Genomic DNA, 72,089 nt, shown 5'->3' on the forward strand with positions numbered 1-72,089 from the left:
AGGGGATGGCTGCCATTGGCTGTCAGCACAGGATGAGGAGGGAACCTCCACTCTGGGCCAATCTGTCTCCTGCCCTCAACCAAGATGGCGACGCCGGCCTCCCGGCACCACTACTGCTGCCATCCCTACCCAGAGCTGCCGCTACCCGCACACCGCAGACTGGAGCCTGCACACGCTAGCCGGCGGCGGGCGCGGACGGGTGAGTACTGTACCCGCCGCGCTCCGTCGCGGCTACGTGTGACAAATGGGTATTACAGTGTGTTCCGTAATGTGTAAATTATGGTGTGTTCCATAATATGTAATGGGAATTACGGTGTGTTCCATAATGTATAATGGGCATTACAGTGTGTTCCACAATGTGTAATGGGCATAATGGATTGTGTAATATTCTGTAATTGGCAGTACGATGTGTTCCATAATGTCTAATGGGCATTATGGTGTGTGTTCCATAATTTTTGTGATGCCACGCCACCTTTCCATGAGGCCACATGGCTTCGCTGTGCAAGGGTTCTGTCTGTTGCAGTAGTTAGATCTGGGACAACCTATTACCATATTTCAAGATTCGCCAGTTCCCGCTCTGCCCCATCAGTGTGCCACAATATTATGAATGGACGTCAAGCAAGTGGGCCTGTGTGGCCACAGCAGGTGGGCCTGTGTGCTCAAAATGCCAGGCTGATTTTTCATCCCAGTCCAGTCCTGAATGAATGTGTATACTGTACTATAGTTATATAATCAATGCTATTACTAATGCCGGGAGTTCTTTTGCACCGTGCGACTGCAGCCATTGATTTTGAATCAGAATGCCATGTGGTCTGGCCATCCGTATAGAATACAGTTGAAATATCCCTCCTTAAAGGGCTGAAACATCTCCGAGGATATACAGATGGAGCCGGCCTCTTCCATCCGGCAGCTGGTGGTCAGATCGCCAACTGACAGCCCCCACTAGCCACCGGAAGGGGACGCACGTGCAGAAACAGGCAAGGTTCGCGTCCCTCGTCGCCCAGTAACTAGGACGCGCATGAGTATGGGACGCTCAAGCGTCCCACTCAGATGGAGTGCCATCTTGCCAGCAGGGGCAATCTGGTGAGCCCCGGTGCTGGCTGAGAGGCGATCCATCTGTAGATGCTAATAGACCAATAGAACTTCTAGGTAATGTTTGGAGTGATATGCCTAGCCAAGAGCATGGCAAGTTAATCAAGCCATGCAAGGGGACATGGTACTCTAATTGGGGGTCCATGTGCTCTAATTTATAGATAGACACAAAAAAAACCCATGAAAAACGTACAACTACATTGTCATGTGTCAACAATTTCCATGTCACCCTTTTGCTTTAGTCGACCATTTCCTCATGCCATCCTTCTGTATATCAAACTTGTGTTGTGTTGTGTTGTTGACCTAGGCACTGTCAACCTAATTCCTGTCCATCCTATGATCCACAACCACTTTCTGTATGCAGGCTTGTCACAATACAGAGCCAAAATTAAGCACATGAAACAGTATACAGAAAATAGACCACAGGGCCCCCCTATGGAAGATAATTGATTTGCCTTACCTGTAAATCATACACAGCCAGGACCTGATTAAGGGTTCCAGGTGCCCCAGGCTAATACACATGTAGCTCCCCTTGTAATGCTGCATACACACATGTATATGAGCTCAGGGACTCACCAGTCATACTGCCCATGTGTATGTAATGAAGGTTATACAACTGGCATATAGGATCTAATGCTTGTGGCATGTGAAGGAGACTTTGGGGGTATATTCAATGACCTTTAGTGACTTGTCATAACTCGCAGGTCAGTATTCAACTGACCACCTGCAACTGCCGTATACACCTCGCTGGGTTTTTACAGTGAGGTGGAAATTACATGTGCAGCTACCAAAATGGCTAAGCTCGCAGGTAAATGCAGTGGGCTCCCTGCATTAGCAGTGAACCTCGCCATTTGGGGGAATCCTCACTGTCAGAGGGGACATTGAATAGGGTGAGCATCCGGCACGTGGGTAAAATGAGAGCTTTCTGTATAGGTGGTTGAATCATTCCTTTAACTACTTTTTTTCCGTAAACTTATAAGTACTGTAGGTCCAGTTTATTATATGCAAATAATTTTATCTTGCCCAAATATTCTTATAAAATGGCCTAACTTCAGGGAGCGTCCTCCCAATTATATTTTGCAAACTATCTAAAGCTTAAGCGGCTCGCCTAATAGATTAAGGAGTTTTCTGTCACTTTAAATATGTGCTGTCTCCTTCACCTTGTCCTGCAACTATTACACGGGTTGCAGTGGTTATTGGAAGCCATTATCTGACTAATAGTCTTTCTACCTCTGTTGTATGGGACGCTAGCGGTGTGTCCCTGGGACGACAGCTATCCTGAGGAAAACTTCGGAGGGAACCAGCTACTAGATGGTTCGATTAGTCTTTCACCCCTATACCCAGGTCGGAAGACCGATTTGCACGTCAGGACCGCTGCAGACCTTCACCAGAGTTTCCTCTGGCTTCGCCCTGCCCAGGCATAGTTCACCATCTTTCGGGTCCTATCGCGCGCGCTCATGCTCCACCTCCCCGACGGGTCGGGCGAGATGGGCGGTCGTCGGCGGCAGGATCCCATCTCAGCCGGGGCGCCCTGGCCCTCACCTTCAATGCGCCGCGGGGTTTCACTGCAAACCCTCCGCGCGTTAGACTCCTTGGTTAATAGTGTCATAAATTGCATATAGATCATAAATGCAATGCGGCTGGAGGTTTACTGACAGGATGAAGGCATTTGGGGGTGGTAACAAGCCTTTTTCTGGGAGTATCCAAAAAATGCAGGCGTACCAAGGTGTATACAGGAAGGTTTTGTGACATCAGCGCCAGCCTCGTTCAGTCTGTCTCTGTTGCAGATGACAGGTAGGGTCAGACTTACATTTGCATAGACTGGAAAATTTATTTGATGGTTCATAAATTGCGGATGGATAGCAAATGGCAATAATTTTGCATACATTACCATAGGAACAAAAAAATTAATATATAGAAAGCACCAACAGAATTAAATACATAAACACTCACAGGATAAACAAACAAATATAAACACATATACTGTAGGAAAAAAATGCACATAGCCACTGATACATAGCCACTGAACAAAAAATAAAACATCAATAGAAATAAACACATACATATGTGTTAAAACACACATAGGCCCCCTAGGTAGTACTAGTCACCAGTTGCTTGTGACCAATCTACACTTCTGGGTTATTTGCAAAAGGATTAGTGTGCCTTCCTGCCCAGCCACATCTGCATGGTGAAGGAGCTGAGTCAGGGGAGAAGTAATACAGTGGCTGGTACTTTATCACAGGCCAATATGCTCATAACTTCATATCACAGGCCAATATGCTCATAACATCAAGCATAATACATTTGCCCCCGGATGAGGAATGAGACCATGGAGCGGAGTTTTACTGAGCCCTGGAGCACATCCTTACTGTTGGTAACTCTCTACTACAGTTTGGAGATTCCCAGTGAATAAATACAATTCAGTGGAGATGTGACATTTTTTAATAATATTTTTGGTGTTTAAACAAGAAAAAGTGAAAAATGTAGTAGTAATAAACTTATGCAATTGAATAAATAAATAAAGGAATTTACATATCTGTTGGATGTAGAAAAAAGGAATAAATTCCTTTTAAGGGAATTGCGCTACAGGAAGCAGCTTGATGTATGAGGAAGGTAAAATAGTAGGTTTTTTTACAAGCGCTAAAGGGATGAGGGTGGATGGGTACCGTAGTTATGCAGAGTGCAGAGGCAGGTATACTGATAGGAGCAGTAAGAGGAGTAGGTGAAAATAAATAAATGGAGAATAAAGATGTTAATAAATAAAAATAAAAAATAAAAATAATAATAAAAATAAAATACAAATAAATATAAAAATAATAATAATAAAATAAAATAAAAACAAATAGACGCGACCAATTAAATGTTTACACTCCTTATTGGAGTTTGTAGAAGCAGTCCAGTAGTATGGAGAGAGCTAAGCTGGCTTACCCTGCACTAATTATGTTATCGAAATATATTGACTTTTTTCTACAAGATCTAGTGAAACAACAAAAAAGTTTCTTAAAAGACACCATGAGTATCCTACAAACCATCGACACCATAGAATGGAAAGACTCATACACCCTATGTACAAGCGACATTAAATCACTGTACACAGTGATAAAACACGAAGAAGGATGCACAGCCACCCGTCATTATTTAACCGAAAACACCACCATTTCAAATGCTCAGATCAATTTCATTATGGACAATATCGACTTTATTTTAAAACATAACTACTTTTGGTACAATGGAACATTCTACAATCAAGAACAAGGGACCGCAATGGGGACCCCCTTCGCACCAAGCTACGCAAACCTGTTCGTAGCTTGGTGGGAAGATAACAAGATCTGGGCCAACAATGATCATCTGAAAAACATCGTCTGTTGGAAAAGATATATAGACAATATATTTTTTATCTGGGATGGCCCACAGACAAGTCTAGAAGATTTCATCACACATATGAACAATAACTCACTCAACCTGGAATTCAGTACCAACTTCAGTAAAAACATGGTCACATTCCTGGACCTAGAAATATACACAAAAAACAACAAAATCCACACAAGGACACACATAAAAGAATGCAACGGCAATAATATGCTAGCTTTCAACAGCAATCACCATCGTCAATGGGTGAAAAACATACCGGGAGGACAATTCAGGAGAATCAAAAGAAATTGCACAGAGGACACAGTATTCAAAGAACAAAGTGAAGACCTGAAGAAAAAATTCCTTAAAAAAGGATACAAAGAACCCTTCCTGACAAATCAAATCAACAAAATCACAACAATAGAAAGAAAGGATCTTATCAATTACTCTACAAAACCAAAAACAGAAATGCCAATAACATTCATCACCCAATTCAATAGTGATCATGAACAAATAGAAGAAATCTTAAATAAACATTGGCATGTACTGCTACTGGACGAAGATCTAAAACAAATACTTCCGCCAAAACCAAAAATAATTTACCGGAAAGCCACGAATCTGAGACAAAAACTGACCAAAAGTTTTTTACCTCTACAACAACCTAAAATCAAGAAAACAAATAATGGATTCTTTCACTGCACAAAATGCAAAGGATATAGAAATCAAAAAACTGGAACAAAACCAACAAAAACATTCTCATCCAATCAAAACAAAAAAACATTCCAAATAAAAGAAAACATGTCTTGTGAAACAGAAGGAGCAATATACCTTCTTGAATGTCCATGCGGTTACCAATATGTGGGGCAAACAAAAAGAAAAATAAATGTACGGATCGCTGAACACCTCTATAACATCAAAAGTGGATTGCAAACTCACAGTGTATCAGCACATTTCTCTGAGAAACACAACAAAGACCCCAAAGGCCTCACCTTTATGGGCATAAAACATGTGGAACCCCATTGGAGAGGAGGAGACACAGTGTCCAATTTGAAAAAAATCGAGACTAAGTGGATTTACACACTAGATACTCTGATACCAAAAGGCCTGAACATTGACATCGAGCTCAAAGCATTCCTCTAAATCCCTGTCCCAACCTCCCCCCACCACCTCAATTGGGTACCTTCTTTTTCCTTTATTTCTATTTCACAGCTCATCTTATTATTATTTTTATTTGTATTTTATTGATCGTTTTTGTTTTTGTATGTGTTTTTGTTTTTGTTTTCTATTTTATTTTGATTTTTTTATTTGTATTTTTATTTATAGTTTTATTATTTTTTTATAATCATTTAAGTTTATTTTTGTTTTTACGTTTTTTCATTATTTTCATTTTTTTATTTGATATTTTTATTTTATTTTACTTTTGCCTCTTTTTATGATTTTTTTTATATTTTTATTTTTGCATTGTTTAAAAAAAAAAACAAAGACCAAATACCAGCCAACAGCTAAACAAGAGCCCAAGAAGACCATGAGGTTCCGGCTGGTTATTCTTAACTTCCGTTTTTAGACTTCCGTTTTTATCAATAAAGATTGTCCTATATAAAGAAGAAAAAATGAAGCAACAAACATCCTTGAAAAAGCACCGTTGTGTGAAACGCGTTGGGTGAACCAGGAAGCCCCCCAGACGGAGACACAGAGCAAGCCCCCCGCCAGTGCCGCTGCAAGCGCAAGGTAAAAGCCGGCAGGTGACGTCACTTGTTAAAGAAACTCCGGAACCCCGCCAGAAAGGTACTCAGCCTGCGTCTTGCGGCAGTACATAATTAGTGCAGGGTAAGCCAGCTTAGCTCTCTCCATACTAATGGACTGCTTCTACAAACTCCAATAAGGAGTGTAAACATTTAATTGGTCGCGTCTATTTGTTTTTATTTTATTTTATTATTATTATATTTATTTTATTTTTATTATTATTTTTATTTTTATTATTTATTTTTTATTTTTATTTTTATTTTTATTCATTAACATCTTTATTCTCCATTTATTTATTTTCACCTACTCCTCTTACTGCTCCTATCAGTATACCTGCCTCTGCACTCTGCATACCTACGGTACCCATCCACCCTCATCCCTTTAGCGCTTGTAAAAAAACCTACTATTTTACATATCTGTTGTAAGTATTTACACACTGAAATACACATGACAAAGCTTCTGTCCATCTTGCCTGGGTTTACACGAAAATATATTTTAAAACACTGGCTATCTCCTCAACTCCCGTCCATTCATCTCTTCAAAGAAAAACTTTAATTTTTTTCAAAATGGAGTGGATAGAAGAATCTCTACTCTACTGTTGTAAGTATATTGTCACAATCCTGCCTGAACTCTGTGTGTTTGTTCTGTCACCTGATTGTCAGTCTTGTGTATTGGAGCCTGCAGCAGCAAGACTATCATGTTATCTGAGCCTGTGCTACTTATGAGCACCTGGGTGAGTTCTAATTCAGCCATTGACTCTGTAGTTGCCAGTGGAATGGAATCATGCAAGTTCCCTGTTTACCCTGTTGGCCGCATTGAGAGACTGTTCCAGGTTTTGCTATTCCCAATCAGTCTGCTCTGAGAGGTTATCCTCTCAGATCTGGAGGCACTCCTTGCTTGTGCATCGTCTCTTCTAAGCTCCATGTTGTAGGAGCTTGCTCTGAACAGGCTCCCAAGTCCTGAACCACTCGGGATGGAATTACCTGCACCTGTGGTCACCTGTTACCTGCACCGTTGACCTTCAGTTACCTCAGGGTTGCCTACAGATGGAGCGCCTACATACTGCCGCCATGGCGGAGGTTCTGGTGTTCCGATAATCTTCTTGTGCTGACGTCCGCCAAGGGGCAATACAATCTGCCACCACTGGGTGGCTAATGCTCCACCAAGCTAGCGTCGGAGTGATATACTGTAATGTGCCAATGGAATCCCGCCATTCGCCGTACGGAGCGCGCTTACAGTATGAGATGCTCGTACGAAATGAGACGCTCATGCAAAATGAGACGCTCGTGAACATCGATTTGAGCGAATGGGCTGTGTAGTGTAATGATCCTATACAAATATTTACCTTCACGTTCACGTAGCCGATGCTGAATATTTTGAACTGTTGTTACTGTGCATAATGTGTATGCAGCTGAAGTCAACCGCCACCTCCCCTACCCCCAGGGGTGGAGGGTGTCGACTTGACCTGAAAAACAGTAGATTACTTTAAAACATCTCCTGCAGCCACGAAGGGTCCATCTCAGACACTGCCACGACTTGGGTTTTGCCAATAGGGTACTTGTGAGTTATCCGGGCTGCCGATTTATTTCTAAATCGGGTCGGATCGGGCACATCGCATCGCATCGCATGCGACCATCGGATGCGATGCGATGCGATGCGATGACCCGATTTTTCCATAGGAATCAATGTTAAAATGGACTGAGTCCATTTTAACATGGAATTCAATGGGAAAAAGGGGTCCTTTTCATACCCCTACTATCCAAGTGGGCATGGAGTTGGATATAAACCTGTGGCGAGCGTAGCGAGCCACCGAGCCCGAAGCGTGGCGAGCGAAGCGAGCCCCGCGAGGGGACACAGAATACCGTCCCCTCGCGGGGCTCGCTTCGCTCGCCACGCTTCGGGCTCGGTGGCTCGCTACGCTCGCCACAGGTTTATATCCAACTCCATGCCCACTTGGATAGTAGGGGTATGAAAAGGACCCCTTTTTCCCATTGAATTCCATGTTAAAATGGACTCAGTCAATTTTAACATTGATTCCTATGGAAAAATCGGGTCATCGCATCGCATCGCATCGCATCTGATTGTATGCCTTAACTTAAGGCATACAATCAAAAAATCGGCAGCCCGGATAACTCACAAGTACCGCCAATAGGGCTACGGATGCCACTGATTATATCAGCACTCTACAGACCGTAGACATCACTGTGTTGCATAGTGTAGTGGATAGCTGCACGGCTCTACATGCAGGAGACCTGTGTTCTATTACGGTGTCAAATTTTTCTTTTATTCGAATATTTTGGAAAGGGATATTTAATAAAACTAGACCATTAAATGTAACAGTTTTAACAAAACTAGACAAATAAAACAGTTAATGTTTTACAGGTCTCCTCACAGAATCATACTGTAAGTGAAGTAATTAGCTCCACCTGTGTATCATTTCTAATGTGTCAGTCAGTAACGAGTACACCTGTGCCCCAGCTACTGTAGGTGTTCTAGAAAACATGAAGTGTTGGTACTGTAGAGTAAAAGGACTTGATTTGGCTACAGTACCATTGCATTATTGTCTCTTCCAGGGAGTAATGTGTATGCAGCTGAAGTCAACCGCCTCCTCCCCTTCTCCCAGGGGTGGAGGGGGTCAACTCGACCTAAAATACAGTACATTACTTTACAACATCTCCTGCAGCACTAATCCACGAAGGGACCATCTCAGATGCTCGGGTCTCGCCAATAGGGCTACGCATGCCACTGATTATATCAGCACTCTACAGATTGTATACATGACTCTGTTGCATAGTGTAGTGGATAGATGTGCAGCTCTACATGCTGGAGACTGTAAACGGAATATGTAGGAATTGCTTCTACAAAACAGTTATTGCTCTTATGTTGGAGCTGCCAGGTCCTGTGGTCAATGATAGTATAGGGATTTGCTTAAGGAGGGGCAAGAAATAGACCGGCGCTTGATTGGGGGATAATGGGGAGGCACGGAGAGGGGGGGGGATGGTCGAGATAGGTTTGAGGAACAAGATAGTAGAGATAGAAATGGAAATAAAATACAATAAAGATAAAAATAAATAAATGAAAATAATAATAAATATAAAAATAAAAAATAATAAAAAATAATAAAAAATAATAAAAAATAATAAAAAATAAAAAATGGCGTTAATGTTTTACAGCCCCTTTGAGGTGTTTAAGAATGTCCCAGAGGTTGACCTGTACTGTGCTAACACTATCTCAAGTACCTGGAGTCTGTTATTGGAGCTCCCGTGTGCAGACAAGCGATACAGCGGCAATGCGCTGTTTGCTGGTTTCAGCGTGTCGGAGCTATGGCGGGTGACGTCTCGCTCATGCGACTCACGTCTCAGACGCTCGCTCATGCAACTCACGTCTCAGACGCTCATGCGACTCATGTGTGCTGTGGTACAGTAGACACAGTATTATTATTTTTTATTATTATGGAAGATAAAGGTTAGGGATACAAGCTTTATTTATAAAAGTTGCATGCCATAGGATTGTACACACAAACTAACAGCTTACATACTGTAACTAGAATAGTTCTCATAGCGAGTCAGTATCTTAAAACTCTTTCATATAAAGTTTTGGGACGCATGATGAAAGTCATGTGTCGAACACAGCGTGTGACTAGGACGCCCGCTCCGCCATTTTGAGACTACTGTACTCTACTGTATGCTGTACAATGCGCAGCCCAGAGAAGGCCCATACAGTACCCAGGAACTTAGGCACCTGGTGCGCTGTCGAGACATTGCTCTCTCCAGCAATAAGGATAAGTTGCGGGCATACAGAAAGACCTGAAGGGCCATTCTGGCAGACATTGGCCGTAAGCGGTCTGTCTGCTCCCTAGAGCGCCGTTGCAAGGAGCATCCCTCCAGCAATTGGTGAGGGAGCCCACTCGTAAGGACGCAATATTAGACTTAATACTTACAAATGGTGACAGAATATCTGACATAAATGTGGGTGAAAACCTGGGATCCAGTGACTATCAAGCAGTATGGTACAAAATAAAGACAGAGACTGACTCATCGCACACAAAAACAAAGGTGTTAGATTTTAGGAAGGCTGATTTTGTAGAGATGGGAAACTCTGTAAGGGATTCTTTGGTAGAGTGGAGGAACTTGGAAGGAGTGCAGGATAAGTGGGAAAAATTAAAAAGTGCAATTCTAAAAGCAACAGAACTTTGTGTCAAAAGAGTTAGGAAAAACACACGAAAAAGGAAGCCATTGTGGTTTGCAAAAGAAGTAGCAAGTATTGTGAAAGCAAAAAAGTTGGCCTTTAAGAAATTTAAGAAGACGCAGAAGAATGAGGACAAAGAGGTGTATCTTGTTAGACAGAAGGAGGCTAAGAAGGTAATCAGATGTGCAAAAGCACAGGCTGAAGAGAAAATGGCCCAATCAGTGGGTAAAGGGGGGAAAACTTTTTTAGGTATATAAGTGAAAGGAGAAAAACAAAAAGTGGAATAATAAGACTAAAGACAGAGAGTGGAAGTTTTCTTGAGGGGGACAATGTAATAGCAGATAATATTAATAATTATTTCTGCTCAGTATTCACTGCTGAAAGAGAGGGGAAGGGGCCACAATTAAGTTGCAAGTATAGTCAGAAAACTGAGGGAGAAACAAGTACATTTACAGAGGAGAAAGTCCTCACAGAACTCTCAAAACTGAAAGTGGATAAATCAATGGGGCCAGATGGGATACATCCAAGGATACTAAAAGGGTGACTAAAGTAATAGATCAAGGTGGGGCTGTAGATGTAGCTTATCTAGACTTTAGTAAGGCTTTTGACACTGTCCCACATCGCAGACTGTTAAATAAACTTGAAAGCTTGGGATTGGATTCTAAGATAGTTGAATGGATAAGAGCATGGTTGCAGGACAGAAAACAGAGAGTTGTAGTAAATGGAGTACAGTCAAAGGAGGGAAAGGTTACAAGTGGAGTACCCCAGGGATCTGTACTTGGACCAGTGCTTTTTAATATCTTTATTGGTGATATTGCAAATGGAATTGAGGGTAAAATGTGCCTTTTTGCAGATGACACAAAGGTATGCAACAGGGTAGACACACCAGGAGGGGTCAAACAAATGATTGATGATCTAGGTAGATTAGAGGAATGGTCAAGAGCATGGCAACTACAGTTTAATGCCAAAAAATGCAAAATCATGCACTTGGGTTGCAAAAATCCAAAGACTAAATATAGTATAAATGGCACTATAATGGAAACTACTGAGGAAGAGAGGGATCTAGGTGTCACTATTTCAGGGGACTTAAAGGCAGGTAGGCAATGTAACAAAGCAATGAAGAAGGCAAGTCAGATGCTTGGTTGCATAGGGAGAGGTATCAGCAGTAGAAAGAAAGAAGTAATAATGCCACTGTATAGGTCATTGGTACAACCTCATCTAGAGTATTGTGTTCAGTTCTGGAGGTCATATCTTCAGAAAGATATAAATACGGTACTTATGTATTATCTGGGCTCCCATGTTAAATGCACCCCATTTTTTCATACCCCTACTATCCAACTACGCATGGAGTTGATTTTATATAGTGTGGCGAGCGCAGCGAGCCACCGCGCCCGAAGCGTGGCGAGCGCAGCGAGCCCTGCGAGGGGATGCGGTCTCATAAGAAAAACGGGAGCCCAGATATTACATAAGTACCATAAATACATTAGAGACTGTAAAAAGAAGGGCAACTAAAATGGTGCATGGCCTACATTACAAAACGTACCAGGAAAGACTAAAAGATCTTAATATGTATACTTTAGAGCAGAGAAGGGAAAGGGGGGACATGATAGAAACTTTCAAATATATCAAGGGTTTTAACAAGGTACAGGTGGGAGACATTCTTCACAGGAAGAGGAGCAGCAGAACACGAGGACATGCCCTGAAACTAGAGGGAGGAAGATTCAGGGGAAATTTGAGAAAGAATTACTTCACAGAAAGAGTAGTAGATAAGTGGAATAGCCTCCCATCAGAGGTGGTAGAGGCAAATACAGTAGTACAATTTAAACATGCTTGGGATAGGCATATTGATATCCTTAAAAAAAATAAGGATCAAATATGGTTTGAGGTAACATGTTTAAAAAAGGGGCAGACAAGATGGGCCAAGTGGTTCTTATCTGCCGTCAAATTCTATGTTTCTATGTTTCTATGTTGGAGTGACTTGGTCAGGACAGATCCTGACAGACTTCAGGCCATCAAGCGCTGTAAGTACTGTAATGTGAGGATATAGTGTACCAGAATAAAGTGTTAATAAGGTGGTGACTGCAGTACAAGTGTATACAGTAGTAACGCCAAGTGTATCCTTTAATTCCTGTGTTCACTCAAAGTTTACTGTATTACAGTACAGTATACAGTACCTGGGTGCCTGCCATGTGTATCCAATAATAATACAGTACATGGGGTCCCGCATAATACAAGTGGGTTACCACAATGTGTATCCTATAATAATACAGTACTTGGGGTCCCACATAATACCAGTGTGGCCCTCCATGTGTATCCTTTAATAATACAGTACTTGGGGTCCCACAGAATACCAGTGGGGTTCCACCATGTGTATCCTATAATAATACAGTACTTGGGGTCCCACATACAGTAATACCAGTTAGGTTCCACCATGGGTATCCTATAATACTACAGTACTTGGGGTCCCGCATAATACCGGTGGGGCCCTCCATGTGTATCCTATAATAATGCAGTACTGCACTGTTTCTATTTAAAATATTGCGGGTAGGAGAACCAAAATGCTCCAAAATCTGGATGTTGCCTATGTAAAATATTTTATAAGTCATTTCTCTGAACGATGTAGCTGGAATAGTTTTCAGGGAAAATGTTAATGATTCTATCAAGTCCTATATTGTAATTGTGGGTATTGCGATTTCCAGGTGGTGATTCCTGTATGGAATTTAGGAGAAAATTCAGAGGAGTGTATGAGTAAAAGAGAGAGAGGTTTTTTTTTTTTTTTTTTTGGGGGGGGGGGGGTGGTTAGGAAGGAGAAGGATTGAATCCATTGGGTTAGAAAAGTCTGTTTTTAATGACCTGATTAGCATAGTGTTGTGCTTGGAGTAATACGAATGGGTTATTTGATGTAAAATCGAAGAGCTGTTCAATTTGAGATATGGAATACGGTTTGTATGTTTGCAAATCAATCAGCTGTCTGATAGAGGAAATGCCCTGTTTTGACCATGTACGAAAGGGAAAGTTAGAATCGCCACAATTTTGGAATTGTGGCTTTAGTCCAGGGCTGGGCAATTGCGGCCCTCCAGATGTTGATGAACTACACATGCCTTGCATCAGTTTCAGCATGGCCACATAGCAAAACTAATGCAAAGCATCCTGGGATGTGTAGTTCATCAACATCTTGAGGGCCGCAATTGCCCAGACCTGCTTTAGTCAAAGGGGTGAAAATAGAGATTGCATTTGGTTTAGTTTTAAGCATTTAAGTACCCTAAACCACACAATTTCTGTGGAAGATAGAAGAGGATTTTCAAGAAGCGGGGAAGGGATTTATTTTTTAGGCAAGTGGAAGAATGAAATTAAGTGAAGGTTGGATGTAAGCTGTTGCTGAAGCTCTGAGTCTGCAAATGTGTTGAACGATATGATCCTATCTCTAAAAGACCTGCAAATAGCAGCTTGGTTGTAGAGTGCAATGTGAGAAAACCGCCACCTGAAGTTCTATTTTGGAGAATTTTAAGACTTATTTTAGTTTTTTTATTTGACCATATAAATTTGCGGAAGATGGCGTTAAGTTGAAGTTGTTAATACTACAGGCACTGTTTGTAAAGGGTAAGGTGCCCATACACGTACTGATTACCCGGTACTTTTTGTGCTAAAATAGCATCGTTGTGCATGCGTTGTGCATGCGATGCTATGCTATTTTAGCACAAAAAGTACCGGGTAATTGGTACGTGTATGGGCACCTGTAGAGTCATTTGGGGAAGGTTATTAATTTAATTAAGTGGGCTCATCCCGAAAAAGATAACATTAGGTGTTGCCAATTATTTAATTTTGATGAGCGTTTTTCTATGGTTTTTGAGATATTAAGATCATATAATAATGTTAAGTTCTTCGGGAGGTGTAGTCCTAGGTATGTTATACTAGTTAAGGCCCATGTCAAGTTGAGGCTGTGTGCCCATCCTGGACATGTGGTGTTTGAGAGGGACATAGCCACTGATTAATGAAAGTTAATTGAAAAACCTGAAGTTTCACCGAATTGCGAAATTTTGGACAAAACTGACTGTAAGCTGTTTTTCGGGTTTGAGAAAAATAATAATAAATCATCTGCGAATGCCAGAAGTTTAATTGTTTTGTTGCCTATTGGGATGCCCTGAAAGGGGCGGTAAGTATCCAGAATGAGGATAAGTGGATCAAGAGACAAATTAAATAACAGGGATGATAATGGGCATCCCTGTCTTGTACCTCTGTGGAGGGAAACTGAGTCACCAAGGAGATTACTAATTATAAATTTAGTTGTGGGATTATTATTAAAAAATGTAATTATATTTATGAAGCAGGGACCGAATGCTCTCTGTTCCAACACACCATAAAGATGTTCCCAAGCATTTTTGTCAAAATGCCTTCTCGGCGTCAAGACTTAGAAGTATAGGCTGTTTTCTATCTTGGCAGAGTGAAGTCTCTGTAAGAGAGACTCATCTGTCAAAATATAATCAATCCTTGAGACTACTTTGTGAACTTGTGAATAATAAGTAAAGCTTTTACTGTTGTGGTTGCGTATTCTCCAAGAGTCTATGAGGTTGTGGTTGGAAAGTAGTAAATGTAAGCCGTCACAATGTTTAGATTTGCGAGAGGGGGTTGGTGAGGATCTATCTAGCAACAAATCATGTATTAAATTGAAGTCTCACTTCTTCAATTTCAACAAAACTTTTTTGATGTCATTGTTCTTTAGACTGTAAATGAAAGGATTTAACATTGGCACCAAAACAGCATAGACAAGAGAAAACCACTTGTTCTGTTTGGAGGAGAAGCTGGATGTGGGCTGCAAGTGCAAAGTCATTATGGTTCCATAAAATAGAGCAATGCAGGTCAGGTGGGAGGAGCAGGTAGAAAAAGCTTTAGGGGCCGTACACACCAGGACGATTTGGCATAAAAACCTCCGATTTCGATGGGTCGTACGAGCGTTTGCTATAGATTGGTGCAAAATCTTTTGTTTTAAGCCCACAATTCCGATCCGATGCGCGTACCCGCCGGTCGTAGGTCGGATTGAAGATCCTACCTACTGCAGTAAAGATCTGTCAATCCGACCTCAGATTGGGGGCTGATTGTATGCAGATTGCGAGATGATCGTGTGCACTTGCCTCGTCAGACCGTCGTCAGATCCTGCTTGTTTATACTCATTTCCTGGTCACTCCCTCCGCAGCCATTTTGTGAGACTCGTGGATGGTACAGGATAGCAGTGACGGAGGATCCTGGAGCACAGCCAAATTGAAGACAGGTATTTGGACCTTCCCTACCCACCAATGCATTAGCTGCCCACCAATGCATTAGCTGCCCACCAATGCATTAGCTGCCCACCGCTGCCCACCAATGCATTAGCTGCCCACCGCTGGCCACCAATGCATTAGCTGCCCACCAATGCATTAGCTGCCCACCGCTGCCCACCAATGCATTAGCTGCCCACCGCTGCCCACCAATGCATTAGCTGCCCACCGCTGCCCACCAATGCATTAGCTGCCCACCGCTGGCCACCAATGCATTAGCTGCCCACCGCTGCCCACCAATGCATTAGCTGCCCACCAATGCATTAGCTGCCCACCGCTGGCCACCAATGCATTAGCTGCCCACCGCTGGCCACCAATGCATTAGCTGCCCACCGCTGGCCACCAATGCATTAGCTGCCCACCGCTGGCCACCAATGCATTAGCTGCCCACCGCTGGCCACCAATGCATTAGCTGCCCACCGCTGGCCACCAATGCATTAGCTGCCCACCAATGCCCACCAATTCATTAGCTGCCCACCAATGCATTAGCTGCGCACCAATTACCCCCCAGTGCATTTGATGCCCACCAATGCAGTGCAGTGATATATCTGTGTGTGTCACTCCCTCCGCAGGCATTTTGTGAGACTCGTCGATGGTACAGGATAGCAGTGACGGAGGATCCTGGAGCACAGCCAAATTGAAGACAGGTATTTGGACCTTCCCTACCCACCAATGCATTAGCTGCCCACCAATGCATTAGCTGCCCACCAATGCATTAGCTGTCCACCACTGCCCACCAATGCATTAGCTGCCCACCAATGCATTAGCTGCCCGCCAATGCCCACCAATTCATTAGCTGCCCACCAATGCATTAGCTGCGCACCAATTCCCCCCAGTGCATTTGATGCCCACCAATGCAGTGCAGTGATATATCTGTGTGTGTAAATGGTAAATAGCAAAACCACAGCAGGTCATGCTGGAATGTGTAGTTCAACTAAAGCAGGAGTGTCAAGGTTGGCCAACACTGGAATAGATGAAGCTGTGTACACTATCACCTTGTTTACAATAAAAAGGAAACTGGTTGGTGAAACTTAAAACTTTATTGTGATATTAACAAAAGTGAACCTGAAATAAAAGAAGTGTCTTAACAATATATAAACTATAATCATTTAATAATTTTTTTTATCTATTTTCTTATAGACATGTCTCAGGCTCTGGCAAAGGAGCGTGACTTCGTCGAAGCATTTATCGACAAATACAGGGAGTACGAATGTCTTTGGAAGACGAAGTCCAAAGACTACAGTAACAAAATAAAAAGAGCAAATGCCCTGGATGAGTTGGCCAATTTCAGCCGTTCATATCACCCTGAAGCCAATGCGGAGTGGGTGCGGAAAAAAATCCAAAATCTCCGCACTGTGTTCCTAAAAGAGCATAAGAAAATGCAGACCACCAAGAGATCTGGTGCCGGAGCCGGCGACGTGTATGAGACCTCCTTGTGGTACTACAATCTCTTAACCTTCACCCTGAGTCAGGAGGCACAGAGGACCGGACTGTACCTCATGGTGGAGAGTGAGGGGGATGAGGTGTTGCAGACTGTGGATGAAAGTTCCCAACCATTGTCGGTAAGTACAGACCCGGTATTGACACATGTCCTTCCTCATTATTTTTTTGGGCCCGGAGAATAGGTTCAGTCCACACATGTCTTAAATGTGGTTCTCCTGCCAATGGACAGCACCCACTCCATTAAAATAGTCCTTGTACTGGTCTCTAACCTGCATGGCGCGTGTAGTCCCCCTATACTGTTGCGCCGGCGTTTCCACAGAGGATATCTGCACTACCTCCTTTGGCTCCTCTGGGACCTCTGGTGGTGCTTGTCCTGTAGGCCTTTGTGGTCTTTCCTTGCGGCGCAGTAAATTGTGCAGGACACAGCACGCCATGACGACCCAGTCTATTTTGTCCACCCTCAGGTTGATGGCAGTATGGAAAATGCGGAAACGGCTTGCCAGGATACCAAACGCACTCTCCACAAGCCGCCGTGCCCTGGAAAGCCTGTAGTTGAAAATTCTTTTGTCGTGGTCCAGGCCCCTTTTGGCATATGGCTTCATGATGTGCTCATGAAGGGCAAATGCCTCGTCTGCCACGAACACAAAATTGAGCCCATGTTTGGTTTCCTGGACCGACGGCAAGTGAAGAGTGTTGGAGGTGAGCCTCTGGTAGAACTTGGTATCCTTCAAAGTTCCACCATCCGAAGCACGCCCATTCCTGCCAACATCCAGGAAGATGAACTCGTAGTTCGCATTAACCACAGCCATTAGAACGATACTAAAGTATCCCTTGTAATTGAAGTAGTAGGAACCACTCTGTGCAGGCTGGTTGATGCGGACGTGTTTGCCATCAATGGCTCCTCCACAATTTGGGAAATTCCATGTCTCTTCAAACTCTGCAGCGATGTTTTGCCAATCCTTCACGCTGGTAGGGAACTGTAGAAATAATAAATAAACTTGATTAATAAATTGAACTTTGTATTTGTTTCCACAGCAACACAGTGCTGAGACAGAACATTCACCGACCCTGGACCTGTCTGGATTGTCGGAGTCTCCAGGAACATCGCAAGGAATATCCACTACACCCACACCGCCACAACAGGCCTGTAAAAAATCGCGCCGCAAGGAAAAGAAAATAGACAACCCAGAGGAGGAATTACTGATACGGGCCGAACAGGTTCTACGTAGGCCTCCCGACCGATTTGATGCTTTCGGGAAATATTTGTCTGACGGCTTACGCCAGCTGAGTCCAACCCAGCAAATGGCCTTTGAACGCATAAGCAGCGAGCTATTGTTTTTTGGCCGTTTAGACGCCTTACATTTGAATGCAACATAGCTGGCCTTCTTCCTTGCCAACAACCACCAGGGCCTACTCCCCCAGCACCCTTACCAGTCCCTTCCACTTTGTCAAATCAATCTCCACCTGTCCAAGCATCCTCCGCACAACCTTCAACTCCAGCCCGCTATACCCACCTGTACACCTCATTATTGCCTGAGTTCACAGGAGAGCAGGACCCTCCGGTTTTACGCGAATTGTAAAACCAATTCTTGCCCTGTTGGTATGGAGCAGTATGAAACATGATGCATGAGGCGCAGATAAAGCCCATGCACACGTGGCGCATGGTGCGGAGCAATGGGGCCGGGACCACTGCTTCTGCACTATGCACCGCGTGTGCATGAAGGTACTTTGATTATCTGCGCCACAAGCACTGTGTGTTCTACTGCTCCGTACCTCTAGTGAGTGCGGCAGTAGGTTTTAAAGCTCAGTTTGTTACAAAATTTTTGACTTGTTATAGCACTTTGGTCTATTTTTATATTATGCGTACCTAATGTTTCTAAAATGACACTTTTGCCATTTGCACATGCATGGAGCAGTATGACACATGATGCTTGTGGCGCAGATAAAGCCCATGCTCACGTGGCGCATGGTGCGGAGCAATGGGGCCGGGACCACTGCTTCTGCACTATGCACCGCGTGTGCATGAAGGTACTTTGATTATCTGCGCCACAAGCACTGTGTGTTCTACTGCTCCGTACCTCTAGTGAGTGCGGCAGTAGGTTTTAAAGCTCAGTTTGTTACAAAATTTTTGACTTGTTATAGCACTTTGGTCTATTTTTATATTATGCGTACCTAATGTTTCTAAAATGACACTTTTGCCATTTGCACATGCATGGAGCAGTATGACACATGATGCTTGTGGCGCAGATAAAGCCCATGCTCACGTGGCGCATGGTGCGGAGCAATGGGGACGGGACCACTGCTTCTGCACTATGCACCGCGTGTGCATGAAGGTACTTTGATTATCTGCGCCACAAGCATTGTGTGTTCTACTGCTCCGTACCTCAAGGCAGAAAAGTGAAATGTTTTATATATTTTTGGACATGTTATTGCACTTTGGAACAGTTTGCAGTTATGCGTATCAATGGGTTCTATTTTTGTACCATTTGTATTTAATCCAAAAAAAAGGAAAACTAAAAATGTGTGGATGTCAAAGTTTGATTTATTTTAATAAAACATTATATGTTTTCACTACAAGTGTGTGGTGTATTTTTCCTTACCTTACAATACTCGTGCTGCAGTACCTTCACGATTGCTTTGCAGGTCTCGGGGATGATAAGGCCCAAAGCTTGCGGGGAGATGAGGGATCCAAACTTCAGGTCAGCCAGAGACCGTCCTGTAGCCAGAAACCTCAGGGTCACCACCAGCCGCTCCTCAGCAGGTATAGCCATGCGATACTTGGTATCTTGCTTCTGGATGTGGGGGGTGACGAGACGCAGCAACTCATGGAAGGTGGCATCATCCAAACGTAAGAAATTCCTATAATCATTGGGATTATTCTCACGAATTTCCAGGAGCAGTGGCATGTGAGAACGAGCCTGACGGCTCAGCAGCCACTGCTTGGTCCAGCATGACCTAGCTCTTCTACGCTGGGCCCTCAGCTGCCTCACCCTGAGCACAGCATAGGAAAGCAGAAAATCTTGCTGGTAAGAATCCATCACTGCAGACTGCATAATGGACACAGGAAAAGCACACTTTGTAATGCCAGGCAAAAACAAAGCAGAGCAAACAGCTATGTACAGCGTTCAGCAGGTATACACCAAGCCTCACTAGTCACAAAGCACAAATGCACAGATCTAAAATGGCTGCTGTTATTTGTACCCCACAACTAGTCCTGCCCATTATTTTAATTTCAAAAACGACAGTCACTGTGCACACACGATGCACCAAAACGACAGTCGGACGACCATCGCAAACGACTCGCGATCGTTTGACGATCGTAAGTAAAAAAATACACCATCTTATGCAAATCGTGAGTCTGGGCCCGGGGGAGCGCTCCCGAGAAGTTCACAGCAAATCGGTTCACGATCGACGCACGATCGTGATCGTTCTGGTGTGTACGAGGCCTTAGATCGGCCTTTAGCAGATTTTATATTTAGGATTGCTGAAATGATGAAAATGTATGAGATTAATGTGAAAATAAATGTAATAAATCCCAGTAGTGTTACTTCAATGTAGTTTAGGATTTCTACTCCAGATACATCACTGCAGGAGATCTTCAGCAAAGGAGAAATGTCACAGAAGATATGGCTGATTGAATGAGAAGCACAAAAAGACAGCCTAGATATAAGGACAGTATGTCCAATAGGGCTAAGAAACCCAACAGTCCATGCTGTAACTAAAAGGCTGATATAGTGTCTTATACTCATTTTAATTACATAGTTAAGGGGGTGACAGATGGCAACATATCGGTCATATGCCATAGCCGTAAGCAGGACAACTTCAGTGCACCCCAGTAAGACAAATAAGTACAGCTGAGCTATACATTCCCAGAATAACACTGTATTATCCTTGGTGATTAGCATATATAACAGTTTTGGTAAAATATTTGAGGTGGACGCAATGTCAATGATGGAGAGATTCATTAAGAAGATGTACATAGGAGTGTGCAAGTGGGCAGCCGCCCAAATCACAGCAATAATGGTGACATTTCCTGAAATAACAACAAGGTATGAAATAAACAATATTATTAACATAAAGTATTGAAGTTTCATATCATCAGTCAAGTCTTCAAATGTGAATTCTGTTGTATTAAATGGTTCTGTTAAAAGCATTTCTGTATAATAAAAAAAAACAACACAAGATTACTATTATATTATTATCGCATTTCACTATCAAAGAGTAAAATCTGCAAAATAACTATTTCCTTTTCTTTACATTTTAAACAATTTGGTTTGTGCTTATGAAGGGCAGATATGGGCGAATGCTGGATTTGGGGATCAGTGTTATTTTGTGTTTTCAACATTTTAACCTTCAGCTGCCCAGAGATGCTTTTACTAAAGTAATGCAAAATGAAACTCTAGTTTTTTTTTAAATAAATGAGGCAAAACAGGAAGTAATTTCTCTCTGTGGTGAAGGATTGCACAGACCAGCTGACATTTTAGCTCTGGTCCACTGGTACATTATGGGGCATACCATTTTTTTCATGGTATTTAGCAAAAAATATCACAAAAGCTATAATCTAAAGGGTATAAGAAGAGGGGACTGCAGTAATCTGACAAAATCGACTCCATTTCTAATTACAATGTATCTGCAGTAAGTTTCTAGTGGTGGTGTTAAAATGCCAATTTAACCAAGCTCCTGAATCAGGGTCAGATTAAGCGACAGGGCCCCCCAGGCAGGTAGGCCCTCCCTCTTTCACAGCAATCCCCCACCTCTCCATATACACCCCACCTGGTGCAGATGCACTCACTGTTCAGTGTTGCCCCAACGTCGTACAGCAATCAGTGCAACCGGAAACAGGAGTCTATCAAAGGGAAAGGTCTCAATCTTCAGCAGGGAGAGAGAAGTTCCCATGCTGTTGGGGGAGAATGTGCAACATGTCCATGTTCCTCTTCTCAGACAGCAGAGGGACTGTTTAAGGCAATATCCAGTCTCCACCAAGCAAGCTGCTACTGGAGATTGGAGAGGGCTGAAGGGAAGCCACCTAAACAGGGGGGTCTAAGAAGACCTAATCTGGCTCTGTCCTGAATAAAAAGCTTGCCCCCATTATTATTCACTATCATCATTTAGTTTGGGGCTCTTTAAATATTTGTATTGGTAGGGAGATATGTAACACTTTCAGCATACAATACCATTTACTAAACTGCAAAAGGCAGACATTTCTAGAGTGTGGAACTTACAAAGCTAAAAGCTTGACAGCAACATGAAGTAAGGGAGATTTTAGTATTATCAATAGTCCTACATCTCTAGAACTAAGGGCCTTATTCTAGTTCACTCTTTCTGACAAAATCCTTCTTAGATGGACAAAACCATGTGCACTGCAGGGGGGCAGATGTTACTTGTGCAGAGAGAATTAGATTTGGGTGGGGTTTTACTTCAAAGTGAGATCTATATTGCAGTGTAAAAATAAAGCTCGGAGCTTCTGAGGAAACTGTCGTTTGTGTAGGACGGAGAAACGCGTCAAGTTGTCATTTGTTTCCAGCATTGCTCTGCAAAAATCACCCCCGACTCAGCTCCAGCCTTGTACCTCCAAATTGTTTTCCAGGATTACCGCATAAATGGCCACCCGCTGTGAGTGACCTGCGGCGAACTCTACAGCATCCGATAACATCAGGCCGGTGAGTGAGATGTCTCTTCCCTCGTTCAACATCCAGAGGGCAACGGGAGACGGGAGATGGACTGTCTGCTCCCGACGGTGGCTCTCAGCACAACTGAGCCCCGCTGGTGGTAGTGGATGAAGAAATCCCCCATCAATAACATCTTCCCCTTGAGACTTCACTCAGCCAAAGCTGGACTGGTAACTATACATTAAACTATATTTCTATATCTATATTTCTTTTTAAAAAGGCGCATGGACTTTCATACTTTATCAGGAGCTAAACCGTATAAGTCTAATTTATAGACACATGTACAGAGCTGATTTATCTCAGGTGATGGGACTATGCTAATAAACCAAATGAAAAAGTTTCAATATTGATTGGATACCCCATCACTAATGCTGGATATCGATTATTGTTTTTTAATAATTTTATTCTATATGTATGGTTATGTGTATTATCAATTGATGTTCTCTTTTTTATATATAAATTTGATAAATCAACACAGTGCACTCTCTTTTTTCTCTATTTGATTTTCTGGTTGAATCTATTTTCATCTGGGAGCAGCATAATTATAGCTGTGGTTACTTGAATACCAATAAGAACCCAATATTGTTGCGCCCGATACACTTTGTGTATATTACTGAAGAAATATACCTGTCAATTTTTTTATTTTATTAACTCACTCTATGTACTCTCGATATCATTATAACAAGCAATGGAGTAGAACTCAGAATATGGCACATATGATATATCTCCCTTTTTTTTTCTTTAAGAGAAAGAATGTGTAATTTACAGATTATCACACTGAATTTCCATTATTATGTATAAATATGCCTAAGTAATAAAGGTATTATTATGTAGAATAGATGTATTATTGTATAGATTAAGGAATGTAAGTAAATACCTCCTCCGGCAGATAAACAAACGGTCGCCATGGTAATAAACTAATAGATCCAATATGGACTAAGAAGTCTATGGTTCTATCTTCTGGAGTACAAAGAAACTGCTATGTGAATGCGAGTGTGGAACAATAAGTAAGTGTGGTTTATATAGCCCACTAAAGCACAAGCATCCATACCCCGATCCCTCCTGCTCACAAGCAAGTTTCAATTGGACTCTGCGCTGGTTCTTTCCTTAATTCTTTTTGTGTATTCGTGTCTATCAGGAGGATTGATGGCCTCCTAAGGATCAGAGAACCTAGCTGCCATTTCCTAAGCGCTAGTTACTTATTACCTACTTACAGATTGTATTACTCCCGTGTCCATCTTAATTTGTAACAGGCTGCTGGGTGTTAGTGATTTTGTCTTTATTACATACATCTGTGAATATGTTCAAACACAGAAAAATCCGCATAGAGAATGTGGATAATTTGTTCACTAAAGGAGGAGATGATTTTCCTGCAGTGAGTGATGAAAACCTTGATAATGTGATGCTGAAAGTAGAAAAACTCCTTATAAAAGAGAGTAAATTATGGTGGGAAACGGCCACATTAGAGAGGTACCTGAAGGACAAAATGATTCCTAGAGGTCTAAGAATTGAAAAACTACCGTCATTTGACTCTGAATCAGAGAATTTTAAAAAGGAGTGGCTGACGATCTTGGATTGTTGCTCCAATTCATTAATGGAGCTTATTATAAAGGAAAAAGGGATTAAAGTTAAAACCACTGAAAAAAAAAATCGATGAATTATATACCTTGGTTAAACCATATATCAAATCACCAGAGTTCAAAGAACTAGAGAAAAATATTATGGTTAAAATAGAAAAAAATGAAAAAGAACTAAAAAATAAGAAATACAAAAAATACCAACGGGATAGAAAGGATTATGAAGAGGGGGAACAATATAAATGGAAGGACAATAAAATGCCTAAAAATCCAGATCCCCCACAAACGAATAAATCTGAGGAAGGGGAGGGCTTCTTTAATAGAGCACCTTATACCCCATATAGGAAATACAGTGGAACAAATCCGAGATATTCCCGGCCACAGAGGGAGATTAAGTCTCCTTATTTTCCTAAAAAACATAGAACGGAGTTTATATCACAGAACCGTTACTATAATGGGATATATCAAAATGAGGTTAATCATGGTGTCGACAGAGGTCGGCATCAAACGAGCCGACACCAGGATTACTCGGTTGATTATAGAAGTACCCATCAGAGACAGGATTTTAGGAGAGTACAAAATAGAGAGGAAGAAGAACCTAGGGCAAGAAAAGACCTTCCTTATAAGAGAATCCAATTTAATAGGTACACCCCTAAAAACACGAAGGGACAGGAAGAGGGCCAACATCATTTTTTAGAGAGAAGTTGGAGAAGAAATACCCTCAAATAGACCCCCATAAAAATAAAAAAAGAGGTAAAAGAGGAGGAGTCCATTCCAAAATAGGTAAAAAGAAAAGGGACAAAATAAAGAGAGATCTTTTTAGTCCACCCAGTACCCTAAAACCCATGGAGGAGATAAAGGAAATAAAAGAAAAATCAATTATTTTTAACCTGAGCAACTATATCCTTACAAAGGAAGAAGAAAGTGTATTAGAAAAGGGATTGAAATTTTCTCCCTCAAATCATGCAAATGAGTATGAAGTATTCACGGACCTACAGAGATTTATCCGTAAACTCACATTAAAGAAGTTTTTTTGCAGAATCGGAAGATCCTAACACTACTCCCATTATGATAGGAGAACAAGTGAAAACCTTTAGAAAAAAAATCCACTTTCTACCCACGTTTTAAAAAAGGTAGCTTTATTGATGTCTTTGAAAATTTAGTCAAAGATGACTTAGAAAAGGCCACATTTAACAAAATACGAGACCCTAATCTTTCTAAAGCCCAAAAAAGGCTATAGACTCCCTTAAAAGTAACAGCCAAATAGTTATAAAACCGGCTGATAAGGGCGGAGGGATAGTCATCCTGAATAGGGATGACTATCATAAAGAAATGATGAGGCAACTTGGAGACACCAGCACATATAAAAAATTATGTGCTGATCCTACTCTAAAAATTCAGAAAAAACTAGATGTCTTCATTAACCTGTATCTATCCCTCGACGCCATTACTGAAAGAGAAGCTGAATTCCTAAAAGTGGATAATCCCTCTATACCAGTCATTCACGTATTGCCTAAAATACATAAATCCACCACTAACCCACCGGGGAGACCCATAGTGGCAAGTATAGGGTCTATCACAGCAAACTTGTCCAGTTTTTTGGATGGTAAAATTTAACCCCTGGTAAAAATGACTAAGTCACACGCTAAAGACACAATATCGGTGATTAATAAAATCAATGAGATCCAGTGGGAATCTAATTATATTCTCATTACAGCCGACGTTAAGTCGCTGTACACTATAATTCAACACTGTGATGGCATCAGGGCGGTTGATTACCATCTTGAGAAACATGGTACCATTGGTAAATACAAGAATTTTATCACTGAGGGTTTGGAGCTGGTATTAACCAATAATTTTTTCTGGTATGAGGGAGAGTTTTTTCTTCAGGTAGCGGGTTCAGCTATGGGTGCCAAGCTGGCACCGGGGTATGCCAACCTGTTCATGGCCCTCTGGGAGGATGAGAGGGTGTGGACGGGGCATCCCTGGAGTGCCAGCTTGGTACTATGGACCCGCTACATAGATGATATTTTATTTGTGTGGAAGGGTGGAAATGATTCATTACAAGAATTGGTACTTATGTAGTATCTGGGCGTCCGATTTTGTGATTGTATGCCTTACCTTAAGGCATACAATCAGATGCGATGCAATGCGATTCGATACGATTTTGCATAGGATTCAATGTTAAGAAGGTCGTGTTCATTTCCCCACTATCCAAGTGGGCATAGAGTTGATTTTATATAGCGTGGCGAGCGCAGCGAGCCACCGAGCCCGAAGCGTGGCGAGCGAAGCGAGCCCCGCGAGGGGACGCATATTTCTCAAAAAGTATTCTGTGTCCCCTCGCGCTACGCTCGCCACGCTTCGGGCTCGGTGGCTCGCTACGCTCGCCACAGGTTTATATCCAACTCCATGCCCACTTGGATAGTGGGGAAAGGAAAAGGACCCCTTTTTCCCATTGAATTCTATGTTAAAATGGACTCAGACCATTTTAACATTGAATCCTAAGGAAAAATCTTGACCATCGCATCGCATACGATTTGGTCGCATGCGATGCGATCCGATTTCTAAATCGGACGCCCAGATACTACATAAGTACCCAAGAATTCTGTGCATATCTTAACGATAATGTATATAACATAGAATTGACATTTACCACCAGTAATACAGAGATCAATTTTCTTGATCTCACCATTTACACTAAAAATAATTGCATTAAAACAAAAAATTTCATAAAGCCCACGGATTGCAATTCTTACATCAGTTGTGATAGCAATCATCATGATAACTGGACCCGAAGTATACCAAAGGGACAGTTTCAGAGATTGCGTAGAAATTGCACTGATGTGGATACTTATAATGAACAAGCTCAGGTGATGAGAAACAATTTCCTTAAGAAAGGTTATAATGTTAATATGGTGGACAAAACTCTTGAAGAATGTAGTAGAATACCCAGAAACACATTACTAGAGAATAAAGAGAAGACCGTCAAAGATGATATGAAAGACATTAGGTTTATTACCAAATATACTTCTCATCATAAAACCATTGAAAAAATTATAAAAAAACATTGGAACGTTTTAACCAAAGATCCTGTTTTACTACCTTTTCTGGGCACACATCCTAAATTTATATACAGGCGAGCAGACAATTTGCGGAGTATATTGGTACAGAGTGCCCTTCCAAAAGACACGAGACCAACCCGCATTACCTCAAAGGGCTTTTACCGCTGTGGACAGTGTACCATTTGTAAATTGGTTAAAACAGATAACAAGATCATTAAATATAAATCCAATGTGACTAACTCAGAGTATCCCATAAAAGATTTCATTACCTGTGGAAGCAGAAACGTGATATACCTTTTAGAATGTACATGTGGGGTACAGTATGTGGGTAGGACGGGACGTATGCTTAAAGAACGTCTAGCTGAACATACACGTAACATCAGAAAGGGTTATGATTTACACAATGTTTCCCTACATTTCAAGAATAGCCATTCCTGTGATATAGCCCATCTTAAAAGTTTTTGCGGCATAAAAATGTGCAACAAAAAATGGCGTGTTAAAAACACGGAAGAGGATTTGGCTAAACTTGAAATGAAGACTATTTTTGAACTTAAGACCCTAGTCCCAAGAGGATTGAATGTGGACTTCGAATACAAATGGTTCATCTAATTACTTCTTGATTGCAGGGTTGTTTAATATTACTGTATTACTAATCCCTGTTTTTATTGTGTTTGTTTGTCCATTATGTCATTATACCCGGCTCTATGTAATGTAATATTTATGGCATGGAGACAGAGGTGTTTTTATGCATTTTTATATATTTGTACTTTTGTATTTTTGTATTTTTATATTTTTGTATTTTTCTATTTGTATATTTATATGTATTTTATACGGAGATATTTGCACTGTAATATGCCATGTTTTTATCTTTATATGCCATATGTAGACGTAAGTTATATATATTAGAGCCGGGTATAGGTATTTTGTAGGCTACTATGAGGATTGGAGGAAAATGATCATGTGATAAGGGATTGAGCTTTAAATAGCGGTCCAGTGAAATGAACAGCACGTCTTGACAAAGGAAGATTCCGAAACGCGTTGACGTGTTTGGTCTGACGTCACCTGCCGTCAGAAGTCCATTGAACAGGTATCGGAGCGCGTCCTGAGAGAAGGCTTCCCCTTCAGCGTCTGCAGCGCCGGGGGCTTACAACATCCCAGCTGACTTAAAGTGCCGCGGAGATACCTGTGTTCGTTTGCTGTTTTTATCTGTGTGTGGATCCAACGTTGTGAATAAATTTTCGTGTACCCCTACCTTGGAGTCTGTGGATTGGATCCTAAAAGATACTGTTACGTGAACGCGTGACAGTATGCTAATGTAAGTTTTCATTTACCTGCTTTTACTAAGAAGTCTATGGTTCTATCTTCTGGAGTACAAAGAAACTGCTATGTGAACGCGAGTGTGGAACAATAAGTAAGTGTGGTTTATATAGCCCACTAAAGCACAAGCATCCATACCCCGATCCCTCCTGCTCACAAGCAAGTTTCAATTGGACTCTGCGCTGGTTCTTTCCTTAATTCTTTTTGTGTATTCGTGTCTATCAGGAGGATTGATGGCCTCCTAAGGATCAGAGAACCTAGCTGCCATTTCCTAAGCGCTAGTTACTTATTACCTACTTACAGATTCCAATATGGGCGTCCATTAGATAGAGATTCTTATGGAATGGAAGGCGGAACGCATATACTTCCGCCTGGATGTTTGTGTAGCTGCACCGGAAGTCCACAATAGCTGAGACTTCTGGGTAAGCAACGCCGGAGGAATAAGCCGGGGAGAGAAATTCTGCACAGCGCTAGGCGATTAAATTCTGAGAGCCAGCGCTGGTGTCCTAAACCAAAGGTAAAATTAAATTATAGTTAACAAATAAAACGGCTATATATTAGTGATTGAGCGGTCACGTGACATAAACAAAGGGGTCACGTGACTGGGACTTGAAATATACTGCGTTGATCATAGAATAACTAGATATGTCTGCCTTCTGTTTTCGAGATTTTTTATTGGATACTGTTTGTATTATAAATCATGATTTGATTATATGCATGGTAAATAAAATTAGGGATGTGCACCGGCCACTTTTCGGGTTTTGGGTTCTGATTACCTTGAGGTTTTGGTTTCTAATGGGTTTTGCCAAAACACCTCCTAAGTGTTTTGTGTTTGGATTTCTTGGGTTTTGGGTTCTGATTTTTTTGTTAAAAAAGCATAAATACTGCTAAAATCGCAGAATTTTTTTTTTTTTTTGCTCCTACGCTATATTAACCTCAATAACATTCATTTCCACTCATTCCCAGTCTATTCTGAACACCTCACACCTCACAATATTGTTTTTAGGGCAAAAGGTTGCACTGAGGTAGCTGGATAACTATGCTAAGCCACACAAGTGTGCGGCACAAACAGGTGGCTCATGTAAGAGTGGCACTGCAGCATGGAATTATTTTTTACAGTCCCACGCAGCACAAGTATTATTTTTTAATTAACTTAGATATAGCAGCCTAGTATGTAGTTGTACTACTAGGTAGGTACACTTAGGCAGTAACACTGCCAGTGGCAACAGTGGACTGAGTAAATAATACTGGCAACCTCTATTCACAGTATTCAGTGCAGGCAGCACCAGTGGACTATATATAATTCAATTAATTATTAATAATATAGCAGCCTAGTAGGTAGAGAAAAAAACTACTAGGTAGGTAGGCAGGCAGGCAGGCAGGCAGTAGTACTGCCAGTGGTCACCACAAAAGGTAGTTATATATTACACACCACCAGTAGCTTTATGCAGTGCACCAGCAGAATTTATAATAATTAATTGTATTATTAGGTACTGCTTGGCAGTGGCACTCAGTGGCACACGTCAGTGCACCCGCAGCATGGCATTATTTTTTACAGTCCCACACAGCACAAGTATTATTTTTTTATTAAATTAGATATAGCAGCCTAGTATGTAATAGGTAGGTACACTAGGTAGGCAGTAGCACTGCCAGTGGCAACAGTGGACTGAGTAACTAAATAATACTGGAAGATTCAGTGCAGGCAGCACCAGTGGACTATATATAATATAATTAATTATTATTCATATAATATATATTACAGCACAGCACCAGAGGTAGGCCCCAGCACAGAGGAGACAGTAGTACTACAGGTACACAGTTAGACTGTCCTCCTTGCTAGGGAGAGCCCACCCTAAGCAGAGAGGAGAACAGAGTACACAGCAGCACTGTGGGAGACAGCCCCAGCGAATAAAATAATTACAGCACAGCATACCAGAGGTAGACCGCACAGAGGAGACAGTAGTACTACAAGTACACAGTTAGACTACACAGCAGCACTGAGAGACAGCCCCAGCGAATAAAAAATATTGCGTTCAAGGTCAAGCTCAAGTTTAAGCCCCAGCAGCAGCACCAACACACCCTCTCCCAACCCACTACTAGACTGGAGTGAAGATGGCGGGCGCAGCAGCCGCTATTTAAAGCCTTGCGAAATCCGGTGCCGGGAGGTGACGTTCTGACCACGCAGACGGACCCAAGTCAGGCGGGAATCTCCGAGCGCCACTCAGAACCGGGCTCGGAATGATGACATCCGTGGGGGCTCGGATCTCTGGAATCCGAGTCTGCACATCTCTAAATGAAATACATTTGAATTGCTAATAGTGTATTATAGCTATGAAAAAAACAGAAACAGCTGCTGCAATTAGGTGCCATATTGGCACCTAGGTATAAATACAGAGAGCCTGCAACTGAACGGCCACCTTTGAAAAAGCTGGGAGCCCCCAGCGAAACGTGTTAGCCTTCACTTCCTTCTTCTATTGTGGACTGTGGATTACAAACATTTGGGTACCAAAACCTTAAACCTGGGAATCAAAAGCGGACATCACTACCAAATGGGGATATCCAAAGGAGATCAGAGGACAGTACGACAACTACACCGGGACCACCTCAAGTGACAATGACTACTTCCCTCCCTTTCTTATTAATATTGTCTGTGGAGTCCAATAGGAACAGGATCCACACACAAAAAGGGGTGCAAAATCTAAAAACTTGCCCTTAATCAAAGTGGATATTTTATTCACCTGCAATTTGCACCAATTGCTTACCATTTAGTAGTATTTTAGTGCTATTTTTATGAAATGATGTATACATAAATCATGCTTATGATAATTTTATTTTGATTGTTTATTAACTAATAAATTGTTAACAATTTATTGTGTTTAATTTTTTTCCTCAAATAGCGCAGTTACAAAAACTTTTTTCTTCTCTTGTAAGGATCTGATTGGTTGCCCATAGCAACATCCCATGTGAATTAGAACTCCCATCTTAGTAAATTTCCCCCAAAGAATCAACATAGATGTAGTCAGCCCAGAAAACCAATCAAATACTGTTTTCTAGTCTGCATACTGTATATGCGGAATTTGTGATGACATTAATCTAATTGCATTAATGCTTTAGGTACTAAGCTAGTGCTTATGAGAGTCATGTTACTTAACAAACTGTGGGGCAGATGTATCAATGACGTTTTAACGTTTGTTAAATAATGGGTCCCGCTTCTCCTGCATAATGAGGAGAAGCGGGCACTCGTTATGGGGAGATGTATTAACCCCCCCAAGCCGATAAGGAGAGCCGTTATGCCCAGTGTTAACGGCTCTCCTTATCGGCTCCCCCGGTGCCCCGCGCATGCTCATTGCGCTTCCCCCCCTGTCCGGCTCTAATGAGCATGCGCGAGATCTCGCAAAAACCGCGAGATCTCCTGCGCAGTCCGAGCCAAAAGCAGGGCTAGCGTTGTCCCCACAGTGGGGGACAGGACAACGCTAGCCCTGAGCTGGCGAAGCGGCCGGGCGAATTAAGGCCTGGGCTGCTGTTAATACATCACCCCGGCCGCTAAACACTGGGGGGGGGGGATTGCAGGGGACAGCCCCGCCAAGCGTAAGCGGGCTGTCACTAGCGCACGTTAGGTGCGCTAGTAATACATTAGGAAAATCATAATCCCCCCCAGTTAACCAGTGTTAAGTGCATTTCTGCACTTAACGCTGGTTCATACATCTGCCGCAGTAATACAATCATGCCATATAAGTTTCTGTTGTAGATTCAATCAGCAAAGCACAAACTCACTCTGTGTATAACAGATCTGGCAGCTTTCCCACACACCTGCCGCTAATGCTGGTGTTTTATTCTCTGTGAAAATCACAAAGCACCCATATAGTTATATGATGCTGAGTGCAAAAGGTCCCACAAACAGGACATACAGTAACATACTGTACTGTACTGTACATAAAAATAAAAAGTATAACTTGCTTACCTGCTAGATAGAAGTGAGCTTCTTTGTGAGCATTGCAGCATAGCAGAATATACTGTACAGTATCATACAGCTACTAGCTTTTAACAGCAGTGTCTCTGTGTGAGATGATATTATGAAATTCCAAAATATTGGTTTTGTGCACAAGAAAGTAAAACTCAATGTCTGTATAATATAATACATGAACATAATACAGTATTTCATAGACAAAATCACCTCTATATACAGTATGATCAAGTTGGTTCCATGCATTTCCATTTATAGCAACTGCAAAAGTTGATGATGATCACATTGGGAGTTATGGCCTCCAGAGGTTATTCAAAAAGTGAGGAACAGTATGAGAACTAGTGATGTAAGTAATAACTTTCATAACTTCACTTGTAAGATTCTACTTACAGTAGGAAACGTTGAGGGCTATTCAGACCTGATCACTTTTGTGCGACTTTGCATTGCGACTGATTATTGAATGGCTGAGCATGCATATGTATCACTGTGTGATCCCAAACAGCAACAAAAATTAGCGATTTTTTTTTCCATCATAAGTCGGCCACTGTTTGACTGACAGGAAGCTGGAGTTTGGGGGTGGAAACTGGCTGTTTTCTAGGAGTGTCAGTAGTGGCGTAACTATCAAAATTTTTGCAGCATGCCCCCCCAGTAAATATAACAACGCCCCCCCCTCCACTGCCCATGCCCCCGTGCCTTCCCCTCCGCTGTGCTTCCGTGCCAGGGACCCCTAGATTTTGTCTGCTGGTATGAAAACGGACCATCACAAAATGTCTGCCCCCATACAGCAGACAGTTTCAGAGAATTGTGTGCTGTATGGCGGTGGACATTTTATGGTGGTCCATTTTCATTTCAGCAGAAGCCAGGAGGGGGGCCAGGACAGCTGCGCACACAGGTAAATCATTACAATAGCCCCGCAGACCCCCATTGCCAGCACTTACACAGTGTCTCCCCGTGACCACGGGGTCTGCGGGGCTATTGTTACGCCACATAGTCAGGAATGTCAAAGGTTTTTAAGGAAGGGTGTGGGAGGTCAGCTCCGCTCTCGATCAGCCTGTTTCTATTTTTGTTTTCTATATATACATACACAAATATATATTGTAATGAATGGAGCACATACACTGGATCAGATAGTCTTAGTCTTTATTTTCATAGCAGGTAAACAGCATACCATGTAATCAGCATAGTAATGATGGTTACAGCATTTGCTGCACAGAGGGTCACAGCATTGGACAAGCACTTCAAGAAGCTCCAGTGGTTCCAACCATAGCCCCAGCCTATCACTTGGGCAGCTATTCATCCATTAACCACTTCGGTGATATGCATTGAAATATCCCCCATTGCTCCCCCCAGGTTGTCACCCCCGGCCAGTGCCAACTCCCACCACCCCAGCGTACGTTCGCAGCAGTGAGAAGATGGCAGACCCCGCTTAGTAAACTTCTAGATGGCTCAGGTGGACTCAGGAGTTCTTGCGCCCGAGTCCCCCCAAGCCACACTGAACATACCCAAGCCTGATGCCTGGTCACTGCTGTGCTGTCTGTGAATGGTAGTGATCTGGGGTGGGAAGCCAGAACTGCACTGGCTGGTGAGTGACATGGGGGCTGCCCTTAAGTGCTGTGGTGGGTATTTCTGGGGCAGGACAAGAGCCTTTTCCATCTGCCCTGGAAACACTTATCAAGAGAGCAAAGTTGCTGCTGATTACACAAATGTGTTACTGTTAATGGTCAAAAACCTGGTCTGGATCCTTATTACTCTCATGTTGAGAGATACTTCTCTGCCACACTTCTCCTGCCTTATCTTCAACCACCCTGGTGAAGCTACTACATTTTTCTGCAAGCTCTCTGCCTCATCCACCTCTACTTGTGTCATCTGCCTGGGTACACAGCCCTCCACCACTTTTTTGAGGTCACCCACTTCACCTTCTTCCTTCTTCAGAGGGATGCTTGGAGTACCAGGACTTACAAAATTCCTGGAAAGGGCATCGGCATTGAGGTGCTGTATCCCCAAAAATGCCACACTCCAAACTTAAATGGTTGTAAGCCCATAAATCAATGGGTCACACAAGCATGCACATCTTTGTTTGTATGCATCCACTGTGAGGGTGCATGGTCTGCAACCAAAAAACCTCACATCCCTACAAATAATATCTTAAGGACTTAATGGTCCCAGGGCTGGTGCAAGGTTCCTCAGCGCCCTAGGCAAACTGTCTGCCTGCTCCCCCCCCCCCCCACACACACACACACACAAACATACCCACCAATACCTACATTGTGTATGTATATATATATATATATATATATATATATATATATATAAAGTCATATACAATGACAGTGGGAGACACAGAAAGGGAGATTGACAGCGGAAAATATGGGGACAGGGAGCGTGACACAGTGATCATGGTCAACGTAACGATATGTGGGTCCCAGGACCTAGGGTGACCAACTTATCCCTTTAATCCGGGACACATATTAATTACACAGGTTCTGTGGCTGGCTTTCACCTGGTTTTAAACTGTCACACCTCAAGAGTTCATTTCACCTGGTTTTAAACTGCCACAGAACCTGTGTAATTAATATGTGATAGGGATGAGTTGGTCACCCTACGGGTACCCCTCAATTTATAAAGTTGGGGATCCCTCTCACATAGTATGTTTTTAAGCTACACCACACCCAGATTGTCACTACGCCCCTTACAGTGACAGAAGATTGGTATGAGAGACAAAGATGGTGTCGGGAAAGTGAGCGAAAAAGAGAGAGGAGTAAGAAAGAAGTAGAGAGGGTTCTCAGGAAAAGAGAGCTTCATGGAAAAAGAGTGAATGAGAGAAAGAGGTGAGAGAGAGGGTAACCGATAGAGAAAGAGGGATGAGGAAGAGGGAAGAATGCGAGCAAGAGAATTTCAGGGAGAGATAAAAAGATGGGAGAAAACAAGAGTGAGTGTCAAAGAGAGGGCAGGGGTGTCACAAAAAGATAATGAGAATGAGAAATGTGTGTCGGAGAGATAGGGGTCAGACATGAGGGAGAGATTGTCAGAGAGAGGGAGAAAAGACGGAAGCATAGAGAGGAGAGAGAGGGAAGAACAACTAGGGGCAGAGAGAGATGAAAAGAGGTGAGGGGGCAGGGGAAGAAAAAAGTGGTGACAGCAGATGATGACAGACAGGGGGTGGGGGAGAGGGAAAAGGGTACTGGAAGAGAGCAAAAAAGTGGAGGGACGGGATGGCCTGAGGCAATGGGGGGGTTGAGAGAATGTGAGGCAATGTGGTTGAGGCAATGGGGGTGAGAAATTGTGAGGCAATGGGGGGCAAGGACAACGTGGCTGAGTTGATGGGGGCAAAAGGGTGAGGTGGTAGGGAGTGAGAGAAGCTGAGGTGACAGGGGGGGGGCAAGAGGGATGAGGCGACAGGGGGAGGAAAGAGGGACTGAGGCGACAGGTGGGCGAGAGGGCCAGAAGGGATGGGGGGGCCAGAGGTGATGGGAAGTGAAGTTATGAGGTGAGAGGGACTGGAGCAAGTAGGGGGTAAGGAGAGGCTCCAGGTGTCATTCTTACCACTATAATTGGCTCTACTGCTCCCCTGCGGCTGCTTGGTCCCTGGGCTGCTGCTTCTTCTCTGCTTGTCCAAAGGCTGCTCACTGCTCCTCTAAAGCTGCAAGGGCGGCATCTTGCTGCTCTGATAATCCTCAGATGTCAGCTGCTCCTATGACTTTGCCTGTGCGGCCGCTTGCTTCTTTAATGGACACCAGGCAGCCGATGCTCCTCTGATGGCTGCCTTCATGGTCCCTGGTGGCCGGGCACACCCCAGGTGGGACCCCAGCGGATGCAGGGAGAGAGCGGTGCAGTGATGATAGCCTGATGATAGTCGGGCGCATCCCAGGTGGGCGCTCGGCAGCGGAAGGGAAAGTTCCAATGGCGCAGTGATGTAAGCCGTGCCCACCCGGCAGGGTACCTCCCCCTGTGGCATCATGTCTGGTCCGCGTACCTCCCGCACATGCTGCCGCTGTGCCCCTTTAAGATTTAAAAATAAATCCACAGAAACAACATGCGGTGCTGACGGGCAGCGGACAGGCCACTTGATCTTTATGTGCCCCGATGCACTGTGCCGTTGATAGTTCCGCCCGTGAATGCAGCGCGCAGCTGCAGTCTATGAGCAGCCCCAGAGTCCCTGATCCTGCCTGGTGACCCCAGCATCAGACTGACAGCTTCACTGGCTATTCCACTCCGGGTGTGTTGCAGCCGCCGCTGTATGGATCCTGGAGGCGTGAGTAGGGTGCCGGGCAGGCGGACGGCAGTACTAGAAGCAGTGGCAGGTGTTATGGCCACTACTCTCTAATTCAATTTTCCCTCTGACAGCGGACCGCCCTCAGGTCCCTGGCGCCCTAGGCAGCTGCCTAAGGCTGCCTAGTGGAAGCACCGGCCCTGAATGCCCTACTTAATTGCTAAGCACTTCTGCTCTACAGTTGAGTACTTGCGCTGTCTGAGCAGTAACTTACGGCCAAGGTGTCATGGCCAGAGTATTAAGACAGGTATATTTACCTTGCAAATGTCTAGCAGACTGTCACTGAATTCCAGAACATGATTCCATCTGTGTGGTGTGTGCTCAGCCCGCAGCGCAGGGATACAGCACTCTCCTAGTGTGACTGTGTCCAAAGCAATCCAGCAGTCTCCAAGCATGGCAGTTTCCATACCGGAACACCAGTCCATGCCTGTCTGTCAGCCCCTGTCTCCCACAGCTTCCACACCACCGCCATTGCCCTAGCCATGCTCCATGTGCTGCAACTGTTACCCACCTTTCCTGAACATGGAAGCAGTCATGGGTACTTGTGTATTATCACGGCGCCCAAGTTTCTTACGTACGGCACCGTTGGAAAATCGCATGGCATGGGCCATTTTAAGGGCCGTGCAATGCAATCTGATTTTCCTATGTAATTTATTCACTGCTCTCTTAGCCCCGGGGGATCGCATCGCATCGCACCTCCCGCATATATAGGGTGTACGATGCCATTACATTACCTATACAATTATATCATTGTATGACATACAATGACATACAATGACATACAATGAGGTTTTAGGCCCCCCAATATCCACGCCACCCCGAAGCATGGCCAGTCGGAGGAATGCTCCGACCTTTTCATACCCACTCTATCCACATCGGCGTGGAGTTCATATTATATAGTGTGGCGAGCGTAGTGAGCCACTGATCCCGAAGCCCGGCGAGCGCAGCGAGCCCCACGAGGGGACGTGGATTACTTTACATGTATTCTGCGTCCCCTCGTGGGGCTCGCTGCGCTCGCCGCGCTTCGGGCTCGGTGGCTATCGCTACGCTCGCCACACTATATAAAATCAACTCCACGCCGATATGGATATTAGTGGTATGAAAAGGTTGGATGACTCGTTCCACCATCCCTCGCGGGGCTCGCTGCGCTCGCCACGCTTCGGGGTGGCGTGGATAGTGTGTGTGTGGGGGGGGGGTGCCTAAAACATCATTGTATGTCATACAATGGCAGCCAATGATATTATTGTATACCTAATGGCATCGTACACCCTATAAAATATATAAGAGAGCACTGAATAAATTACATAGAAAATCGGATCGCATCGCCCTTAAAATGGCCCATACGATGCGATTTTCCTTCGCAGAATAGCCCACTAAGCAAATAGCTTAATGGGCACCGTGATAATACACAAGTACCCAGTCACGTTGTTACTGGTTACATGGTATTCCTCATCCTATCCTGTGAGCCTCTCAGCAGTGTTAATTGCCCAACCAATCACCACTCCTTTGCTGATATATACATTGTATAACATACAATGACATACAATGACATACAATGAGGTTTTAGGCCCCCCATGCTGAGTAAGTAAAGCCAGTTGCCAATGCTACTGATCAGATTGTGATACCCATATGTTGTTCTCTCTCTGTGTCTCTAAACTGCTTCCAGGTCCTGTTACCCAGGGCTCTCTATCCTACTCCAGGTCCTGAGTATTCAAGCATGCAGCTTGCCTTGCTTCATCCGTTCTCCACCATTGTTACTCACCATCAGTGATTCTCCAACTCCATTGGTGCTCCACCATCAGTGATTCTCCAGCTCCATTGGTGCTTCGCCATCTGTGATTTTCCAGCTCCATCAGTTTTCCGGCATGGTACTCACCATCAGTGATTCTCCAGCTCGATCAATGTTCCACCATCGATAGTTTTCATCAAGATTACCATTGCTTCCCAGTTCCATTATCTAGACCCTATCCTCACAGCATCTTCCAAGTCCTTAAGGGTCAGTACTATTACATCATTTTCCATATTGCATCTCCTAAACCTGCATTGCTATCTGGACTTCATCAGTGTTCCTACACTGCACAATCACCCCATTGCCATTACAGTTACTATCTGAACTTCATCAGTATTGTTACACTGCACCACTTACCTGTTCTTCTCCATTGCTAATCTTTACCTGGACTCCATCAGTGCAAACACTGCTGTAATTACCCCATTTATTGCTCTCATAGACTGCATTAGCGTTCCTACGCTGTATCACTTGTTTCTTATTCTAGCACTGCATTCTGATTGTTGTTGTTGCCATGCACATTATCTACAATTCTCACCATTTACCATCTGTACTATCTGTGGTATTAATAAAGACTTGAGCTTTTACATTGTGGTCCTGCTTCTAACTAACTACCCTGGGTACCTACTGGTAATGCGCAGTAGCCTTATCAAGGCACCTCAGTTTGTGTACCAGTCAACAACCCCTATGTATGTGGTTATTTCCAGTTCAGATCTGACCACAGGCATGACAGTTACAGATGGAGCACCTCTCATATAGCCAGCCCACCAGCATCTGCCAGCCCCCGCCATTCACTGGAAGGGGGCGTGCACGCACGGTAGGCTCGCATGCCCCATTCTGACAGAGCTCTCAGCCACCTCTAGGTCGCTCCCTGCTGCCTCCCTCACCCCACCTAACCCTGCCTGTGTCCCTGAAGTGGAGATGGGCATGGATTCAGCCACATACCATGAGCGACGGGGACGAGCATCCCCATCAAATGGAGCACCTCTCCGCCAGCTCTTGCCATAGGAGGGGATCTAACAAGGGCTGGGGTTAAATTAGAGGAACTCCATCTGTAGCTCTGGCCAGATGGATCCAGCCGTAGAGCAGACCCCACCCACCAGCCCTGTCCAGCAACTTGCCAGTGACCTGGAGCAACAAGAGGCTTCTCATGGACAAGTGGTTCATTGTCTACAAGACCTCTCCATGAGGCTGGATAACTTTCAAGCATCCCTCTGGGATCTTAGAGCTTCCAGAACACCCCATGTGTTATCATCACTTCCTCTTGCTATAGTGCCGTCTTGTATTTAGTTACCAATGCCTTCCAGGTTTGATGTGACCCTCAAAAACTGTTGGGGATTCCTGAATCAGTTTGAATTACAACCAGGCCACTTCCAAATATAGAGCTAGATAATTTCGTTGGACTGGGCCTCTCCAGACATACTCCATCTACATCAAGGATCTCATTTAGTGGGACAGTATCTAGTCCAATTCAAAATATTGGCATCTGAACTGACATGGAATAATGAGGCACTGTATGCAACTTTATGACATGGTCTGTCCGACCGAGTTAAGGATGAACTTGCTACTCGTGATCTAAATTGGAAGAATTTATTTCCTTATGTGTTAAGGTGGACCTAAGCTTCAGAGAGCAGGCTCAAGAATGTGAAAAGTCTGCACACTCTAAAATGCAGATCTCTTATCTTACTCGCCAAGTCTCCACAGCAAAAGAGGAACCAATGTAGATTAACCATTACCATTTGACTCAAGAGGAACGCCTGAGATGACCCACAGTGCATTTGTGCGGTGGGGTGAGGCAGGTGAGGCACAGCCTTTCCTGTCATACTAACATATATGCCGGAGTTTTGAGTTTATAAAGTATGTCAAAAATACAAAGAATCTACAAAAGAAATCTTATTTTTATTATTCTAATATTTTTTTATAGTCAAAACTCTGGAGTAAAAATTCTATGGCAGGTGAGGCAGTGCCTCACCTGGCTACCTTTTCTGCACCTCTCTTATCAAAACTCAACGAATCTCCAGCAGTCTATACTGCTGGACATGTGTATAATGCCAGCCTTTACCCTATGGCTCATATATTGTGTGCAAATCTGACTCTGGTACTTGCCAGGGCCACCTCATCCATTTACTGCTCTACTGTGCAGCTGCTTCTGATATGATTAATAAGTGCCCGAGCATTAGGAAAACTCCAAATTGTAGCTTGCCAAGGAGAGGGACGGCTAGGAGTTATGAAATATTCTCCCTCTTCTTGTAATTGTAACTTAACCATTTTTCTGCAGATGGCCAAGGGAAGATGGTCAAGGGAAGATCTCTGCTCTCCTAGATTCTGAAGCAGCCTTGAACTTCAATGCAGAACTGGTCCACCTGTGGTCCATAGCCAGGGCCGAATTAACAATGGGCCTGATGGAGCTACAGCTCCAGGCCCACTCTACAAATAGGCCCATTTTGTAACTTAGGGCCTGGGCTTTCTAACGAGCCTGGCCCCACATCGCTAGCCCCCTGGGAACCGGAGATACCACCATGAAAAGCTGGAATGTTTATCCCATAGGAGAACATGGGACCCGCTAATTCCGACCCCCCATCTGGTTCCAACAGCTGACAGTTCCCCCGCCAGCATCACAGAAGCTCGAGGTTGAGAGCGAGGTTGGTTCTAGAGATATTGTGGGTAAACCAATGTTTTTATTTCTGAAATGTAATTTCACGACTGTTCATGTTGTTTGAGGACAGATTTCTCTGGAGCCAAACGGCCCAGTTTCACGGGACCAAAATCATTCAAATCCCACATGTAAATGGGTCAGTTGGTTCTGAAGATATAGCTTGTTGTTTAATGGGGGGTGGGGGGGTTCTCTCCCCCTCACACCAGAAAATGCAGGGACTAGGCTAGTGTAAAAGCCCAGGAATGTCCCTGCATAATCCTGGGACCATATTCCTGGGTAAATCCCTGCATTGTCTGGTGTGAAAGGGGTATTATTTCAAATAGCCGGGACCTGCAGTGGTCTGAATACAGCCGGGCAGCCCCCTGCTCTCTGGCCGGCTGTCAATGGCTGTCATTTCTGCTTGGCGGCGGCTGTCCCCCAGTTACCGCGAGCATGTATTCCCAATTGGCAATGAGCATGTAATCCCACATGGCAATGAGCATGGAACACCTGGAAATGAGCATGTAGGTAAGCAGCACTTATGTATGGCATAATACGCAATGGACATTATGGTGTGTGGCTTAACATGTAATGGGCATTATGATGTAAATTTTTTATGCACGCCTTCGGCGCGCAATGCCCCTGTTTATGCAGCATATTGTGCATTATTGCTTAATCTGTTTGGTATAGTGTGTATTTTGGCTCAATCCATGTGGCAAAATGTGAATTTTGCCTTAAACCGTGTGGCATAGCGTGAATTTTGACTCAGTCAGTGTGAATTTTGACTCATTCCATGTGGCATAATGTGTAAGAGGCAAATACAAGGGGGTTACTATTGTGTTGCATGATTTGTATAAGGGGTATATGGTGTGGTAAACTTAGGTGACCACATAAAAGGTGCTGAAATGTTGTCTACCAAGTTTCAGCTTTCAGTATTTTTTTATTAATGGAATGCCGCCTCACCCCGTAAGTATTTTAGGACATCCCCATCCTGTGGGTGCACCTTTGGAGGGCACCCACCAATATATCTCCCTGCATTTTTCCTATGCCAGCCCCCTGCCTTTTCCAGACATATATAATTAGTTGAAAGTATTTACACAAATAGAGACACAACCAGGAGCAGACCACCCAAAAAGAACACTGGTCAAGTCCCCCAAATTATTGCGCATAATATTCCCTTGATAATTTTCAGCTCCAGGCCCATTTAGACCTTAATCTGGCACTGTCCATAGCCTCTGAACAATTTACTAATCCAGAATTCCTCATGGGTGTGGTTGGCAGTAGAATATCGGAGGCCACTATTAATTGCAAAACGGTGCCACTCTGTGTTAAAGTGGGGGTTCTGCATTCAGAACTTTTATCTTTACTTGTTATACCCAGAGCAACACATTGGTACTTGTGTATTATCACGGCGCACACAAAATCGGCCGCAAATCGCATGCAAAAATCGGATGCGATTTTGCGGCCGATTTTCAGCTGATATCCGGCCGATTTTTCACTTTTTACGGACGATTTGCATGCTGTTCCATCATTGCACACCTTGCACACCCCCGATTTCCATTGTAGTGCATCGCATGCAATATAGTGGCATGTGATGCAAGCCATGCCATGCATGTAAAGCAATTTGATTTGTAATAGTACAATCACCCTGATGGGTGCTTACAATGTTAAATGCACCGCCATTGTTAACGCCACCCCCACTAACAACGCCAACCCGAAGCGTGGAGAGCGCAGCGAGGCCGCAAGGGGTGGCGGTACGCGTCCTCCGACCTTTTCATACCCCCACTATCAACGTCGGTGTGGAGTTGATTTCAGATAGTGTGGCGAGCGCAGCGAGCCACCGAGCCCGAAGCGCGGCGAGTGCAGCGAGCCCCGCGAGGGGACGCGGAATACATGTAAAGTAATCCGCGTCCCCTCGACACGCTTCGGCTCGGTGGCTCGCTGCGCTCGCCACACTATCTAAAATCAACTCCACGCCAACATGGATAGTGGGGGTATGAAACGGTTGGAGGATGCGTACCGCCGCCCCTCGCGGGCTCGCCACGCTGCGCTCGCCACGCTTCGGGTTGGCGTTGATAGTGGGGGTGGCGTTAACAATTGGGGTGCATTTAACATTGCGAATCACATTGCATCGCATGCCACTTGCTGGCATGCAATGCTATGCGATATTTAATTGTATAATATGGGACATTTTCCCAAAAATCACATCGCATACCATCGCATACCATCGCATTGTACCTGGGGGTGTGCAAGGATGGAATAACATGCAAATCGGCAGGAAATTACCAAAAATCTGCAAAAAATCGGACGCAAATCGGATGCAAATCGGCCGCAAAATCGCAATGCAGATCTAATCGCCCAAAAAAATCGGCCGCAAATCGGCCGATAAATCGTATGCGATATCGTATGCGATTTAGATTAAATCGGCCGCCGTGATAATACACAAGTACCAACCCATTCTCTAGTTCTGGGCCTGCAATGGCTCCGCCTCCATAATCCTCAAATCGATTATAGGACAACTCAAGTGATTGCCTGGGGACCTTCCTGTAATGGTACCTGTTTACAATGGGTCCTTTCTTCACGTAGTTCTTCAAAGTCTTCTGAAATTCCACCTTCTGCATATAATGAGTTCACATGTGTGTTAAGAAAAGCTGGTGCCGACAAGCTTACTCCTCACAGAGCATGGGACTGTCCTATAGACCACACGAAAGGAAAGCCTCCTCTTAGAGGCCATACATATCCTCATTCACTCCCAGAGACTCAGGCTATGGCTGATCATATTAAATAAAATATTGCCAAGGGTTTTATTCGTCCCTCCTGATCTCCTCCTGGCACAGGTTCTTTTTGTTAAAGTGAAAGATGGTGGTTTGCGGTCTTTTATTGATTATCGTGGATTGAATGACAAAACTGTAAAGAATCATGTCAATGGAGCCACAATCTTCGCGAAATTAGATTTGAGAGGGGCATACAGTCTCATCAGGATTTGGAAGGGTGACGAATGGAAGACCACCTTTAACACCAGGGATGGCCACTATGAGTACTTAGTCATGCCTTTCCAACTCAGCAATGCCCCAGCAATACTGTATTTCAACACTTTATGAATTAAGTCTTTAGAGACCAGTGCAGCACAACCTCTTGTTTGAGGAGATGGCAGGGCAAGTTGAGGAGATTTTGCTGTGTCTCCAGCCTTCGGCATTCAGTGGCAGAATGCTGTGGCTACTCAGTGGTCTGTCACAGTCATATAGTCCTTAGTTTGCCCTGAACCACTTGTCCACATGTCTGTGGTTAGGTGGACAGTGGGTACAACCGCATTTTTCAGGGCACTGAGGACACTTTTTCTTACTTCTCTGTACATTACAGGTATTGCATGCCTAGTGAAGTGTAATCTACTGTAGATTGTATTTGGTACCGGGGACACAATACCTCCATCAACCGTCTAAATCCCACTCCACTGATGGCGGACACCGGACGCACATCTAATACCAACATAGCTGTCAAGGCCGCAGTTATCCGCTTTGCCATAGGATGACTGCTGTCGTACTTCATCCTCATGGTAAACGACTGTGGAATGGACAATTGCTTAGTGGAAGATGTATCGGTCTTACAACTTCCCCTCTGGGAAGATGACCGGCTCCCAGCAGCAACAGCAGCAGCGGTAGTAGTAGATGTAGCACTGCAAGATCCTCCAGAAGAATCCTGGATAGAAGAGGTGTCAGCAATGCCAGTGACATGGCCTGCAGGACTACCTCCCATCCAGATCAAGGAGGAAATTGACAAGGAGGGACTTGCTGGTGTGGTTTTTTTTCAGGCACTTGGATACATCAGGACCAAGGGATTCTGGTGTCCCTGGACTGGTGAGAGTCCTAGCTGCAGTTCCTGAAGTAAACACTGATTTATGATCTGGTCACTGCTAAGTCTGAAGGCCACTATTCACTACTAATTATTCTAGATCGCTCTGCTGCTTTTGACACTATTGACCACACACTTCTCATACAAACACTACAATCCCTAGGTATTGAAGTCACAGCCCTCTCTTGGTTCTCATCCTACCTATCTAACTGCTCCTTAAGTGTTTGTGTCTCTGATTCTACCTCCTCTTCACTACCTCTTTCAGTTGGAGTACCTCAGGGTTCAGTTTTAGGTCCTCTGCTTTTCTCAATCTATACCTCATCTCTTGGCAAACTAATCAGCTCCTTTGGATTTCAAGATCATCTTTATGTGGATGATACTCAGCACTACCTATCCTCCCTGGACATGTCCCCATCTGTATTGAGCCGTGTCTCTGAATGCCTTTCTGCTGTTTCATCCTGGATGTCATCTTGCCACCTCAAACTTAATTTCTCAAAAACAGAATTAATTATATTTCCACTAATAAATAGTAGTTGCCAACCTGATTTCTCTATTGCTGTTGAGAAGATGACAATCACTCCTACCTCTCAAGCTCGCTGCCTAGGTGTTATCCTTGACTTTTAACTTTCCTTTGTACCCCACATTCAATCTGTCTCAAAATCATGCCACATGCACCTAAGAAACATATTTAAAATTTGCCCTTACCTTACACAAGACACTGCAAAAACTCTAATCCATGCTCTCATCATTTCACGCATTGATTATTGCAATAGTCTCCTTATTGGCCTTCCCCAATACAGACTCCATGAATGCAGCTGCAAGGCAAATCTTCCTAGTCAGACGTTCATCGTCTGCAAAGCTACTCTGTCAGTCACTTCATTGGTTACCTGTATTCTACCGTACTCAATACAAAATTATTTTACTTACACACAAATCCATAAACCATACTACACCAACATACATATCTTCTCTTATCTCATCTCAAAATATCTTCCAATACGACCTCTACGCTCCTCCCAAGATCTGCGTCTCTCATCCACACTCATTACTCGCTCCCATTCCCAACTGCAACACTTTCTTCAGGCTGCACCCACTCTGTGGAATGCCCTCCCAAGCACAATAAGACTCTCCCCCAGTCTCCAAACCTATAAGCGTTCCCTAAAAACTCATCTCTTCAGGCAAGCTTATCAAATTCCAGAACCTTGCATTCTGGTGGAATCGATGCAATAAAGAATACATCAGTGGTCGAAGTGGGGCGGTATGGGGCGGTATATCATACCATCACTTTCCCTTCCCCAACCCAGAAATGCTTTATTTTTTAATACTAATTTGCTTTCGGACGATTTGTGCTGTAGGAAGGCAGGGGATTGGCCTTCCTGCTTAACTGACAAGTCAGGTCCCCTCCCCTTTGCATTGGTGCCTTTACTCAGTCACATGCTTGGGAGCTATCTGCCTGCCTCACTGCACTGTTCCTCACCACTCTTTGCAACCTTTGTCTGTCATTCTAGTTTGCTCCTACGAACCAGATTGTGATTGAGGAGCAAAGGACAGACTCTACTATGTCAGTGTAGAAGATGAGCAGCAGCTCCTGCGGGATGTTGAATTTCTTGAGTTGCCTCATGAAGAACAACCGCTGCTGAGCCTTCTTGACAGTTGTAATGATGTTGGGACCCCATTTGAGGTTGCAGGAAATCTTTGTTCCTAGGAATTTGAAGGAGTCGACCCTCGACACTACTCTGTCAGATATTATGAGTGGGTGCATGGCATTTGGTTTCCTTCTGAAGTCCACCACCATCTCCACCGTTTTGAGGTCAAGGTTGTTTCCGCTACACCGTTTAGTTAGCCGATCCACCTTTTCCCACTGTATGCAGACTCATTTCCATCCATGATTAGGCTGATAACCGTTGTGTCGTCTGCAAATTTTATAATTTTTACTGACTGTTCTGCTGAGGTGAAGTCGTTTGTGTAGAGGGAGAAGAGCAGGGGGGAGGGGACACATCATTGAGGGGCACCGGTGCTAATTGTGCATGTGTTTGACATGAATGCGCCTGCTTTCACTGCCTGTTTCCTTTCAGTCAGGAAGTCAGTGATCCAGGAGCATGTAGGTTCTGGGACTCCTAGTGAATGGAGTTTTGGCTCAAGGATGTGAGGGATGATAGTGTTGAATGCCGAGCTGAAATCAACAAATAGTATCCTTGCATAGGTGCCTGGACTGTCCAGTTGCTGTAGAATGTGGTGCAGCCCTAGGTTGACTGCATCCCCGACACTTCTGTTTGCTCGGTAGGCAAACTGCAGGGGGTCGAGGTGAGCATTTGTCACAACTGGTTCAGCACCATACGTTCAAGCACTTTCATGACCACTGATGTTAGTGCAATCGGCCTGTAGTCATTGAGGTCTTTCGCAGTTGAGCTCTTGGGAACCGGGATGATAATTGAGCCTTTGAAGCAGGTGGGGACCTTGCACATTTCTAGTGAAGTGTTGAAAATCCTGGTAAAGATAGGGGCGAGCTGTGTTGCACAGGTCTTGAGAGCAGATGGAGACACTCCGTCTGGGCCTCCAGCTTTCCTAGGGTTAACCCTCTTGAACATTCCTTCTACCTCTGTTTGGTCCACCCGGAGAGTCTGGGGGTGGCAGTTTTGAAAGGAGCGTGGGCAAGCCATTTTGCCCCGGTTAGGGGTAGGACTGATGCAGGTAGATTCCTTCTCAAACCTGCAGTAGAAATCGTTCAGCTTGTTCACTAATTTCTGGTGCATGGTGGAGGGGGTTAGAGAGATCTTGTAGTTTGCTATAGCTTGCATTCCTTTCCAAGCTGACGCGGGGTCGTTGGTTGACAGGTTGTTCGCCAGCTTGTCTGAGAATCTTTTTTTTGCCAACTTGATTTACCGTGTTAGGGAGTTCCTGGCCTGTTTGTACAGGACAATATCACCACTGCGATAGGCTTCTTCCTTTGCCTGACAGAGCTTTCTGAGTTGACCGCTGAACCATGACTTGTTGTTGTTGAAGGTGCGTGCTGTTTTGATTGGCACGCACAGGTCCTCGCAGAAGCTGATGTAGGCTGTCACTGTGTCGGTCAGATCGTCTAGGTTTGTAGCGGAGGATTCAAAGACTCCCCAGTCTGTGCATTCAAGACAGGCCTAAAGCTTAATTTTTGCCTTGTTTGTCCAGCTTTTGACTGATCAGACCACTGGTTTAGCTGACCTTAGCTTCTGGATGTAAGTTGGTAGAAGGTGGCCTATGCAATGGACAGAGAGGCCCAGAGCTGCCCGGGGGATAGCCCGGTAAGTAGACTTGGTAGTGGTGTAGCAGTGGTCTAAGGTATGTCCTTCCGTAATGTGGCATCTGACTTGCTGTCTGTACTTCGGTAGCTCTTGGGACAGGTTGGCACTGTTGTAGGGAAGGCAAAGAAGGAGTGGTGATCAGCAGGGTATGGAGTTCTGTTCAGGGGCAAATGCAGGATTTTCAGAAGGGGGTTTCCAGAGGGGCGGAGCAAAGCCGAATCAGTTAAAGTATTATAGATAGACCAAATGTATATTAATAATAATAATAATAATAATAATAATAATAATTATATATATATATATATATATATATATATATATATATATATATATATATAGAAGAAGCTGGTGCGGCACTCAGTAGTACAACGATGAAGAAAACTCACGGAGCCATAAAGTTAGGACAACGTTTCAGTTATATTAAATAACTTTTGTCAAGTCTTACATAAATCAGACAGTGCAAAAACATACCTTTATAGTGACATGCATATACCGTGTGAACAGTGATGGACGGCGCCGGGCAGGACACTGCGTCAATCCGGAAGCCGCCGCTAGTGATGACGTCATGGCGCATCAGCGTCACGCACGTCAGGGCTGTGTACCCCGTCACCATGGCAACTGTGGGGAAGAACAGAGCAGGGCGTAAGGACAAGCATACTGTATACAAAGCCTGTCATAGGCTAACTCATGAAGGGCAATTTATAGAAAATAGAAACATAATACAAAGAGGTTAAATGCACAATACATGACAGGATGCAGAAGCTAAATAATAAACATGACAGGACTAAACAGCTGCAATGACTGGTTAGATGACGAGGAAAGGGTATTCAACAAAAGCATGCATAAGAGATCATTTCATTTAAGCCTTTAGGAGCAATAACATCAAGGTCATGAATCCATCTAGCCTCACACTGTATCAGTTTGAGGGAGCGGTTACCCCCTCTGATGGACCATGGGATGGTATCAATGATGCGGTAGCGCAATGATGATAGGGGGTGTTTAGCACTGATAAAGTGGCGAGCCACTGGTTGCTCGCTTGAGCCAGACGTTAACGCTTTGCGGATGGCAGAGCGGTGTGCTGCCATCCGTTCTTTAAATTTACACTCAGTTTTCCCGATGTAGGACAAACCGCACGGGCAAATTATCTGGTACACTACGAAAGAAGTGTCACAATTAACCTGATGCTTAATGGGGATGCTTTTCCCGGTGTGGGGATCTGGAAAAGATTTGCCAGCCAACATGAATTGGCAGGTAACGCAACCACAGCGGGTGCAACCCAGTGAAGTAGAATTCAAAAAGGAAGAGGGGTCAGTACCTCGTTTGGGTTTAATTTTAGATAGATCGGTTTTGACCAGCCAATCCTTAAGGTTTCTTCCACAAAAATAACAAGGCATGAGAGATGTTGTAGAGAATGGCAATTGGGGGTCTGATGTTATGACTGGCCAATGCTTTTTGGTAATGGAATTAATGACCGGTGACGCTGAATTAAACTTGTTGACCCATGGGAGTTGAGATGTTATTTTGGGCCCTGATCTATTTTTCTGAAGCAGAGTAGCCTGCTCAAATTTGAGGGCTTTGTCTTTGGCTCTGGTTAATTCAGAGTGGATGTAGCCACGGGCTTTGAATTTGTCAATCAGATCATCGATCTGAGTAATGGCAGTGTCACGGTTGCTGTTGATTCGCAGAATCCGAATCATCTGCGAATAAGGCAACCCACGTTTAAGACCCGATGGGTGGCAGCTGGAAGAAAGTAATGGCAGATTTCTATCTGTGGGTTTTCTAAAAAGTGTGGTATTTAAACCGTTACTGTTAAGGTCAACTGTGACATCTAAAAAATTCATAGTTGTCTGACTCGAGGAAAAAGTAAATTTGATAGGACAAGATGAAGCGTTATGTTGGGCTATAACAGAAGCAAAAGCTTCTTGGCTAGAGGACCAAATAATAAACACGTCGTCTATATAGCGACCTAGAAAAAAGATGTTAGACATGACACTGGCATGGTTGTAAAAAACATCCTCCTCAATGGCATACATGACAATGTTGGCATGGCTCGGAGCTGCGCTAGAACCCATCGCGCAGCCCCGAGCCTGCCTATAAAACTGACCGTCTTACAGGAAAAAATTGTTAGTAAGCACCAGTTCAAGTAAATCAATAATAACATTAATTTGATCAGGGTTGAAGGTACTTTTGCATGTCAAAAAACGTTTTGTCGCCTGCAGGCCAAAAGAGTGGGGGATGGAAGTATATAAACTTACAACATCAAGTCAACCAGCTGTTATCAGGGATACGTTGCAGTTCTTTAAGCCGGGATAAAAAGGAGCCAGTGTCCAGAAGAAAACTTTTCTCTTTTTGGACCAATGGTTGAAGTAGTGAGTCCAAAAAGATGGCTGTGGGCTGGAAGAGGGAATCGCGGGCAGCGATGATGGGGCGCCCGGGGGGATTATATATATATATGTACATACAGGGGCGTCAACAGTAGTGTAGACCCCTGGGCATTGTATTGGGGCCCCTACTGATCCTCCAGCGTTAGGGGTGGGGGAAGCATTGATGTCCCGCAGGTGGGGGTATTATATCAACCGCTCAGCATGTAGGGCCTGGATCAGTAATTTCCACTAATTACCCCTTTACTGCACAGATGGTGGGAGAAGGGGGCTTTGGGCTGAATGAAGGGGCCCTGATACATAACTTCCAGGGTGGTAGAGGATGTTTAATATGCAGAGGAGGGGTGTATAGTGGAGTGGGCTTATTATTCATAATTTTCTGGTGGGAGGACAGCTTTTGTGACTGCAGATATCTCCAGTTGCCGAAAATAGATTTCTTCGATTTTAATGGAATTAAAAACTAGAGAATCCCACCTACCAAATGGTATTGGGGACCAGGGGATCAGAGTTCAGGAGGCAGAGCAATCTGCCAACGAGTATATAAAACTACATACCAGGTGTATGGAGCTGGAGCAGTAACCAGCTGCTGGAAGGCTGATATCTCTGGTTCTGGGAAGAGTAGAGACAATATCCTAGTGTCCATCAAAGGGGGAGAATCCCAGCTTTTGGAATATACCCTCAGAAGAACTTTCAGTCAGACAGAACCCGAAATATCTGACTGGGAAGAGCAATTTACAGGCTTGGATGGGGACCACTGCTTTGAAGTCAGATATCTCCGGTTTCCAAGGGCCGATTTTTACAATTCTTGTACCCATGGAAAGAGGGGACCCTCAGCTTTCAGACTAGGGTCCTTAGACTCCTGGGGTGGTTTCTGGGTAGACAATAGAAGGGAATAAAAAGGACTGTTGTTTAGGGAGCGCACTTGAACAAAAAATATTACTCACATAAAATTTAGCTATTAATAGGTCATATTTTAAAAAATCCCATTATATAACATGGGATTGAAAACCTGCTCGATTAAGAAAATTGACATCTTTTAGTTTAAGATCTTTTTAGGATCACCTTTTCCTTAATTCTTTGTCACCTAAAACACCATCTGTGTGTATATATGTTTCTACGTGTGATTTTAACCTCTTTAAAATTCACTGCGGCTTCCCATCATGTTATATAATGGGATTTTTTAAAATATGACCTATTAAAAGCTAAATTTTATGTGAGTAATATTTTTTGTTCAAGTGCGCTCCCTAAACAACAGTCCTTTTTCTTCCCTTCTATTGTCTAAACTATTACTGTTTGGGAACTGCACCCCCGCGAATCGATTGAATAAAACGTGGGGATCTGATCTGTGGATCATATACACCCATATTCTTTTTAGAGTGCAGACACACCACCTGCTCCATAAAGGAGCTAACCCGCTTTTCTACATTGGGGTTTCTGGGTACTCAGAAACCCCCCCTGCGTGCGCTACTGCTTTTCAGCAGAAATCCTGTGGGAGACGGCTGCAACAGCATTGGTAAAGTAAGGGGACACACACACAGAAGGAGTGGAGTCTCGGGAGAAGTAATACAGCGGCTGGTACTTTGGGGGTAATTTTGGTTCACACTTTCTGACAAATTCCTTCTTAGCTAGACAAAACCATGTGCACTGCAGCTGGGGCAGATGTAACTTGTGCAGATAGAATTCCATTTGGGTGGGGTTTTACTTCAAGTGAGATCTATATTGCAGTGTAAAAATAAAGCAGTAAGTATTTTCCCTGCACAGAAACAAATAACTCACCCAAATCGAATTCTCTCTGCACATTTTACATCTTCCCCACCTGAAGTGCATATGGTTTTGTCCATCTAAGAAGGAATTTGTCAGAAAGAGTGAACCAAAATAACCCCCTATTTCACAGGCCAATAACTGCCCTCTTTCAAACCCAGTCTATAACTGACAGTCAGGAGCTGATTGGCTGATGACAAAGTACCAGCCACTTTATCACTTCATCGAGCTTAATAAATATGCCCCTAGATGAGGAATGAGACCAGACCTTCAGACCTTCAGCGGAGATGTGGCATTATACACAGACATGTAGCAGCAATGCAGAGAAGCCAAAACTTGTCAAGCACTGGTATACAATAAAAGACACACTGTTATTATTATGCAGCCATAGCTGTGTGGAGGAGGTCTTCACAAGTAACAACAATGTATAGATTGTAAGCTTGCGAGCAGAGCCCTCCAACCTCTATGTCAGTTTATTACTACCAAGTTTGTTTTATCACTGTTTCCAATTGTAAAGCGCAACGGAATATGCTGCGCTATATAAGAAACTGTAAATACATATATAAATAAAATAGCACAGCACTGAGCATAAAAAATGTACATAGGACAAATATCAAATTATAGACACTTGTGGATCATAGGAACAATTTGTATTAAAGAGAATTAAAATAAATTAAAACAATGGTGCTAAACATTATAAAGTTAAATCAGAAATGTTCATCTACTGTAAAGAATATTAACACATTCCACTGTTCCCAGTGTGCTTGCTTTCAAACTATAGGAATCTAATGTAGCATTTTGGAGATGAAGTCTGTCTCAAGTGGTTTAAAGGTTCAGCTCCTGTTAATAAAGGTAGCTCAGTTGATTGATGATGAGAATACACCATATAGAGATGGTGGCAAGGTACTTACAATCAGTAGGGAGACTGAACCAAGGTATAATTGGTCTAGGTACATGAAAGGTCTTACCATTATTGCTGTGTTAGGTTGCTCACCGAACAGTGAAGAAGGTCACTCACCCCGCAATAGGTAGTGCAACATCCAGTTCTAATGTAGAGTGTGTGGTTACATTCACAAACTTCCGGGACAGTGCAAATCATCAAATATCAGCACACTTCGACCAATGATCAATGCCCAAAGATCAAAAGTTAATCTTGGTGCAGGAATGCCATTGGCTGATTTGTGACAGATGTAAAGGTGGCCATACACACGCAGATTTATCTGCAGATCTGTCTGGTTGGAACAAAAACCTGGTTATGGATGAGAGCAAATGACAGTTGACCATTTGCTTGGAAATGCTGGAAAACTGAAAACAGTCACTCATCCATAACCATGTTTTTGTTCCAACCAGCCAGATCTGCAGATAAATCTTACTAGTGTAAGGGCACCTTTAGTGTAGACTAGTTAAAGTTCAAAGAATGTCCTAAAATATTTAAGAAGATTCTGTAATAAACTTAAAGTTCTTGCGATCTCCCTGACTTCTTGAAGAGTCTAGAAATCTCTTTGAAGCCTGATTGGGCACAATATTTTTATGGTAATGTTGTTGCTCTCTACTTACAAGGGAGGAAAACTGTTAAGAATAAAACTGATGTGTGCTACAAGAAAATTGTAACTGCTCTAACGTACACTGATGACTATATGATAGCTTGTGTGTCCAAGGATAAGTAATCAATGGTAGGGGATTTACTCTGAATAATATGTGCTGATCTACTGAAACTATGAGCTCCATTTCAGGGATTGAGGGGGTTATTTTGGTTCACTCCTTCTGACAAATTCCTTCTTAGATGGACAAAACCATGTGCACTGCTGGTTAGGGTAGATGTTACTTGTTCAGAGAGAGTTAGATTTAACCCCCCCCCCACCTGCAGTGCACATGGTTTTGTCCATCTAGGGAGGAATTTGTCAGAAGGACTGAACCAAAATAACCCTCTGAGTGCTTAACAAGCTGGTGGGTGCTGCATTAGCTGTGCCCACTGTAATATATTAGGCCAGATGAATGCTTTGCCGGACTATTTCCAATAAATTTAAAAAAAAAAAAAAAAAATTACATTTTTTCTATAACCACTTCGTCAATTTCAACAATGCTTTTTTGACATCTTTGTTCTTTAGACTGTAAATGAAAGGATTTAACATTGGCACCAAAACAGCATAGACAAGAGAAAACCACTTGTGCTGTTTGGAGGAGAAGCTGGATGTGGGCTGAAAGTGCAAAGTCATTATGGTTCCATAAAATAGAGTAATACAGGTCAGGTGGGAGGAGCAGGTAGAAAAAGCTTTAGATCGGCCTTTAGCAGCTTTTATGTTAAGAATTGCTAAAATGATAAAAATATATGAGACTAATGTGAAAAGAAATGTAATAAATCCCAGGAGTGATCCTTCAATGTAATTTAGAATTTCTACTTCGGATACATCACTGCAGGAGATCTTCAGCAAAGGTAAAATATCACAGAAGATATGGCTGATGGATTGAGAAGCAGAAAAGGACATCCTAGATATAAGGACAATATGTCCAATAGGGTTAAGAAACCCAACAGTCCATGCTGTAACAAGGAGGCCGGCACAGTGTCTTATACTCATTTTACTTACATAGTTAAGGGGGTGACAGATGGCAACATAGCGGTCATATGCCATAGCCGTCAGCAGGACAACTTCAGTGCTACTCATTAACAAAAATATGTACAGCTGAGCTATACATTCCCAGAATAATACTGTATTATCCTTGGTGATGAGCATATATAACAGTTTAGGTATAATATTGGAGGTGGATGCAATGTCAATGACGGAGAGATTCATTAAGAAGATGTACATAGGAGTGTGCAATTGGGGAGCCACCCAAATCGCAACAATAATGGTGACATTTCCAGAAATAACAATAAGGTAGGACATAAACAATATTAGTAACATAAAGTATCGGAGGTTCGAGTCATCAGTCAGGTCTTCAAAAGAGAATTCTGTTGCATTAAATGGTTCTTCTAAAAGCATTTCTGTAAAATAAAAAAAGCAAGATTTACCTTTTGCCAACGTGAACCCATTGGTATTGCCCCTAGGGATCAGGGCCGGCGCTACCCGCTCATCAGAGGATGCACGGCAGGGAGGCGACGGGCAGAAGAGGCGCTCATCCGTTCTGTACATCCTCTGCTGTCCTCTGTGGCTGGCTGGCGGATGCTGCTGCGCCTGTCACACTGCATGACAGGCAGCAGTGCCGACACCACAGAGTTCCATCCGGGCAGCTAAACATCAAGTCACTAAGCTCAGCAGTACAGACCACTAAGAGGCGTGGCTACATGGATGGAGGGTGTGTGGCTACATGGGACATAAGGGGAGGAGCTACAAGGAGCCAGGCTGATGGTGACAAAAAGAAACAGGATGATGAGGAGGATGAACAGCCTGCCAGGAGAGTAAACTGTGAGTGTACTATTGTCAGCAACTGGTGTGGGCATGTGTATGGGCACCACTACTACTGTAAGTAGCTGGTGTCTGCACATGTATAGGCATCATTACTAATGTCAGCAACTGGTGTGGGCATATGTATAGGCAGCACCGCTACTACTGTCGGCAACTGGTGTGGGCATATGTATAGGCCGCCTTACTAATGTTGGCAACTGGTATGGGCATATGGTTACACAATGCTACTAATGTCGGCAACTGGTGTGGGCATATGTATTGGCAGCACTACTACTGGCAACTGGTGGGCGCACGTAGTGCTACTAATGTCGGCAACTGGTGTGGACATATGTATAGGCAGTGCTACTAATGTCAGAAACTGGTGTCTGTGCATGGTTTTGCAGTGCTACTAATGTGGGCGTTACATATAGGCAACTGGTGTGGGCATTATGTATAAAAAGAGCTACTACTTTCAGCAACTGGTGTGGGCACATGCATAGGCAGCGCTACTACTGTTGGCAACTGGTATGGGCATATGGTTATGCAGTGATACTAATGTTGGTAACTGGTGCGGGTGTTACATATAAGCAGCGCTACTACTGTTGGCAACTGGTGTGGGCACATGCATAGGCAGCGCTACTACTGTTAGCAAATGGAATGGGCATATGGTAATGCAGTGCTACTAATGTTGGTAACTGGTATGGGTGTTACATATAGGCAGCGTTACTACTGTTGGCAACTGGTGTTGGGTCATCCTGACGTGTGGCATAACATTCTTGAAATGTGGGTAATACCGCTGTATCACTTCAATATGTTGTGGGTTGTTTTTACCAAATGTGCTGCTGTGATGTGGAGTATCTGCTTCAATAAAAATAAATGAATAAACCAAAAAAAACACCAAGATTACTATTATATTATTATCACATTTCATTATCAAAGGGTAAAATATACAAAATAACTATTACCTTTTCTTTACATTTTAAACAATTTGGTTTGTGCTTATGAAGGGCAGATATGGTGGAATGCTGGATTTGGGAATCAGAGTTATTTTGTGTTTGCAGCATTTTAACCTTCAGCTGCCCAGAAATGCTTTTAGGCCTAACTAAAGTAATGCAACATTAAACTCTAGTTTTTAAAATAAATGAGGCAAAACAGGAAATAGTTTCTCTTTGTGGTGAAGGATTGCAGATCTTTCACACAGCACAAACCAACTGACATTTTATCCATGGTTCACTGGTACATTATGGGGCATACAGTTTTTCTCATGGTATTTTGCAAAAAGAGTATAAGAACAGAGGCATAGGGAGGGCGGAGCCAGTGGAGCACATGCTCTGGGCGCTGAGGGGGCCTAGGGCGCCGCCCCCTTCAGCAAAGGAGCCGGGACCCCGCCTTCCTGCCATCCTAAAAGCCCCCTCAGGCTGTGCTCCCCCCCATCAGGCTGCCGGCTGCTGTGCTCCCCCCGCTCAGGCTGCTGGCGGCTGTGCCCCCCCTCAGGCTGCTGGCGGCTGTGCTCCCTCCCCTCAGGCTGCTGGCGGCTGTGCTCCCCCCCTCAGGCTGCTGGCGGCTGTGCTCCCCCTCCCCCTTCCCCCTCAAGCTGCTGGCAGCTGTGCTCTCCCTCCCCCGCTCAGGCTGCTGGCGGCTGTGCTCTCCCCCCCTCAGGCTGCTGGCGGCTGGGCTTTCCCCCCATCCCGCTGCTGAAGCACCCAGCGGCTGTGTCCTCACAAGATCAGTCACACATTGTCCCACAGGCCCCCCCTGCACTCTTCTCATAAGCCTGCTGTGTCCCAGGTACCTGGAAACTATGGCCAACATATGCGAGATGAAAAATGGTGAGTGTCAGTGTCTATCCTTGTATCTGAATGTCACTGCCTGTCTATCTATGTAACTGTGTTTTGTCTGTGTCAGCAACTGTCAGTGTCTATGGGTCAGCATCTAGCTTTGTGTTTGTATCTTTGTGTCAGCATATCTCCATGTGTCAGAGCCTGCCTGTCTGTCAGTGTCAGTATCTGTGTGTCCTTATTTGTGTCAGCATCCATATTTCAGCGTCCATCTGTCAGTATCAGTATCTGCGTCAGCATTTGTGTGGCAGTGTCATTGTCTGTCAGAAACCGTGTTTCAGTCTGTGAGTCCATTGTCAGCGTCTGCTAATGTCCATCGGTCTGCGTCTGCCAGTGTGTAAGTATCTGTCTGTCTGTGTGTCAGCAGCCTTGTATCTGTGTGTCAGCATCTGCCCATGTGATGGTGTCCAAGTTTCAGCATCTGTGTCAGTATCAGTCAGTGTCTGTGTCAGCATCCATATATGTGCCAGTATTCCTCTGTCCGTGTTTCAGCATCCGTCTGTCAGTATGTAGGGGATGTAGTGTAGTAATGTAGTCAGGGTATAGGGGGATGAAGTATGATGTAGAGTAGTTAGGTAGTGCAGAATATGGTGACACACAGTTAGGCATGTGGGGGGACATGCTATGAAGGGGCCAATTGACAGATACTTAGGGCATTTGGGCACACAGTTAGGCATATGGGAACATATTGTTGTGGAGGGGGCACACATTCAATCACAGTACAAACCACATAATTTTTCTATGGAGTGGGAGGGCCCAATAATATTTTTGCACCTGGACCCAGAACTCACTAGTTCCGCCATTGGCCCTACACCTTAAGCTCTGCCGTCGGCTCCCATGCCATGCTCACCCACCCGTTACCTGCTCTCCAATGTGCCCAGCTGGAGTCCACCACTATTTTTAATTCAAGTCTCCCACTGGACCGCTAGCCAACAGGTGCTTGCGGTCCAGCAGCCAAACAGCAAGCGCCTATTGGCTAGCGGTCCAGAGGGAGACTTGAAAATAGCATTGAAAATATCAGCAGACACTGTCTTGGGGAGCTGGGCGGGGGAGCAGGCTGCAGTCCCCCTTAGCAACGAGCTATTTCAGTCCCCCATGGCAACGAACCATTTCAGTCCCCTTTGGCAATGAGCTAATTCAGTCAGAGTGTGGCTTTATGTGTAACGGGTATTACAAAATTCACTAAAATGTGCAATGGGTATTACGGTGTGTGGTATAATGTTAGGATGCGCCCCCTTTTCGCCACGCAAGAGCCCTGCCTACTACAAATGGGGGGGGTGAAATATGCCCTTGCTCCGTGCACCGTGGCACCTAGATACACCACTCTATAAGAAGAGTAATACCCTTTTTACTCCGAGGCAAAAACCCAGGTTTTTGCCTCGTGGACCCAGGTCAAAAACCCAGGTCCATTAACACTGCAATCCTACCCAGTTCCTGCGCAGGGTGGAACACTGGTAGGACCTGGGTAGTGGGTGGTTTAGATAGATAGAATTCCTTTATTCGTCTCACAATGGAGAAATTTGCTAAACTGTCCAAACTCAGGTCTTGACATCCAGGTAGTGCTGAAAGGATACCGAAAGCATGCGAAGAGCTTTCCAGAAGTCGTGCCATGCGTTCCACAGTGCATTGCACAGCAATAAGACAGCAGCCACAAAAATGCGGCAACGAGCAAACAGTGCACACAGGCTCCGGCCACCCCTGTTACCTGGCGCTCTGCAGGCAGACCTTCCACAGCCCTATCCCACACAAGGAAGCAGCACTGACAGGCAGTAGCGGGACCAAGAGCTTAAAGGAGGAGGGTGCGTGATGTGCCTCCATTTTTTTGAGGGATAAATACCCTCCCTACAGAAATCCTAACTGGATGCAGTATCATTTATGTTTTTATTTTGGGAGGGGACTGGGGAACTTGGGGGAGCACATGGGAGATTCTGTCTGCTGCTGCAGGGGAAGGGGGCTAGGGGGAGCACATGGGAAATGCTGCACCTTTATACCGCTATGTGTGCTTGAGCACTGAAAAAAACTTTTTGAAAAAAATATTTTACAAAATAAACAAACCAACATTTTTCAAAGCTAACTTGTCATGTCTTTTCATTTTAAATCATTAAGGGAAGGTTGGCTTACAGTATATCAGTCCTGTAATGGCCATTTTTAATGTCAACCACTGCAAAACCCCAGTTTTTTCCCTTGTGGACCCGGGTCAGTGGAGGTCTAAATGGGGTTAAGGCGTGTCCCTTTACACGGAACTTCTACCCAGGTTCTGACCAGGGTAGAACATGAGGCACTGAGGAAGCTCCACCCAGCGAAACGGCCGTCTGATCCAAGCTGCACGAGCGGCTCACCCCTACACCCCGCGTAGGGTGTAGCACTGCTTATCACCGCACTGTTACCTGGTATAAAAAGCAGCTCTGCACACTCTTTTTCCTGACTCTCCACTACAAGTGGTCTAATTATTATTCACGCAGACAGGTGGCAGGTGTCTCTCATCTGCTACCAATGTTTTGCATATAAGCACATAGCGGAAAGCAGCACACCTACCCCCGATAGTAAGACACCTTCTGATACTTCTATATACACTTATAGATCTACCATTAGGGGCACTATCATCTCCGACAGGTATTGCAATCATTTAAAAGAGAGGACAGTAAACTGTATAGAGCGCTTGTCAAGGCCAAAAGAAATGGGAGAGATCCCTACCAGTTTGCACTATTCCAACCCAGGACCGGGACACCTCCAGCAGCGCTTAAGGATCAATACAATTGGACTCCTACATCATATCTCTCTCCAATCATGCTGGGACTAATCTGAGAGACCAGAGCAGGTTATATCAATTACCCCTTTCTTGGCAGGTCCAATCATTGGTTTTATTTCTCACAAATAACATTAAGTATTTTTTAATGTCTATTTTTCCCTATTTTATATACATTTTATCATTAATAAATTTGTATTGTACAATATATTTGTGTCATCATTAAATGAGCACTGCATACCCCTCTTTTTTCCCATTGCAATAATTTAACCCTGCACTGACCATGGTATACCAGGGTTTTTGATCTACCAAATAGGAGACAGTAGATGCCCCAATTTTGCTTTCTCTGACACTCTTTTCACACAGAAAGAACATCTCTGAACGCTCACTGACTTTCAGAGAAACCGGGACGGTTGCGAAAGTCAGCAGCAGCCTTGGTGATCTTTACTACTGTGAGTGTCACCCATTTATCTTTTTTATCTATATACTGCATCTTTATCCTAGCGGTTACCGTCGCGACACAAATACCCAGCTTCAGTATTTATCTCCTTATCCATAATCTACGGCAACAACAATAATTAAATAATCATTGCCTAAGTATTAATTATAGTGTTCCGGACTGCACCAGAGCAGGACAACTCCTCTCTGGTGAAAATATTCAAAATAATATACATTTCGCTAATTAAACTTTCTTCATTATCAAGATGGGATTAGGAACTAAAATATACTGACCAGCTGACATAAAAGCAGCGTAGATTGCTCATAATATTGCTCCCCCCACCTGATAATCTCAGGAGTCTACAAAATCCATAGGATTGTACAACATTATTCTATAAAATAACCTGTACTCTACCTACTGTATGACATATATGTTTGGTGTTGTGTGTCTGTTTGTCTGCAAATCCCTATTTTAAATGATTATTAAAAGTTACATTTTATAATTATTCTTTGTAAATAATCTTTTTGACAAATTAAAGAGTGCCCCAAAACAAAAGTGAGTACTTTTTCTCTTTCTACTAGGGTAGAACATGGGCAGGACCTGGGTAGAGGACAGTGTAAATGGATTCACTGGGTAAACCGACCCGGCTCCCTTTTACATCAATAGGGGAAGCCCAACCCCCGGACCGCTTTTCCCTCAAACCCTCCTTCAGGACATCTGAGGTTTCCCACCAAACTGTCCTCAAAGTGACCTCCAGTGGATTGGTGATGTGTGCCATCTGGGCCGACCACTTGGACCTAACGACATTGCAACCTATTGTATAACCCATCGGGAGTGGTAACTATGTCTCAAATCTTGACTTTCTGGGCATAATAGGAACGGTCTCTCCTAATTGCTGCTAGTGTGGAAATGGGCTTTTAATTATTTACTATATACCCTCATATATATATTTTCTTTCATCGCATGCCATGTACTGTTGATGTTTTTATCTATCTTTTTTGTATGTGTGTTTACCATTTAGTAAAAAAGAATTTTGTAAAGATCATCCAATTTTTCCTAAATTATTTAGCGCTGCTTTTTCCTTCCTTTTATTTTTTTTTTTCAATTTTCTATGCACAGGAGTTACTACCCTGTTTTTTAGCAGCTGCTGAGAAGCCACCCCTACCAAGCCCCCCAGATCCCCCCCCCCTGTATAGGGTGGGTTTGTTTATTCCATTCAGCAGAACCTGTATAGGGTGGGTTTGTTTATTCCATTCAGCAGAGCAGGTGTATGTTCCTTTAACAAAATCTAAAGGCAATATAGGGAAATGAGGAGGTGGATCCGAAGGCAATGTAGACTGGCAATAGGATAAAATAAGGGAATTGATATTCTAAACTATGGTAGCGCAGAAGTTCAAGAGTAGATGGCACAAGGGAGCGGAGGGAGACATAGAGGAGGTGATTTAACGATTGATGGCCTCAATTTTGTTAGTGTAAAAGAAGTGTTACAATCCGCCTCCAGCGGATCAGTGTAAATGTGCAGTTTATATATTCTGTTTTGTAGCTGGTGTGTTTTCCATGGATCTGTACTCCAGGTTTTGTGGATCCAGCTCCCTGGGTTTCATGCATACCCTGCTTCTTGGGTGTAACTGCATGCAAGGTAATTTAGTTAGTTAGGTTCTCAGCATGCAGACCCTGCCAGCTATACTGTAGTTCTGTTTTAGTCTAGTCAGAGTTCTGTCTTAGCTGCTTGTTAGCCTTAGTCCTGAGCCTTGTCTAGATCTGTCATAGCCCAGATACTGCCCTGTGTTCTCCAGAAAGTACTCCTGCCGTGCGTCCTGAACCCCAAGCCTGGCTTGTGCTACAGTGCCGTGTTCCTGGTCCCGGTCAGCATTCCAGAGTTCTGTCTGCTGTGTACCATCATTCCAGATAAGTTAGAGGCTCTCCATGAAGCTGCTTTTGTTATTATTATATTGAACGGTTCCATCTCTGCATTGTTGCAGCAGCTCGCACTGGGGCTCTGGTTTGTTTTCTGGGGGGTCATTTCTTCCTTGGGCAGTAGTCTGGGCGTGTTTTGTTATGTACCACCTTAGTGCATTGTTGCACCTTCATTTGTGTAGACTCTGAGGATACCCAATCCTTTAGTCAGCTTTCCTCTTGCACTCTCCTCGTCTTAGCGGACACGTTGTCTCATGTACGGCCTGGCGACATCGGGGTCAGGTTTGGTGGTACCCTACAGAGTCCTAACAAGGAGGCAATGTCAGTGGCACAGAGAGGATGAAAAGAGCAGTTAAAGGTAAAGGAGAAGTTGAATATGGAAAAAAGGCGGTAAAAATTGGAGGCCAATCAGAATACTGTAGTTATATTTATGTTGTACATGATACCAACTGCAATACAGTACATTTGTACAGAAAGGATAAAATCACTAAGAGTAGTAAGCAAGGTGGTAAGTCATTGAAATGTGCTGGCACGGAGTTTAGAAAGCACCTGATTATGCAGACAGCAATGGTTATATTTGCTAAATGTAATTTTATCATTATTTTTTATGGATTTGAAAAGGATGAATATTGATTTTAATTGATGTTGTGATTCAGAGCTATAGCACACATTTAGCTACATGTTAAAATTAATATAAATAATCGGTACTTGTGTATTAGCCAGGCGCCTGGTACGTAGTTAGCGTAGTCAGTCAGAAATAGCGTAGTGTTCCCACGAGTGTCCCTGTCAGAATCAGCGTACCCTTCACTGCATAAACTAGTCCTGCATAAACTAGCTGGTTCTCCGACCCCTTGCCTGTTACATCCTGCTATCTAGCCACCACCCACTTGCTTGCACCTCTTGTAATCTGTCGGTCTCTACTTCCTACTAGATTGTAAGCTCCTCCGAGCAGGGCCCTCTTCCCTCCTCTTGTTCTCTTCACATTTCACTCACAGCTCTCCTACTGTATACTCACAAACTCAGTGATCATCTTCGTCCGCATACTCATCTCCATCATTGGCCTCAAGCCTCTAGTTGTATGTTGATTGAGTCCTCACTACTTATATTTAAGCTGTGATATATATTGAACTCTTTACCTGTACTCTATTTTTGTTATTTATTCAATGTTATGCCAAGTTTTGTCTCCCTGTGCCGTTTCTTTGTACGGCGCTGTGAAACACTTGTGGCGCCTTATAAATAAAATTATAATAATAATAATAATAATAATAGTGTTCCCGCGGCCGCGTAACCAGCGTCTCTGTCAGAATCAACGTAGTGTTCCCGCTGTGCTCTTTTCTCCTTTATTAACTAAAATCCAGTTAACAGTTAACACATGTTGTCATTACTGTCTCAGATGTATGATATTGCAGGTGTGAATGTGTTCCTGAAACACCCCCACTATCCACGCCAGCCCGAAGCATGGTGAGCGCACGCGTTACGCATCCTTCCAACCTGTTCATACCCCCACTATCCATGTCGGCGTGGAGTTGATTTTAAAAAGTGTGGCGAGTGCAGCGAGCCCCGCGGATTACTTCACATGTGTTCTGCGTCCCCTCGCGTGGCTTGCTGCGCTGGCCCGGCTTTATAATATCAACTCCACGCCAACGTGGTATGAACAGGTTCGAAGGACGCGTAACGCGGGGCTCAATGCACTCGCACGCTTCAGGCTGGCGTGGATAGTGGGGGTTTGAAAATGATTCCTTTATTGTGCATAGGCAGCACTTGCGCCCGCATACCCCCTTTATGCATGAGGCGCATGTGCTCATAAATACTGAGACGCAGGAGTGTCTGAGACGCAACTGCGTCTCAGACAGCTGGAGCCACTCTCCGCAGGCGCCCACATGATCCCCTCTCCGCCGGCATCTGCTAGAGCAGGGGATCTGATGGTTCCCGGTGCTGTGTGAGAGGCACTCACTAGACTTGGCATGGACGCCGGGGACAGAGCAATGGATGCCCGAGACAGACGTTGGGCTACCGCGGAGTCACTACGCTAGGTATCCGTTGGATTACGCCGACAGCGAAGCTAGCCTACACCTGTGTACGTATTCTAATTTGGCGCCCGGCTAATACACAAGTACCATCAGGGGCGGATTGGGAATTAAAACCAGCCCGGGAAATATCTTGAAGCAGCCCTAAAGCGGGGGTGTGTTGTTGCACGCCGGAGGCGCGCCCGTTTTTTTGGGTGGGGCGTGGCCTATCAATATGGGGTGTGACCTATTTAAATGAGGCCACGCCCAAGTTGCCGCTGAGTTAAAAAAAAAAAAAAGCTAAAGTTCACATTATGCAACGGAATGAGAAGACGCAGGGTGAGAGGGGTTGGTAATGAAGGGTGACGAGGGGTGAGAGTAGAGTGGCAGGGTGGAAGAGGATGCAGGGAGGGAGGGGGGAGGGAGTGTAAGGGGGGCATGGTGGCACAGGATGCAGGGTAGGAGACAGTGATGCCCATTATACATATGCCGCACACCGTGATGCCCATTATACATATGCCACACACCCTGATGCACTTTATACATATGACTCACACCGTATGCCCATTATACATATGCCGCACACAGTATGCCCATTATACATATGCCGCACGCCGTGATGCCCATTATACATATGCCACACACCGTATGCCCTTATACATATGCCACACACCGTATGCCCATTATACATATGCCACACACCGTATGCCTATTATACATATGCCGCACACCGTGATGCCCATTATACATATGCCGCACACCGTGATGCCCATTATACATATGCCGCACACCGTGATGCCCATTATACATATGCCGCACACCGTGATGCCCATTATACATATGTCGCACACCGTGATGCCCATTATACATATGTCGCACACCGTGATGCCCATTATACATATGTCGCACACCGTGATGCCCATTATACATATGTCGCACACCGTGATGCCCATTATACATATGTCACACCGTGATGCCCATTATACATATGTCACACCGTGATGCCCATTATACATATGCCGCACACCGTGATGCCCATTATACATATGCCGCACACCCTGATGCCCATTATACATATGTCGCACACCGTGATGCCCATTATACATATGCCGCACACCGTGATGCCCATTATACATATGGCGCACACCGTGATGCCCATTATACTTATGCCACACACCGTGATGCTCCATTATACTTATGCCACACACCGTGATGCCCATTATACATATGCCACACACCGTAATGCCCATTATACATATGCCACACACCGTGATGCCCATTATACATATGCCACACACCGTGATGCCCATTATACATTTGCCGCACACCGTGATGCCCATTATACATATGCCGCACACCGTGATGCCCATTATACATATGCCGCACACCCTGATGCCCATTATACATATGCCGCACACCCTGATGCCCATTATACATATGCCGCACACCATGATGCCCATTATACATATGCCGCACACCCTGATGCCATTATATATATATAAAAAGTCAAAAAGACTGTGCAGCTCCCACTCACAAGTAGATAGGCTACTGTAGGTCAGAAATAAAAAAAAGTACAAATTTATTTCTAAATATACAGAAATAAATAATGTACGGAAGATTGCGCTCACTACGGATGAGGTAAAGACTGTCTGCACCGGGTCGAAGTCCTGCTGTTGCTGTCTGCTGCTGTCTGCCACTGGGGACGAGCTGGGGTCCTGGGGCGCCGCCGCCCGCGGGTTGCTGAGGACCCATAGCCTGGTTCATGGGCGCCGCCATTGTAACACCAGCGTTCCGTACGGCAACGGCTGGCCGGGAGGAGGACCAACTAGTGACCGCGTCGTAGGGGGGCGGGGATACCAGCTCCTGTGGTCTGTGGAACAACTAGAGGCAGGCCGCTGCCATCTTTAAACAGGGCAAAATACACAGAGATGCCGCGGCCGGCCCTGTTAAGCAGGGAGGCAGCCCTTTACTCTAAAAATATGCCGGCCCACCGGGAAACAGCCCGGTTTCCCGGTGGGCCAATCCGCCCCTGAGTACCATATAATCATGTTAAGAATTGTGTGTTTTATTAACTAAATGTCAAATTTCACCATTTCACCATCAATTTAAAAACAACTTTTAGTAAATACTATGGGCCAGATGCACTAAGCTTCAAAAGTGATAAAATGTAGAGCAATAAACAGCAAGCCAATCAGCTCTTGTCTTCCATGTTACAGACTGTGTTTGACAAATGTCAGGCAGGAGCTGAATGGTTGGCTGTTTATTGCTCTACATTTTATCACTTTTGAAGCTTAGTGCATTAATACCAGGTGTTCACATTAGTGAGTTTGATACATAAGCTCTCAGTACAGTAGTTACAGTAGATAAAAGCAGCTCAAAGCAGGCTGATGGCTGATATATTATTATTATTACATGCTTCTGTTTTCCTCCAGTTTAACTCCTGAATCAATGGCTTAAATTTAAAAATTCAAATAACATGTTGAATCTAAGCATTATTGCTAAAGCAACAGTGGCTAATCAGCCAATGAGATTGTTAGATTTTCTGCAATATATAAAATACTGTTAATAAAATAAACCTAAGTATGTATAGCTACAACCATACAGTATTTTTATGCTGATTACACCCCATCCCAAAACCCCCCTCCCGTAACACAATTAGAAAATACTAAACACAAAAACAAATGGTTTGAAGGCAGTAAACAAACGCTGGCTCATTGTAAATTCAAGATAATTGCCAAATTTTCCTCATACAGGTTTTCCAAGCTGTCTAATAGAAATGCAAGGCAGCGGTATCTGAGATCTGCTGTAGTGAACAAAACCAAAAACTTTTTTAAAACAGTGCTAAATAAATACAAGGTAGCATGATCTGATGGATGCTAGCAGTGGTGCAAGTAGAAAAAAAATTGATAGTGGTCCGAAAAATGGACATGGTCATATGACCAGGGCCGGCGCCACCACAAGGCAGCTTTAGGCAATTGCCTAGGGCGCCGGCCACTAGAGGGCGGCACCGCAAGCTGCAAATTATTCTGTTTTATTATTTCCATAGCGCTGAACTCAGTGAGGGCTGGGTGCTATTTACCCTAGCCCAGGTCATTTCAGTTTAGGAGCGCTGCAGGAGGCACACAAAAGGAGGAAGAGAGAGCGCCCCCTTCCCCCCTGCTTGGGTCACCACTGGCAGTCACCGGCAGCAGTGACCCTCCACTGCTCCCTAGCGAGTGCGGGATGTGCGGACCGCTCTGGGTGTCACCATTTAATGGGGTGACACCATGCAGTCATGCCTGCAACCCCCATCGGATACACTCCCTGCAGGCTTTTGACTCATCATTTGCATGATGGTTAGGGGTCGGGCATAGCAGCCGACACACAGGGCGAGGAGAGGGGATAAGGTCGTGTACCAGATTAAAGTACCGTGCAGGAAGTTAAAACCAACAGCTGAGCCTGGCTGTCATTCCCCGGGAGGTGTCTATTCTCACCAGCAAAAGCCTTTCCTCCGGGTGCTGGCCGGGCCAGCCTCCAGGGTTCCTCCAGCCACTCACAGTGCCTCATAGCAGCTGCTGCTGCTTCTGCTCAGTGCTCTTCTGCACTGAGACATCAGCCTGTAGCCCGCCCCCTTGTAGCACACGCCTCCAGCTCCTACTCATCTCGGCCCAGGCAGACTCCACCAGCCACCACACTGCTGCTACAGTCCCAATCCAGAACTGAAGAGAAAACAGGTGACTACAGTAAGGTGTGTCTGTGTGAGGGAGAGAGGGTGCTGGGCTGGGGTTTGGGTGTGTTATTGAGGGTGTTGGGTGCAGGTCTAGGGTATGGATGTGTGAGGAAGGGTGCTGGGTGTAAGGCTGGTGTAGGGTTGTGTGAGGGAGGGTGCTTGGTTCAGGGCTGGGGTATGGGTGTGTGAGTGAGGGTGTAGGAATGGGGTATTGGTGTGTCAGAGAAGGTTCTTGGTTTAGGGGTGGGGTATGGGTGTGTGAGGGAGGGAGGGTGCAGGGCTGGGTATGGGTGTGTGAGTGAGGGTTCTTGGTTCAGGGCTGGGGTATGCTTGTGTGTGAGGGAGGCAGGGTGCAGGGCTGGGTATGGGTGTGTGAGTGAGGGTTCTTGGTTCAGGGCTTGGGTATGCTTGCGTGTGTGAGGGAGGGAGGGTGCAGGTATGGGTGTGTGAGAAAGGGTACTTGGTTCAGAGCTGAGGTGTGGGTGTGTGAGGGAGGGTGCATGTCTGGGGTATGGTTGTGTGAGTGTGGTCGCTTGGTGTAGTGCTGAGCATACGTGTGTAATTCATATGGAGGTGGCTGTGGTATATGCGAGACAGAGTGAGGTGGTTCGGACAGGAGCACATATGTGTGAGGGGGAGATGGTGTAAGGGGGTATTTATGTATTAATATATATTTGTATGTATAAAAACTGATGTTTTTCACTCCTGGTTTAGTTGGGGGGGGGGGGGGTGTCAGCAGAATATTTTGCCTAGGGTGCCATGAAACCTTGCACCGGCCCTGCATATGACACAAGGGGGAGTGGCTACATGACAAAACTTTAGAACACAATGACATTTCTGTTTGGGATTGTGCATTGCATCCTGCACACAAAATGTAGGAGCCAGATAAACTACAAACAGGGATATTGCGCACCAACATTTACACAGTAATGCGTGTTACGCGTCACACACCCAGTACATAATACCCATGCCATAATGCCCATTGCGCCACTGCCGCACAACTGATGCCCATTACTAATATGCCCCCACAGGGCCACACATATATGCCCCCACAGTGCCAGATATCATTTGCCCCCACAGTGCCAGACATATATGCCCCCACAGTGCCAGACAGCATATGCCCCCACAGTGCCAGACAGCATATGCCCCCACAGTGCCACACATATGCCCCACATATGCCCCCACAGTGCCAGGTATGCCCCCAGTGCCAGAATATGCCAGCAGAACAACACACCCTCCTTGTCTGTATGGGGTACCAGCAAAATATGTTTTACCGGTACGTCGTACCACCCTGTACTGCCATACTTGCACCCCTGACAGGACCCCACAGGCTGCTACCCTGTATAATAACAACAACAACAAGACCCCACAGGCTGCATCTCTGTATAATAATAATAATAATAATAATAATAATAATAATAATAATAATAATAATAACAATAACAATAACAACAACAGGACCCCACAGGCTGCTCCCACTGTATAATAATAAATAAATTAACATAATAACATAAATATGACCCCCTCATAATTACCGAACATATCCCCACCGGCTCCATACAGGTGTGCCGCATAGCCATGACCTCAAAATAGTGCCCCATATGCCCCCACACTTTGAAGCCCCTTATGATCACACAGTATGTTATGAACCCATAAAATATGGCTGGCTAGTAGGGATGGGAATCTGAAATTTGAACAATGGTCTTGCTCTTGTCCTCAATATATATATATATATATATATATATATATATATATATATATATATATATATATATATATATATATATATTAATTAAAATATATCAGTGTAATCCTAAACTAAAATTTGTACTTGTATTCTTCACCACTGCCCTTTATGATAAAACTGGTTCAATTATAACAAATGATACAAATATATGAATGTTTATAAATGGTGTCATCCCCCCCCCCCCCCCCCCCCCAATATAATATGCTCTATCTGAACCTCAGTATTCCCTCATGATTTTTGTACGTGGATACAATGAACAATTAGCTGCCTATTGTAGCTTGGTAAAAACCCAGGTCTCCTTTGAAAAAGTCACAGAAAGTGGAAAAACGCGTAGCCCCTCTCACCTATAGGATTGGACCACTTTCTAGGCCTCCTTTGCGATTCTCTGCTTTTTGGGACTACCACAGTATCCACATCAATAGTGTGGAACCTGCCACGGATACAAAAATACTCCAGGTGAGCTCTTCCATCTCCAGCCACCTGTTGAGACTGTGACTCCTCCACCTCCTGATCGCAATAGGTTCACAGATGATTTCCAGTCACATCAGGAAACCAGGGGTAATCGGTTGACACCCTCTTTCGGGTGAGCTAAATCCACCTTAGCCACCTGTTTGAGCTTTGGGCTTCTCCCACCCCCCACAATAGAAGAACCTGCGATCACTTCCAACCGATGACATTATCCTTCGAGTGACACCTGATTTAAGTATCGCATATAGGAGGACTCCCCCCCTCTCCACCCCTCCCTTCCCCCACCTGGGTCCACATTGCTCCAACTGATCACCCTGAGACCCAGGGCAAGCCGGTACCATACTAAGGCACAAATATCCACAACCCCTACTGACTCATCCAGCGGCACCCAACAGGACACTGTAAAAATAGAGAGGACCAGTTGATATTTCCATCTAAACATCACCCCTTTCCCACCAAGCAGAGGCATTTGAGGTAAAAATATGGTCAAGTGCACTTACCATTCGGACTGAGATCTCAACAACCAAGACCATTGATATCGTGCTCCATCTTATCAGTGAGAAAATTTTTTAATCTAATTTTATGTAATTGTCATGTATATGTATATTTATTTGTTATTTTTTATTTATTTATTTTACCATTGAATTTACATAAAGTATTTCTAAAATTACCATTGTATTCATTGTAACTTCAGCGCTGCTTCTCTGTTGCTACTGGAATTCAATATTCCACCTGTCCACTGTCAAAAAGGTGGTGTATCGGTGAAAATGGGCATTGATTGTCAAGATCTGGCAGTGAATTCAACAATCCATGGCAGTTTTCAACAAAACAGATCTGACTGGTTTTAAAGTCTGATCCATTTTGTTGAATTCTGCCTCAATGCTGTTGGTAACGACAGCATATAATAGGTGGCTACCACTATTTCCCCATTTAGAAATAGTTGCGGAGATTGAATATCACCCTATAATGCAAAATAAAACAAACGTTATCAGAATTTAAAATTGTCCTGGAAAGGAAGAGAAAAGAAACTGTTCATTAACGAAGTTCTCAAACTAAATCTATAGGTGAATATAAACACTTTAAACAGATATAGATATACAGTAGGAGCTGCATTTATCAAATTTCAAGTAACAATGGGGGTTATTCTGGTTCACTCCT

General features: G+C 44.1%; 1 protein-coding gene and 1 long non-coding RNA gene across 2 annotated transcripts; one reads left to right on the forward strand and one right to left on the reverse strand.

Moving 5' to 3' along the window:
* Window positions 1–14,969: 14,969 nt before the first annotated feature.
* On the forward strand, window positions 14,970–16,914 carry LOC146009127 (uncharacterized). The gene is made up of 3 exons (XR_014444613.1): window positions 14,970–15,640; window positions 16,259–16,333; window positions 16,827–16,914. It is a non-coding gene; the product is annotated as an uncharacterized LOC146009127 (long non-coding RNA).
* A 3,556-nt stretch (window positions 16,915–20,470) lies between these two features.
* LOC146009737 (olfactory receptor 6C3-like) lies at window positions 20,471–21,283 on the reverse strand. The gene has a single exon (XM_083150199.1). The coding sequence runs from the start codon at window positions 21,281–21,283 to the stop codon at window positions 20,471–20,473; it is 813 nt and encodes a 270-aa protein (XP_083006325.1).
* Window positions 21,284–72,089: the final 50,806 nt, after the last annotated feature.

The sequence above is a fragment of the Crinia signifera genome, chromosome 6 (assembly GCF_055691185.1).
Source record: "Crinia signifera chromosome 6, ASM5569118v1, whole genome shotgun sequence".
In the NCBI taxonomy this organism is placed as follows: domain Eukaryota; kingdom Metazoa; phylum Chordata; class Amphibia; order Anura; family Myobatrachidae; genus Crinia; species Crinia signifera.

Bases quoted from the DNA above. Each gene is read 5' to 3' on its own strand.
- LOC146009737 (XM_083150199.1), bottom strand. From the start codon at position 21,283: ATGCTTTTAACAGAACCATTTAATACAACAGAATTCACATTTGAAGAC.